This window comes from Pteronotus mesoamericanus, unplaced genomic scaffold (genome assembly GCF_021234165.1).
Source record: "Pteronotus mesoamericanus isolate MK-2021 breed Mesoamerican mustached bat unplaced genomic scaffold, CSHL_Meso_final scaffold_1135, whole genome shotgun sequence".
In the NCBI taxonomy this organism is placed as follows: Eukaryota; Metazoa; Chordata; class Mammalia; order Chiroptera; family Mormoopidae; genus Pteronotus; species Pteronotus mesoamericanus.
The window spans coordinates 987350-1055671 of NW_026555300.1; the positions used below are offsets into that span (position 1 = coordinate 987350).

Genomic DNA, 68322 nt, shown 5'->3' on the forward strand with positions numbered 1-68322 from the left:
CTAATAAAATGCTATAAAATACAAATTGTGAGAAAATCAGGCATGTAAAGAATTTGAAAGCTACAGAATAACGTTGTTAGAATTAATGTGCAGAGTACGAATGGTCCAACTTTCCTAATATCTACTCTATGCTTAGAGGACATTGGCTGTGATCATGGATATTATTCTCTCTAAAATGACATACATTTAATTTCTCTTACAGACTGTTTCCTAAGAAGTGAGCTTGTATCTCTCCGTTATCTGGAATCTGGAGTAAGAGTCTCAGCTGTGGCTCGGTATGCGAGCCCTGCAGTGAGTGTCTGTGTTCAGAAGGATGATGTTCCAACCCAAAGGTTTGGGGTGCAGAAACCAGAGACTACAAAGGAGGATGGGAGTACAGAACATGGTCCTGGCTGCAGGGAAGACGTGGTGAGTTTTATTGTCTCATACGCCCAGTAGGGATATACTACACAGTGTCACCTGGGCAGTGGGTCCCTTGCATGGAAAAGAGGTGAGCACTTGATAGTGACAGTGGGAACATTTCGGTCTCCAGCATTACTTCCAATCATAAGTTCCAGCATTCATATCCAGCTGGCCCCTCCACTTTAGGGTGAATGTCAGTGCAACATAGGAACAACACTTGCAAAGTCAAAATAAGGCACCAAATTCACCAGAGTAAATGGAATCATGGCTTGACACTCAAAATGGTGGTGAAAGTGCAGAGACCCAACCCAAATTACCAAGGTCTCCTGAGGATCTAACTCTGTACTGGGATCAAATGAAAGGCAGACAAACTGTAGCTCCTTCTAAAAGGAGGTTCTATTGTGGGCTGACAGGTGTGCTCAATTGGTTGGGCATCATCATGCACACGAAAATCCCTGGATACGTTCCTTGTTAGGGCAGATACCTGTATTTTGTATTTGTTCCTTAGTCGGTGAGCCTGTAGTAGTGACCAGCCCATGTTTCTGTCCCACTCATTATCCCTCCATTCCCTTCTCTTGAAAAATGAAAAAAAAAATCTTTTAAAAACAATAACAGGAGTTTACCCTAGAGGACTGAGTGGCAGAAGGTAAGTGCTTTGACATTTTAGGGAATTAGGGGGAGAATCGTATTAATCGTGCCAATGGAAACAATAGCTTCAGCTGAGCCTCCATGGTTCTCACACTGTACCTGGCCTGGTGACAGCCCGGTGGTAGAGATTGTTTCTGCTCTGGAACCAGAATACTGGGCTTAAATCTAGCCACTTAAATCTGACACTTCTATGGTGAGTAAACTTGGAGAACCTACTTCATTTCTCTAATCCTGGATGATCCCACCAATTCAATATTAGTTACCACTTCCAAGGTTGTTGTGAAAATTAGAAGTGAAACTTCTCAAAAAGCAAACCCTGGAATTCTGGCATTGACCAGTACTTGGTTTGTTAATTCTATTCACCTCAAATGCCAAGGTAAGCAAGAGCATCACCTACATGTCATATTCAGCCAACTGAGATTCAGGGAGCTCTAGGGAGTCACCTGCAGATTCCCTGGTTGGGACCCCAAATAGAGGGTCAGTGCTTCCCTGAAGGTGGGTCAGCCTGTACTTAAAAGCCTGATTATATCTTCACACACCCCAGAACAAAGGTGGTTCTGGGCATTGGGTGAGGGAGGGGTGCCAGGCCTGGAAATGCCTCTGCAGGCAGAAACAAGGGCTGCCCGAGTCCCAGAGGGCGCACGCATTGAGAATGGGCACTGACTAGGTCCAACAGCTGAGGGATAAAAACATATCTTACACTCATTTTACAAGGAAAACTAAAGCTCAGACCAGAAAAGGGGGTATTTTGTGACAGGATAGTAAGAAGCTAAGAAAATTCCTGGCCAAGTGGAATGGGGAAATTAAGAAAAGAAAATTAATCAAGTCCAAACAATTTGAGCAACTTACAGCCAGCTGTAGAATCCCAAGATGTTATTTCCCCTAACCAAGGACGCTCAAGAGAAAATGGTTTATACCTCTCTCCCTAACCAGAGACTATGTCCTGGCCTGGGAAATGGAGAACAGTGATTCAATTCATATCATATGTGTCAGCTAAAGCCAAGGACAGATGAAGTCAAGAAAACAAATTTAAAAAACCATTAAAAGCCTGATAGACCCAAGAGGAAAGTAAAATAGTGTATTAGACCAAATAATATTCCCAAACCCCTCATCTTCTCAGATTGCCAACCATCTGCATAAAGCACCCACAAAATTCAAAAAATAAGTAAAAATGCACCTGGAAAGCTACTGGATATTTTGCTGAAACACTCTCCTGAAATCCTCACCTGCAGAAGATAAAGAGCCCTCACGACCAAGACTTAAGGCTGGTTTGCTGTATAGCATGTCCATGCCCCTTCCCAGGCATGAACGTTTTCTCTTCCTCTCAAACTCTAAGGGAACCCAGGACTCATGCATCCAGGGGAACAGTGTGCTGCAGCATTACCCAGATCATCCCGATCCCCTCTCCAAGGTCCCCTTTTCTCTGACCTCCCAGTGAGCTGAAAGGAGCCTGGCCTTGTTTCTCTTCTACCTCTGACCTCCACTTCCCAGGGAGCTAACAGCAGCCCCACCTTGGCTCAGTTTTCCCATAACATTTCTAGGGAGTACCACCTAGGCTCTGTCCTGTTACTTTTTCTACCCTAAGTCCTTTGTTTCAGTGTCCTCACCCTTAATAAACATACTCCAGGCTGGTTTCTGTCCTGTGACAATTTAACTGTGAGTCTCAATGATATCTGAGAATTGGAACTCAAATGCAAATTGCCTGACCCAGGGCATGGGAAGTCTGATCACTGCCCTCCTGTTTCCCTCTGCCCTGAGCTCTCAGAGTCCAAACCACCCTTCTCATCCTTGTACCATCTGGTCTCATTCAGAAACCTTTTTCAACTCAAGAACCCCCATGATAGGAGACCAGAAAAATGAAATAAATTAGAAAACAAGAGCTTACTGTAATATGAAATGACTGGACTTTTTAAACCAATGAAGAATGTTAATATCAGAGATTAAAATAAAGTATCCATTGCACTGTGCAAAGTATAAAAGGATTATGAAATATTAAAATATTATCCCTATAAAAACAATTATTTAATAAAGAAATACCAGAATTGAACAAAATTTCAACATGCATCTTTGTTGTTTGTGTCCTTTTCCTATAGAAAACCTCCAAAAACTCATATCAGATTCTGCAGAACGTATGATCAGACATTTAACAAAGATACAGGCACAGCAAATACACACCTGAGAAAAGGCTCACCATAAATCCTAAGAAGAATACAATCAAACAACAGTGAGGTAGTACCACAATGTTTTAAAAAATGTTTAAATAGATAATGGTTTACCAACCAAATATTTGCTAAGATATAAAAGAACTGAATCACTCACTGCTGGAAGAATGCAGAAAGGTGCAATTAGATTAGATAATAAATTGCTAATCTCTGTAACTTAAATATTTACTTACTCTACAACTCAGACTGTGAAGAGTTATTGACAAAGGTAAATGAAACTTATGTCCATATAAAAAATTATATACAAATATTTATACCAGCTTTAGTCAAAAATTAGAAATAATCAGAGATTAAGGTAAGATACATCCTCACTTCATTTTTGACAAATGGTTACTAAGGAGCAACATAATACTCTTGCAGTATTTAAAGAAAACTGCAGGCAAATACTTTGTTTTGTGCAAGCATCCTAATTTTTTTCTCTTAAATATATTATGGTATATGGTATATATATATATCATCCTGCTAAGATTAAGGCTCAACAGAGGTATATTTTGAACTGTTGGGTTGATTCATATTTCTGCAAATTCGTCAGGGAGAAAAAAGAGCAGGAAAACATTAGAATAAACAAATTGCAGAAGTCAGTATTTTTATGTAACAGCCAGGACATTTCCCTCAGACTTCAGACTAGGGGTTAAAAATAATGTAAAAACCTAAAACTTCTTCCTTAAAGACAAAGGCCTACTTGTAAATAATGTTGAGAGAGAAGAGAGAGGAAAAAAAACACACGCGCGCATGTGTGTTACATGCTATTAAGTTGACTCTAGTTCCTGGCAACCCTCTGAATGAGTGATGTCCACAATGTCCTGTCCTCAACAGTTCTGCTCAGCTCCTGTCAACTCATGCCCATTACTTCCATTACGGAGTGAATCCATCTTATATTTGGTCTGCCTCTTTTCCTGTTGCCTTCTAGTTTCCCAGTACTGTGGTTTTTTCCAAAGAAATCTGCCCTCTAATGATGTGCCTGGAGAGTCTCTACCAGCTTCTAAATTAACCAAAACCCTCCTAATTCATCAGTATGTATTCCTTTAAAGAAATATAGGGTGATAACATCCCATTTGCAAGATATAAGTTTTCTCTTTCAAAATGTAGGACCACATGTATCCACTTAGAGCTACTGCTCATCGCTATGAACAAACAAGAGATTTGCTGATATGTCTAATCACTTTATACTAACAATATCTGGAAAATGTGAAAAACTTTCTGAACTACTGTGCCTCCCCTGAAGAAGTGTTGTAGAATGAGAATAAGATATTTACCTGTGACCAAGTCCAAGAATGGTTTGTAACCAGCGAATGGCAAATTCACTCGAATGGTAAGGGAAGATTACATCAAAATGGTAGTAATCACTTCTCAAAATTTACAGTAAAACACATGCTATTATTTCTCTACAAAGGGGTACACAATTTCACCAATGTATATTTTTAAAAGGAATCCCTAGAAATTTGAATGACTAACTTTTTGGCCAGGGCCCCTTTTGATACATTTTAGCCAGCTGATCACAACAAAAGTTCACACTGTAAAATCCTATCTCTCTGAAAGACAGTAATTGTAACTAAAGCAGCAACAGTGAACAACCTAAAGAGGACATGATTTGAGAGAACAGGGGGGCAAATTTACTAAACCATCTGAAGAGTGGTCCACAGCATGATTAGGTTAGTACATCTGGTCCCTTGGCAGTTCCACAGCTACTTTTCTAAAACATTAAATAAGCATACTGCCATTGAAACATCTTTTAATACGTTTTAATAAAAACATAATTTCCCCTCTCTAATTCTGTTTTTCTTCCAAAAGCTACTTTTCAAGAAATTATCACTCAAACATATACCAACATAAAAGGGAAACCTGAAAAACTCAGTAGAACAAAAATACTATGAATGCTAGCTTTCTCAAGATAGTCTTAAATTTATAATTATTGTGAAAATACTTTAACTTGTTTTGCTGCAGAAACTAGTCTTATATCCCTATTTATAGGATATTTATAGCCCATCAAAGTTTTGTGCAAACATTTCAAGTCCATTATTCTAGTCTTCAGATATTAGCAGAAAGTAAATATACATACATATTACATTAAAAACAATATATATGTGACTTTAAAACAGCTATTATGGGTCCATAAGCCTGTAAGCATTCCAAATTGAATTACCAGCAAAACTCTAGCACCAACATGTTATAAATGAATACATCTTTAGGTACAGATTTCAAGACATATCGCAAGCTTTCCAAAATTTACCCAGTAGCAAAAACAAACACAATGGTGTGTGTGTATAAAACAAAATGTTTAAGTAATATATAAATGGTTTATACATTTTAGCCTGGGATATTTGGTAAACAAACATTCAGAGTAGCTTGCTGATGCTAGGGAAAATAAAACTTACATAGACTTCCCATTAAAGGCCTGATCTCCTTTATTCATCACAGAGCTTTTGCATATACCTTTTAAATATACAAATCATTGGCCAGAACTCTGCTTACAGAATACCATCTTCCATTATCACCAAATCTTTATTTAAATAATAACCATATTCACAAGAGGGACAAGTGAAAAAGAGGCTCTGAGAACCACACTTAATACAGACCTTAAAAGGACTAAAAAAGCAAAGCACGTTTCTTGCCTGCTAGGTGAATATTATGGATTTTCTGATGTGCAAAGGGATGCATAACATGATTAAAGCCTTCTGTAGGCCTCTGAGATGGGTAAGCAAACTTTGTGTTTGCTTACTGTTGTTTACCTCACCACTGCCAGAAATTCTTTTGATTATACTCAATGACAATGACTGAATCAATAGAATATAAATATTCCTGCAAATCCTGTAACTTGGGTAGACACTGATCCTCCACTCTTTCAGAAATATTTCTGGATGCACACTCAGAAGAGGCACATTCCATCTAGTTAGCTGCAGTCCCCTTCAGCACCTAAGGCCAGTGTTTCTATTTCATTGTTTCCCCTAACCTCTATGGTGCTACAACTAGTAGTGACCCTCACCCAGGGAACTGCTTACCTTATAGCACATGGCCGTTTGCCAGCCCGGGGCTAGAAACTCCCTTTAAAAGTATTGGCATCCTTTACAAGTAAGAAAAAAATTCATGCCACTCCCACCGTACTTGAGGTTGTCACAGCTACCCCTTCTTTGGAGTGATGTCTGTGTGTCCTAAAAATCACAGCATTGAGGCTTCTCATGAGAACTAGGGAGTCCACAGGGTTGCCTAGGTGGATATGAACAGGAATACAAGTTTGGAAAAAGCTGCTGAGTTAATTTCTGCACCAACAATCCCCACGGAGGCAGAGAAACTGAGACACAAACATAAAAATCGTTCATGCCTTTATGCCTGTAGGGCCCAAAACTATTATAAACTACCCCACACAATAAATAGAGCACCCAAGATTAAAGAAGACTTAGAAAAAAGGCCTTGATTTTTACAGACCAATAGAGATTAACTTGGCAGTTCTTGTACTGGTGACTTGGACACTCAAAAATTATCACTGGTATATTAAAAAAAAGCGTGTCCCTAAAAAAGGAAGTCCTTCTGCAAGCTGACAGCTGAACTCAGATGATTTTTTTCTCTAGGCCAAAACTGAGTCAAGTATGCGCCAACTAGTAAGAGTGGAAGGAATAAAGCTCTAAAATGTTAGGCTACTCCTAAGTTTCTCCCACAAATCAGAGAATGGTTACCTTCTCTGAGCACATTAGGGTGACGACTCATGCATCTCTGAGAACCTTACAGGTGCTGCAGGTGAAGTATCTTCAGCACATAAATTTGCAGTGACATAATTCTGGAAAGAAAACCTGAGTAAATGAAGAAAGGGCAACATGGACACACATACTTCACATATAAAACAAAATTTATGGGAAACCTCCCTACTGATTATACCTGGCTGTATGAAATTTGATTCACTCAAACAAGGCTTCAAAGAGGTCCCTACAGTATTGTTAACACATACACACCCCCTTGTACATTTCCTACACATCTGAGACCTTCCCCTCACGTGAACTCTTATGTGTGGAGGAAGATTAGAATTTTGGCTAAAAGATGCCCCACGTTAACTGTATTTATAAGGCTACTGTCCTGTGTGAACTCTCTGATGATAACGAAGGCCAGTGCTACAGGTGTAAGATTTCCCACATTCGCTGCATTTATAAGGCCTTTCTCCTGTGTGAACTCTCTCATGATAACGGAGGCCAGTGCTACGGCGAAAAGATTTCCCACACTGACTGCACTCATGAGGCCTTTCCCCAGTGTGAACCCTCTGGTGACGATGAAGTTGTTGCTTTTGGATGAAAGATTTCCCACATTCACTGCACTCATAAGGCCTTTCTCCTTTGTGAGCCCGCTGATGAATAAGGAGCCCAGTGCTACTCCGAAAAGATTTCCCACATTCACTACATTCATAAGGCCTTTCCCCTGTGTGAACTCTCTGATGAAAAAAGAGGCCAGAGCTACTAGAAAAAGATTTCCTACATTTACTGCACTCATAAGGCCTTTCTCCAGTGTGAACTCTCTGATGTACTTGAAGGGAATCATTCCTGGTGAAAGATTTCCCACATTCCCTGCATTCATAAGGTCTTTCCCCAGTGTGAAGTCTCTGATGACAATAAAGGTTATAGATTCTTTTAAAAGATTTCCCACATACACTGCATTGATAGGGCCTTTCACCAGTGTGAACTGTCTGATGACAACGAAGTTCATTCTTTCGGATGAAAGATTTCCCACATTCACTGCACTCATAAGGCCTTTCTCCAGTGTGAACTCTCTGATGAGAATGAAGTTCACCCTTTCTGTTGAAAGATTTCCCACATTCACTGCAATGATACAGCCCTTCTCCAGCAGGAACTCTCTGATGTACATAAAGGGAATGGTTCCTAGTAAAAGATTTTCGACATTCATTGCACTGATGTAGCCTCTGTCCAGTCTTAACTCTCTGATAACAAAACTTAGAAATTCTAGTGAAATATTTTCCACAATCCTGGCACACAAAACACTGTTTTCCAGTAGAAATGCCCTTCTTCTGAGCATATGCAGAGTTGCAGCTGATGGCTTTTTTGCATTCATTCAGGGTGTTATACTTTTTTTGTTGAACAATCACTTTAGATGTTGAGACTTCATCCGGCCTTTCCCTAGTTTGAGTAGCCTCTCGTTGGAGATGCTCTGACTTGGTAAGGAGGTCCAATCCAACCTCCCTAGAGGGAAAAAGCTCCTGGAACACATTACAATTGCCACTCTTAGCAAGTGACATGCTGTCCACACCTCTTACGAAAGGCTTCTCTCTCACATGGTACTCCTGGTGCTGCTGACACTTTGTACTGAAATAAAATCGTTTTGCACATGCCCCACACCTCAGCAGTTTCTGGCTGTGTTGTGCTTCCTGATGCTCAATCAAGTGGAAAATATGTCTCAAGACGGGCCCACACCTCTCACAGGGATGGCTCTTCTCTGAAGACAATGCTACCCTGAGATCCTTTGCCTGTGACACTCTTTCAGTAACATTCTGTTCAATTGTTGCTTCCATATCTTCTGCTCCACAGCAGCAACCTGAACAAAAAGAAATGCTGATGAAGTATATGTTGACCTTATAAAGAAGGAATATCCTCATCACACATGGCCCTCTATCACATTTAGGGGTGATGCTATGAAACCATTTTCAATACAAGTGAGTCAGATACTAAAGAAATGGCTGTTGTACTTTACTTGGACCCTAAAGTAAGTCAGCAGTGGTGACCTCACCAACAAAGAGACACAAGCATAGGATGAAACATAAGGAGAGAGACAGGGTCTATTAGTGGTTCTTCCACAAATGGCTTCCTGTAGAACCTTTCCACCCAATGGTGATGTGAGCCTGTGTAGAATATTTTGAATGAACTCAAACTCAACATCAATTGTACTAGAGCATAAATACATAACTTAGAACTGAGTAGTTGACCAAGTGCCAACAATAAACCAGAATAAATAGAATGAGTAGGAACTGGCAGTGGTAACAAAATAGGTCCCTAGTTATGACCTTGTCAAAGCTCATGCCGCAAACCCTCTCCAATAGCCCTTTAGCAAGGCATGACTGCCTCTGGGTCCACCCTGTCATGGATGGAGTCATGTTTCTTTTGGGTTGCACAAATGATTCTTCCCCTTAAATCCCAATTGAGCCATTATATGGAATGTAATTTATACAGATTATATAAATTCTAAGAAAAACTGAAGAGATAGATGGCCAGCATCGTGGTGGAACTTTAAAACATAAAAGATACCTCAGAAAAAAGATCTATGTGAGTGACTTTAAGAATGTGGCCAAATAAGAAATAAGAGAATTCTCCCTTCTTCCAGAACAAGTAGACAGCTATCCACAAACAGAAATCAATCACGGGACAGTGAAATAAAAATCCAATTAAGACTAATAGAAAATTAGCCCTCACAAGGTGGCTCTGTTGGTGGACATATCAGTGTCATCCTGATATGCCAACATTGCAGGTTCGATCCCCAGTCAGGGCACATACAAGAAGCAACCAATGAATGCATAAATAAGTGAAACAACAAAGTGATGATTTTTTTTTTCTCTCTCTCTACCCCTCCTTTCCCTTTTCTCTCCAAAATCAATTAATAACCAAACAAACCAAATGATACGCAGCAAAGCAAAAGTGCAAAAAAAAAAACAAAACAACACAACAACAACAACAGAGGAGCATAGAAAGGATGACTAGGAAGACAGGTTAGCAAACATGTTTGAGGATGGCTACAGTTAAGAACAAGGGTCGGCATTACCTTTCTCAATCAAAGTAATTGCTCTAAAGTTAAATTTAGTGTACTGTTCTATGGAAAACAATAAACACTTGTGTTTTTAAGAACCAAAAAAGCCCCTGCAACTTCTGTGAACTCCCCAGTTTACACATTAGGGGACCCTACAGAGTTTCTCAGCATGAAATACAGAACAAATCCCTTTGTCTACAACTTATTCTAAGAACACAAAAATCATCATATCACCAGTAGTGTTTGTTCCAGAGACTCCAAAATCCTCATCCGTGACTGAAAAGAAATGCTGCCAAAGCAACTGTGGACCAATACATTGTATGTTACTCTGACATCAGCTTATGTAGCATCAAGGAGACTAGGCTGCTGGGATTTGTCTCAAGACTGAAACACAACACCAATCAGCCAACCCATAAATCCACATGCAGATGGATCTATTTCTCTAGCCAGAATGGGTCCATAAAATTGAAAGGAGTTACTACCTCATCAAATGCATAGACATTAATACAGGATTAACAGAAATACTAAAAACAAGGACAATACCAAGAGAATATAATAATTTTCCAATAATCAGTGCAAAAAAATGGGTATCTATGTACATCCTGATAAAGTATCCAAAATATTTACTTTCAAAAACATCCATGAACCACCAGAGAATACAAATGGAACCAACTTAAGGAAGAAAACTGACAAGGGAACAATAGGAGAATATTAGACATACAGAAAAATTATAAACATATAACTGGCTGTGTGGTAGATACAAAAGGTAGAATTTTTGTATGCACAGAAGGTGTTAACAGGATAAAATAAATTGTAAAGAGTACATGTTGTTTTACATAAGTCTTTTGCAAATCACCAGCTAAAACGCATGTAACAATCATACAAATGAAGAGAGACTCAAATCACTATACAAAGTCCTCAGATCACAAAGGAAGACCACAAGACAGAAAGACAAACGAAGCAACTGCAATAGGAAGAAACAATTGAAGAAGAGGCAATAGGTGCTCCTTAAACAAATTCTCCAATCAAAAGACATTTAGTGGCCCTGACTGGTATGACTCAGTGGGTTAGACATCCTCCCACAAACTGCAAACTCACTGGTTGGATTCCCAGGCAGGGTACATGCCTGGCTGAGGGCCAGATCAGGGGCAGGTATGGGCAGAGAGGAGGTGGCAGGGGGGAGCGTGCAATAGACAACCAATGTTTCTCTTCCCATCTTTCTCCCTTCCTTCCTCTTTCTCTAAAAATAATTAAATAAATAAAATCTTTTTAAAAAAGACACAGAGTGATTGAAGAGATTAAAAAAAAGAAAGAAATGCAATATATGCTGCCTACAAGAGACAATATGCCTTTATGGACACAATAAGGCTGAAAATAAAGAGATGCAAAATGCATTCCACGCAAATGAAACCAAAACACAGTAGCTATAGCTAAAATTCTATCAGGACAAAAAGACTGCCTCAAAAACTGCCACAAGAGACTAAGGTCATGACTGAATGAAAAATAAGTCAACTCATCAACAGGAAAACAATTTAAAGTATTATGTAATAAATAACACAACAAACAAATATGTTAAGTAAGTAATACTAGATCTGAAGGCAGGAAAAGAAAACCAACATTAGCAGATAACTTCAATATTAATGCTTCACAAATAAGTAGATCATCCCATCCAGAAGAAGTAAGGAATTATTGAAGACTGACTACAGTTTAGAGCAAATAGTCTGAATTGATATATACAGAACATTCCATTCAAGAGCAGCAGAGGATGCATTCTGGTCAAGCAAACATGAAACATTCTCTACGTAGATCACACGTTAGGTCAAAAATCAAGTCTTAAACTTTGAGGAAAAAATCACGTTGTTTCTTATTTGATCACAATCTATGAATACTGAAATCAGTTTTAGTTCCAAGAAAGCTTGATTATTCACAAATATGTTCAAATTAAACAAAACACTCCTGAACAATCAAGGATAAAAGAAAAAAAATTAAAATAAAAACTCGAGGCAAAGTAACTAGAAACACAATCTACCAAAGCTTATGTATAAAATGCATAAAATGTAATTCTAAGAGGAGATTTTATATTGATGTCTAAATTAAGAAAAAAGATCTTGCTCTGGCTGGTGTAGTTTAGTAGATTGAGCGCTGGCCTGCAAAACAAAAGGTCGCTGGTCCAATTCTCAGTCAGAGCACATGCCTGGGTTGTAGGCTGAGTCCCCAGTTGGGGGAGCATGTGGGAGGCAACCAGTTGATGTTTCACTTATCGATGTTTCTCTCCCTCTCTCCTCTCTAACAATAAATACATAAAATTTAAAAAAGGAAGATGATCTCAAATAAACAACCTATCATTACACCTCAGAAAATGGTAAACACAAGAGAGTAAACCCAAAGCTGGCAAAGGAAAAAACCATTAAATATTAGAAGAAATATAAATGAAATAGACAAGACAAAAAAAAAAAACATTCAAGAGCTATCCTTTGAAAGATACACAAAACTGGCAAACCTTTACCTAGACTAAAACAAAAGAAACAAGGCTCATATACATTAAAGAGCTATTTAGGATAAGACATTACACCTGACATTATGGACCACAACACCTCATAAAGATGTTGGTGGATACCATGAACCTACATATAAAAACCTGTCAAATTCCCACTATAAACTTCTGAAATTTATAAACAACTTCAGAGTTCTGGCCAGGTAGCTGAGTTGGTGAGAGAATAGTCCTGATGTGCCAAGATTGTCAGTTATATTCCCCATCAGGGAATATGCAGGGAGCAGCCGATGAATGCATACACAGGTGGAACCACAGACTAATGTTTCTCTCTCTCTCTTCCTTTCCCTAAAATCAATAAATAACATTTTTTTAAAATACATAGAGAAAATTTACAGCATACAAAACAAACATATAAACTCAGTTCCATTTCCACACACTAATAATAAATTCTTTAATAAAGAAAGGAAGACTCATGGCCATGTGGCTAAATTGGTTAGAACAGAGTCCAAAACATACAAAAGGTTGTAGGTTTGATTCCAGGTCAGGGCACACAAATAGGTTGCTGGTTGGGCCCAAAGCTGGGGCATATGTAGGACACAAGTGAATAACTTTTCTCTCTCACCTCCACATCTCTCTCTCCCCACCTTTTCCCTCTCTCTCTAAAATCAATATACATATCCTTAAGTCAGGATTAGAAAGTAAATAAAGAAATGAAGAAGGCAGTCAACTTTACAATAGAATCAAAAACAATAAAATACACAGGAATACATTTCAACAAAAAAGCTGAAGTGTCTGTATATTAAATATGATAAAAAAAAGTGATAAAAGAAAGAGAAGACAAATGAATTCAAAGACAGCTGATGTTCTGGGATTTTAAAATAAATCATTAAAATGTCTATACTACCCAAATCAGCCTACAGATTAAATGCAATTTTGATGATAATACCAATGGTATTTTACACGTAAAAAAAATCTTGAAATGCACAGAACGTCAAGAGACTTTGAACAGTACAAGTCTCTTGCGCAAGAACAAACCTGGTGGCATCGACTCCCTGACTTCAATCTGTTACAAAGCCAAAGCACGTAAATTGTGTGTTGTTAAAATGAACACAGAAACGTAGATAATAGAACAGAACAGAAAACACAGAAAGACAGGCACAGATGTCAACTAATCTTTGACAAAAAGTGCAAGACATATAAGAAAGAAAAGATAGTTTCCTTAATAAATGGTGCTGGGAAGAACTGACATTCACATGTAGAACAATGAAACTGGAAACCACTGATAAAAATGAGCTTAAACTGTATGAAAAAATTAAATGTCACTCCTAAAGCTTTAAACTACCTCAAGACAACCAAGATAAGAAGTTTTAGAGATTTTTAAAAATCTATAAAGTTTAAAAAATATTTTATTTATTTTTCCTTTTCAAGAAAGCGGAAGAGAGGGAGAAGCATCAATGTGAGGGAGAAGCATCAATTTGTTGCCTCTGGCACGCTTACAACTGGGGCTCTGAACACCCAGGCACGTGTCCTGACTGGGAATTCAAGAGGTGACCTTTCGGTTTGCAGGACAATGCTCAGCCCACCGAGCCACACCATTCAATGCTGCGTATTTGTTTATCAAATGATCTTCTGAATGTGAAAATAACCACCAGGCAAAAAAGCAAATATGAACAGTCCAGACTACGACAAATGAAAAGACTTCTTCACAAAACAACAGCTATTAACATAGTGAAATGAAAAAGCAACACTGAAGACTGTGACTCATTTGGTTGGGTGTTATCCTACAAAACAAAAGGTGGCCTGTTGGATTTCTGGTAAGGTCACAGGATTTGGTTGGGGGTTCAGTCCCTAACTGGGATGGGAGGGAGGCACAGGATCAATGCCTCTCTCTCACTGAGCTGTTTTTCCATCCCTTCACCTCTATTTTAAAATAGAACTACATAACATCTACAAAAACTAATAATAAAAAATGAAAAAAAGGAAAAAACGGGCAATCTCAGGATCAAAAATACTTGCAAACTATATAAAAATAGGGCTTGTAGATACTGTGTTTGGTTCAGTAAAAATAACAAATTTCTTGATTTCCCAGTGACTAATAAAGTTATGTCAACACTATATTGCAGACTATTAAAAAAGCAACACCTTAGTCTAAAAAAAGATTCCATATAACTAAATTAAAAATAATTCATCACTAAAACACTGGTAACCAGCATCTGAGCCTGCTGAAAAACTGGCAACAGTAGCTGGCTAAATGCAGGGTTGTCAAAAATATTGAAATAAAAAAATACAATATTTTAGTAGCAAAAAAGCCATGTACAAGTAGGTGAGAAAGAAATTAATATATAAAATATACAAGAGTTTGAAAAGACTTCTTAGCCAAAAATATAGAGACAATTTTCAAAACACACACACACACACACACACACACAAATGACCAAGAGGAACAGAAAAAATGCTTTTCTATTCCTAATCAATGTGGTATTCATAAGGAACAGTAAACCCTTCACGACTGATTCAGTACAACCAATGTTGGTACTGCAGACAGAGAAAAGAGCAGTGCAAACCAACCAGCCCTACCAAGGAAAGCAACTACTCTGAAAACTGGAAAACCAAGCAGTGCTTACAGTCCACAGATGAGGAGAGAGCACCCTCTATGAAACAGGGGACATAAGGAAATGCAAAGCTTAGTCCTCATCACTGGTGAGAAAGAGGATCTTACCCAGCGACGATATTAGTTCAAAATTGTCCAGCATCACATCCAGGTACAGGCATCTCTGATCTTCATCAAGGAGGCGCCATTCTTCCCTGGAGAAGTACAGGGCAATGTCTGCAAAGGTCACACCAACCTGTCAAATTGAGACAAATGAATCCAGAGCCGTCTGAGAACTTCAGTCCTACTCCTCACATGTTTTCCCTACGTTCAAATTCCTCCAGAACTCCCCAGTTCAGTGTGGACACCAAGCCCTAATGCCAGTGCTGGCTATTCTGTCATCACAATCACATTAATTATTGTTGACACCTTCAGCAACAGCATCTTGCTGGGAGATGCAGGGGATGGCAGATCAATGGTATCCGAGCCGTGGGACATGACTGCAGGGTCCCATCCTATTTGCCAAGCAATTCCACTGAGTTTCCCAGATCATGCCTTCAAGGCATAATCGCCGTTATGCCCTCACACCAGGGTCCAGGGTCATCAGCTCACAGTTCTTCTGTGTACACCACTTTGGAATGTCTCCCACCTTCACATATTCGGAACCCAGGTTCACTCTCTCAGCTCCGCCACCTTTCTGCTTAGCACAGGTATCACTCTGGACTCACCAAAGAACTAGGTATATGGCAACCAGAGTGCTTGACAGCTTCCAGTAGGATTGAACACCACAGTTTTCTAATGGATCCCACTGCTCGACAAAGCCCCGAGTGAGGCTCTGAAGTCCTCCATGCCTGCCTTCTGGTTTTTCCTTCATTAGTCACCACCGAGATCAGCATGAGGAATTTAGATACGAATAACCACTGTTCACTCTGCACTGTTTTCTGTTGTGTCATCAGAAACCACAACACTCTTCTCTCTCCAATGAGCCTTCCTCACGGTCCTCTACGTTTGGACATGGGCTGCAGGACGTCCGCCCATGGAATGTAGGGTTCAGTGTAGTGAGGCGTTGATGGAGTGCAGATGTGAGGGGAACTGCACTTACCTCAGCCGGGCTTCTCAGCACGGCTGCAAACGGAAGCTGTGAGAGAGACGGGGCGATAGTGGAGGTACAGGAGGACGCTCCCGCCTTGACCGCCCCTGTCCCGGCCCTGGCGCGGGTCACAGGGACAGCGTCACCCACCTTCTTACTATTGTGTGTGCTGTGTGGACTGGGACTCTGGCACCTTCCCGGCCCCGGCATCTCCACCAGCACCCAGACTTGTAGAGATTCCGAGCTAAGGCTGAAGCAAAATGCCCACTGCAAAAAGACGCCGGAAGCCCCGCCCCTTCCGGTATGCCCCAACGGAAATGCCTTTGCTGAGCTTTCCGTGGTTGGGCGTGGTGGTATTCCTCTCAGGGTATTATGGGTAATATGGGTCTGAAACTCTAAGGCTGGGATCCGGAGTTTTCTCACATCACTTCAGCAGAAAATACCAAGATTCGCCGCTAGGGGCGTTGGGAAATGACAGATGGTCAGGAAAGATACATCTTAAAATAGCTAATGAAAGTTGTCATCCTTTCCTGGTAAAGGGGCTTGAGTCCAAATTAATAAAAACACATTATCTGTGAGCCCAGTACAACGAGTCATAATAAAGGAGGTGCCTGCATTATAGAGTCCAGAAAATTTTATCACACAAATGACATACTTAGACCATCATATATATGTGATCACATATATATAAAACAAATAGAACACAAGACTGTAGGGACAAGCCTTTGAAAGAAAAAAGTAACTATCTTAGCACTTGACCTTCTCCAATGGCTGAAAAATAAAACATATCTTATACCCATTTTACAGAAAACTAAAGCCCAGATCAACTCAAGGGGACATTTCATAAAGAATAAGAAATGAGGAAAATTTCTGGGCCAGGGGAATGAGGAAACTGAGACAAAAATATTAAACAAGAGCAAACAGTTTAAGTAACTTAAAGCCAGCTGGTTAATCACAAGACCTTATTTCCCCTAACCAAGGACACTGGAGAGCAAGTGGTTTATACCTCTTGTCCCCAACCAGAGATACATAGCAGAATCAACCTAGCCTGGGAAATAAAGAACAGAGACACAATGTCATTTGTGCCAGCTAAACCCAAGGACAGATAGAGTCAGTTGAACAAATAACAAAAACCTCATTAAAAGCCAGGCAGACCCAAATGTAAGTAAAATAGTATAGTAGAGCCAAGAATATTATCCAACAAGTCCATGCGCTCTTTTTGATACATCAGCATATTAAAAATGCACCCGGAAAGGTAATGAATATTCTCAAACACTCTCCTAAGACTTTTACCCATAGAAAGAGATAAACAACCCACAGGACAAAACTCAAGGCCAGCTCATTCTAGGCATGCCCTTAGCCCTTCCAGTCAGGAACTTTTTACTTCCTCCTAAACTCTAAGGGTCCCCAAGAGTCTTGGAGCCCAGGTAGCAGCGAACAGTGCCAGCTCAACTTGGGTTTACCCCCTGATCCTGTCTCCATGGCCCCATTTTCTCTAACTTCCCAGTGAGCTAAAAGCAACCCTGCCTTGGCTTATTCCTTTCCTGTAACACTTCTAGGAAGTCAAAGCAGAACACTGCTTTCGTTATTTGCATTATGTTTTCTATGCTAAGTCCTTCGTTTCACTGTCACCAGCCATAATAAATATACTGTCAAAATCACCTTGACTTGTGATGTGACATCTTTCCTACCCAAAATCAAGAACCTATACACTACATGCCAACCTGAGGCAGACCGCTCTGGGCCGGTTCCCATCCAGGAACATTTTGACATCCAATGTGGGGCATGAAGGGGCCAAACTTTAACACTAGGTCAAGCCTGGGCCGAAACAAGAAACTAGAACAAACAATACCCCAAGATGAAGGGAAGAATTAGAGCCCCCCCTTAGTAACAAGATAGGACAACGGCTGAGCCTTGACTCAGACAAATAGCCCATAAAAGCAGGGTCAGAGCTGAGGATAAGGGAGAAACAAATACCAAGAAAAACATATCAGGGTGCAGCCCCCATGCAGCTGGGCCAGAGTCGACAAGAATGAGGAGGAGGCATAGGGCGAGGGTTGAGCCTTGCCTCAGATAAACATCCTGACCAGAAAAAGAGTAGGGGGCCCAGTAACAGCCTTGAACCTAATCAGCAAAAAAAAAAAAAAAAAAAAAAGAGAGAAAGAAGCTCCCTATTGCTAACTGCCACTTCTCGCCCTTGTATCTTGCTTGCTTGCTCTGCTTATAAAAACCCGTGTACCCTTACAGCGGCGCGCCTTTTTCCTTTCGAGGGAAAGGTGGCCCCTGCGCAGGTAAAACTTGGCCAAATAATAAAGAGTATGTGATCAAACTCTAATTTCTGAGCTCATACTTGTGGGGATCGTAACAGGGCACTGGAGTGTCTCTGTCTCTGTCTCTCCCCCCACTCCCCGCCTCTTCTTCCCAGCCTCCCACTCTTCCTCTCCTTTTAGTTCATCCTCCTGTCTCTTCTCATCTTCATTGTGGAGGAAACCTACCTATCAGCTGCAGAATAAGTCCCTTGTAAAACTTGTGTCTTGCCAATGCTGAGACTGAAGGAAAGGCTGCCCTCTGAACATGAAGTCACTGAACACATGGCCACCCTCAGCTGACACCTGGGTGATGGGGTCCAGTGAGCCAGGAGCTGATCACCCCTGGTGTCTGAAGGGATCCCTCACAGCCCCCCCAACTTTTTGGCCTGGATGGACTTTAGTCATCTGACTGGAATAAATCCATTCCTGGGGCATCCAACCAAAATCCTGGTGGTGGGAAAACTGCTTTCAGGGCACAAGGCAGACACATCCACGAGACTATCCTTCACTCTCTCTTTGTACTTCTTTCTCTGGCAGTGTATGGTTCAGTCCCATGTCTGAGTCAGGTAAATCTGTTCTTGGGGCATTTTTCCCATCAATGGTACCTCAGGGTACAGGGTAACCCCGTCCACAGCACACTTCTCCGCTTGTTCTATAACTCATGGTTCTCTATCTAAAGCATTTATTACAGTAGTTCTGAGAACGTCATTTCACATCTCATCTTCTGTTACCTGTTTTTCCTCTCCCATTTGAACACTTTTTAGTATGTTACACGTGTAATTTCTTAATTTAGGTCTAGATTTTCTTTGTTTAGATAACTTACAGCTTTCATGACTTTCATTGAAAGTCTTAACAAATCTTGCCAATGGAAAATTAGAATAAAAAAATACAATGAAGTCTTTTAAACACCTCAAACCCAAGGCAAACTGTGGAAGCAACAGAAGTGACTGCCCTTTTCCCAGTGTGAGAGAAATACTGGTAATTTTTAAAACTGAAGTAGCTGAAATCCCCCTAAGCCTGATATTTCCTCCATCTGTCTTCTCCAGCCTCCTTAAAGTTGTCAAGGACAAATAAAAAAGAAAAAAATCTTGTCTTCTCTAAATCATTAATAAAACTGTTTATGTGTTTGGGAAAGACTAAAGAACTATCTCAAATGTTTTTTCTCCCATGATCTTGTGGTCTGGGAGAATATTTGACATTAAAGCTGGTTTAAGTTTAGTTATTACCTTTATAGTTATTAACATAAAATACTTAAGTATTAATTACTAAGCAAGCCTTGAGTTTACCCACTTTTAACTATTCATTACAGAGAAGTTATAAGATAAACTTGAGGCTGATAATCAATCTTTTTCTTTATTAAAAGCATTTCTCTTAAAATTGTAAATATGTTTGCCAATGGAGGAGCCTAAGTTTCTAGAAGTTATGAAATATATTTGTCAACGTAAAGAATGCTGTTTACTTTGGGTTGTCAGTAAAAATCAAGAATTTAGAATTTTAAGGAAGTTGGAATGAAATGGTATGGTGTGGGGTAGCTGAAGAGATGGCCCCTCCACCTCAGACAAGAGGTAGCTGCCTGGCCAGCAGCCATAAGGTGTGAGGAAAACAGTCTGTATCTGGAGTCCAAGCCTTCTCAAAGGCCCTATGTTTATCACAGGCTACTACAGCTCCCTTCCCACTGCCACCACTCTCTCCCTAACTCTGTAAGTTGCATCAAGGCTGGAGGCAGGGCGTGGTCCCTCTTGCACCAAACTGCCCCCATCAATGCAGTCCCCTGTACTGAGTAATAAACAGCATGTCCACAGCATGTTCACATGTGCTGGAGCTCTGGGTCATGTTTTTGGAATATCACCAACACAAGTGCAGTGTTGAAACCCAGTTTGGAGCTCCTGTTACATTGTCGTATCCAGCTGGCTGTTTCAGAAAATAGCCCTGAGGAGTTGACTGCAGGAGACAAGATGCTGAGTGAGAAAGCCCAGGGCGGGGTGGGGGATCCTGAGTATGACAGAGAAATCCCAAGAAGAGCAGGGAAAATCCTGAGAATGGTGGGGGTATCTGAGAGAAGTCACAAGGGGGTAGAGAATTACAGGGTGGTGCACCAGTACTGGAGGGACACTCGCAATGCTCCTGCAAGCCTTGTAAAACTTTCAAAGGTGGCAGAGGAGCTGGGTGAGGAGAGGGGATTAGAAGCAGTGGAAACGAAAGAATGGCACTTAGAAGGTAAGCTTAAATTCGAGAGAAAAATGAAGAGGTAAGATTCTAACAGTGGCCCATTCCATCTTGAAATTTTGCCTTTGCTTTCGATTTTGTTTTTTGTTTCTGTTCTGAAAAGGGGTGGCTGAAGTTACATTATAGACTAATCAGATTTTTTTGGCTCAAGATCTAATAAATGGAGTAAGATCTTTCATGTGTAAGCTTTTCTTATGTTACAGCTAAGGATTCTACTCAGAAAGGATTTAAATTGATGGTTTAAAGGGGAAAAGTCTTCACTCTCCTCTCAGACAGTAAAACTCAGGGAGAAATGAAAAAAAAAAAAAAGTCTTTTAAATACTCTGAATCCTCCTTCTAAAGGCCCAGGACATATGGTCCTGAGAAGACGCCCAGAGCTGATCCTATCACTGCCTCTTATTCAGCCTCTGTAAAAGTTATAGTTTCCTGGCTTATTGATAACAATAAAGGTGGTTTTAGAAGAAAATATGTTTCAATAAATCTCTTATATGTAATTATAGAAATTAGATTCTAATCTGATGAATTGTCTGTAAAATTTAATTTCTCACCTATGAACTAGACTGGATACTGAATTTATCTAGTTTTCTTTCCAGAGACATTTAAACTACAGATAAAAAGCATCTATCAGATTGTCACTTAATTTCACTCCAGCAAAAAGACTTGTATTTGCAAGTCTTCTCATTTGATACTCTTTCTGATTCAGAAACCGGTTTATGATTTGCTGTGTTCACTAACCTTTGTGATCTTTCTCTTTTCATACCTGGTTGCTTGTTCATACAGTATAACCTCAATTTAGATGCCCATCTGCATCGTCACCTCCTGAAATGAGACTTAATAGTTTGGCTGAATAAACTTGTCATCAGGACTAGATGGTTGAATTGTATACAAAAAGCCCCTCTAAGATGATGACGTTTCAGTATTCCATCCTATCCCTACTTTGGGAGAATCAGCTCTCAGCCTCACTGTTGTAGTCTCAGGTCCCATTTCTTTGCTTCTCTTTGATCAGGCAGGGAGACACTTCAATACCCTACACAGACAGGGACCTGGTTTCTGTCAAAATCTCGGGCATTGTCTAGTCAGGGAAGACAAACACCATGTCCTCCTTGGTATTCTCAGCCTCTGCCTTCCAATTCTCCTCTGGAGGTATGGCTTGTACTATATTTGTAGTATAGAGATTCAATGCACCCATGCTTTCACCACCAGGGACTTCTTGTCCAAAAAAACTAAGGCAAAGACTGTGAGGTGACGAAGCAATGTTGGGGTGGTGTGTGGGGTAGCTCTAGGTATGGCCCCCTCCAGCTCAGAAAACAGGGGGCTGCCTGGCCAGCAGCCATAAGGAGCAAGGAAAACAGCCTGTATCTCCCAGCCTTCTCAAGAACCCTGTGTTTATCAAAACGCTGCAGCATTCTCATGCACCACTGTGGCTCCATCCCCACTGCCACCGCTTCCTCCCTAAACCTCTAAGTAGCACTAAGGCTGGTGACGGTGCAGTCATGTTGCACTGATCAGTCACCAGCTATTGGTGCGCCCCCCTGTAACGTGAGTAATAAATGGTATGTCCACAGTATGTGCACCTCTGCTGGTCCTCCAGGTGGTATTTTTTTCACAGTATCACAAACACAAGTGCAGTGTAACTGCCCATTTTGCAGCTACTGCGTTACATATGGTATCCCAATAAAAGATATAAAATATGAAAACAGGTGTTGAAGAAAATAATTTGTTCTAAAGTTGGCTCTTTCTAAATGACTTAATAAACAAAGCAAAAGAACTGTGTAAATTGCAGATCTATTATATAAGTTAAAGGTTTATAAAGACACCTTGAAATTATATAGATTAGCTAAATAATTAAATCAGGCAAATGAATCCAAATATCAAAAGTAAACTAATACAGAATTTGGATCTACTTCAGTATGTTAATGGGGAAAAAGTTTTTATCTGCCTAGAAAGGTGAGACTCTTTTAATAAAACATTTGTGTGTCATATTGTGTTAATCAGATACTTGATTAAATTTGAAGAAAATCATTTTGATCATAAGAACGGAAATTTTGCCATTATGCACGAATGTTTCACACTTTTTATTATCACCTCCAGTAAGTGAGTGATATATTATTTCATAACAATATATAATCCTTAGGTCAAATATGTTTGGCAAGCTTCCCAGAGCTTACATTTTAAAAGACTGCCCTGACTGGTGTGGCTCAGTGGATTGAGCACCAGCCTGCGAAGGGTCAGGGGTCAGATTCCTGTTCATGGCACTTACCCAGGTTGTGGGCCAGGTACCCAGCTGGGGGCGTGTGAGAAACAACCGATTGATGTTTCTCTCCCTCTCTTTCTCCCTCCATTTTCCTCCCTCTGAAAATAAATAAATATATATGATCTTTAAAAAAATAAAATAAAAAATAAAAGACTTTCTTGGCTCTCTGTAGAGGCCAAGACTCCCTGTTGAAATATTTTTGAGATATTTAAGTGGGTCCCTGAAATATCTCAAGGATTTCTTCTTTCTCGTTACAAGACAGAAATTTTGAACTAATTAGGCCTACTTCATATGATTAACATGCATGAGGTTTTCTAATTAAAGAATTTGTAACTAGGTTCTACTTGTATACACATATTCTTATTGTTAAAATCTAGAGGTTGTATAAAAATCTCCAAAAGTCTGCAAAGTTCTGATACATTCATTCACACTATTAAGGTTCTTTTCAAATGCTGTGTCTTGTACAAAGGATGTGGATCCATAACAATTACATTATAATCAGATCTGAGTGGGTCATCTTTGTTTTGTCATATAAAGACAGTCATCGTTTTATCCTAATACATTTACAGATACGTCTCATCTTTTAAAAACCCACGGCAGAAGTCTTACATATTCTAAATTACAAATTTCTAAAAATAAATTTTCAGATCACACCATTAAACAGGACAAAAATTTATAGAACTCTTAAGAATATACTGAATGGGTGCTTCATCCAGTGCCCTGTGTCCTGGCACTGGGGACCTCATGATCAGTTGTCAGCTATACTGACCTGGTAAAACAGAGACAAAATGGGTGGCATCAAAGCATTCCCCAAGATTTGTCCTCCAGAGTGTCTCCTTAACAATTAGTCCAACTTAAGGGCGATGATCAAAAGAAAAAGTGCCTTTTTCCTTTGCAATGTCGCTGGCCTCAATATAAACTAAAGGACAGAAAGGTCTGACCTGTAATTGGATCTCTAAACTTTAACACTGTTCCCCAGCTAGATGTGTTTTGCAAAAATGAAGGCAAATGGAATGAAGTACCTTATCTTCAGATGTTCATGGCCCTTCGCCAAGATAAGAATTTAATAGTCTTGTAGAATGTTTCTGCTACCAAGTGAGATGATTTAGAAAACACCTTCGTCACAGCCCCAATAAGAGGGCAGCCTGTCTCTAGATGCTCAAGCAGAACCCATCCTGAGGGTGGAAGAGCCTGCTTCCCAGCTCACTCCCATTCTGCCCCACAAAAAGCAGCTGCAGCTGTTTAATTCGTCCTCTCCTACAGAACTGCTGGCACCTGCCCCTGCTTACAGTTCTACCACTTTCAATGGTGGAACTCATTATCACACAAACCCTAACACGTTACCTCTGAAGAAGTTGCAAATGGAGAGCCTCGTAAATAATTATTTGGGTATATAATCCTTTTTTTATGTAGTTAGAAACTAGGAAAATTCCTGGGCCAGTAAAATAAAAACACTGAGACAAGAGTTTCAGCAATTTCCAGCCAGCTGGTAAATCGCAAGACCTTATCTCCTCTAACCAAAAATACTCGAGTACAAGTCTATACTTCTACCTAACCAGATATAAATACCTCAGATGACATTGGTCTGGAAAAGAGAACGGAGATCCAATTAATATCACTTTTGCCAGCTATACCCAAGGACAGATGGAGTCACGGAAATAAGAAAAATCACATTAAAAAGCAAAGATAAATTAAAACATTACAGCAAACCAAAAAATAATCCCAACCCCCTAAGACTGTCACAGACAAAATAGAAATAAAAAGCTCTCAGGACAAAAACTCAGGGTCCAATGAGCACAGCCATGCCCCGTTCCTGGCACGTAGTTTTTACTTCCTCCTGAACTTTAAGTACCCCCATGACAAGGCAGTCATTGGCAGCTCGACCTTGATATACCCCACTGAACCTGTCTGCTCCCTTTTCTCTGACTTCCCAGTGAGCTAAAAGCAGCCCTGCCATGTCTCATTCCTTAAAACTTTTCTAATGAGCCAAAGCACAGCACGACCTACCCTCTCTCCTGTTCCTTCGCCTACCGCAAGTCCTTCCATTGTTTCACTATCCTCAACCTTAATAAACATACTCCAAAAATCACCTGGACCCATGTTGTGAAATATTTCCTACACAAAGTTAAAACCGTGTACACTATAAGGGGCCTGAAGAGGGCATTCTCCAGGCAAGTTCCTGCCCTGTAACAGTTTCTTTGTAGGTCCCTAAGATATTTAAGAATCTGGAATTGAAATCCAAGTTGCCTGACCCAGAGCATGGGATGTCTGATCACTGTCCTCCTGCTGCCCTCTGTCCTGAGCTTTCCGAGTCCAAAGTAGCCTGTCCCCCATAATGCCATCTGGTCTCCTTTAGAAACCTGTTCCAACCCAAGACCCTCCATGATAGACCAAAAAAATGAAACGAAATACAAAATAAGGGCTTACTGTAACATGAAGTTGTTAAAGAAAATCCCCAATGTGTCTATTAATTTATGGTTTTTGCCTGCCAATAAAAAACTGTGGCTCTCAACGCGAGTTTGGTAAAAAGAACTATTTATTCAGAAGTTATACAGGTTCAGAATAATGGTGGAATGTCACCATTAAATCTCACTCCCTTTAGAAACAAAGAAACACCCACACACACAGTCCTGCCCCCATCTGCCAAACCAGGCCAGTTAGGGGTACTGTACCTCAGGAAAAGAAATAATAGTCCATAGCTCAGCTGGGCTGCTGTTCCTAATCCAAAACTGCATCTTCATGGTGGGCCGGGGAATCCTTCTGCATCTTTACAAATCATGTGGCCAAGACAGCTCCTTCTCCACTCCCAAACTATATGGGAAAGCCCAGCATGGCTGCCATACCTCAGTTTTAAAGCCCAACATGGAACTTCCTCCATAACCCCACTTCCAACTCCTCTCACACTGGGTTTCATCTGCCCGTAGTACGGTTTCTTCTGTCTTTGTCAACTGCCATTGTTAGTCCAGGCAAGCTTGGACCCGTGAAACAGAAGATGCCTCCAAGCCACTCTGGCAGGTGCAGAAAGCCCCTCCAGCTACAACACATCACAGGTTGGAGTGTGCCCATCTCCCTGGCTCTGAGCAGGCACAGCTTTTAACATTATTAAAACTCTGGCCAAGTTTTTCAGATATACAAAGTAGCTCTCAAAGGCCCTGCTCTGATTCCTCATCTGCCAAGTGATAGCTATGGGGGTTTTCTCCATTTTGGGGGACCTCCAGCTCAGCAACTCTACAAAATTATTGGACTTTTTAAACTAATAATGTTAATACCGGAAATGAAAATAAAAATTGCCCATTGCATTGTGCAAAGTATAAAAGCAGTACAAAATACCAAAACATCATTCCAATAACAAAAGAATACTTAATAAAGCAAGAAAAAAACAGAAATGGAATTCCAACATGCATCTTTGTTGTTTGTCCTTTTGTTATAGAAAACCACCAAAAACTCAGATTAGGTAGAACATAGGATCAGACATTTAGCAAAGATAGAGACATAACAAATATACACCTGAGAAAAGGCTCACCATAAACCCTTAGAAAAATACAAACAACAGTGAGGTAGCTATACAATGTTCTTTTTTTAAAGTTGAAATAAATGATTTACCAACCAAGTATTTGCTAGGATGTAAAAGAGCTGAATCTCTTTTAACTAAGGTAAATGAAACATGTATGTCCATATAAGAAAATTATACATAAATGTATCAGCTTTGAAGTAAAAAAATTAGAACTTATCATTTTGAATGGATAAATTCATAGTGCTAATTTTAAAGATTATTTCTCAGCTAATACAGATGAGTTACTAATATATCAATAAGTCTGTAAATACATTTGCAAGGTAAATGAAAGCAGAAAAATACGATTATTGTTATTACAATGGAATGTAAATCAATGTTTACTTACAGAGCTATGAAGGGCTGAGATTAAAATGTCCATGAAGTAAATTCCCAGTGATAGTAACAGAATATTATGACAAATGGTGATTGTTTCAGTATCATGTTTAAGTGAAGACTGATCAATTATCATTGAAATGTAGTATTTACTAATTAAACCTTTTAAAAAATGGTACAAGATCTAAAAAATTTGTATGTCCAAATATTTCTGAAAATAGGCCTAGCAATTTGATATTCAAAACATATTTTCATATGCTCTGGATGAGAGTTTTCCTCAGTGATGGCAAATACTGCCAACTATAAAAATTCACTGAAACCAGCAAGACTGCTGGCTGGGTCAAATAGCAACATTCCTCAACCACAGATACATCTACAGGGGCACCAGTGGCTCTGACATGAACATCTGAGAGGCAACAACCATCCACATTTTTTAAAAGTTTTATCTATCTGAGGGAGAGAGAAAAATCTGGATTTGTTGTTCTTCTCTTGCTTCTGGTATGTGCCCTGACCAGACACTGAAATCAGAATATTGACATATCAAGATGATACTCTAACCAATTGAGCAATATTGTTACAGTCAGAAAACCTTTGATTATATTCAATGACAATGACAATGACAAATCCAGTGATTTGTGTAGACAATGATCCTGCAGCCTTTTTCTCAGAAACGTTTCTGGATTCAAGCTCCGAAGAGACACATTCCATCTAGTTGGCTCCAGTCTCCTCCAGCACCTGTTAACCCAGCATTTCTGTTGCAATCACAGTTTCCCGTAACCCGAGTGGTGCTATAACTAGTGACCATCACCCGTGTAATTGCATATTTTATGGCACATGACCCTTTGCAAGACCTGCGCCAGGGACTCCCTTAACAACTATTGGCACTCTTTACAAAAAAGAAAAATTCATCCTGCTCTGAGATATATTGGAGGTCATCATAGCTACCCCTTCTTTGGAATGATTGCTGTGTCTTCTGAAACTCACAGCATTAAAGCTTCTCATGGGAACTAGGGAGCGCAGAGTTAGCCTAGGAGGATATGAGTAGGAATGCAAGCCTGGAAAAAATGCTAAGTTAATTTCTGTACCAAACTGTCCCCATGGAGGTGGAGAAAGTTTGAGACACACATAAAAGTTGTTCACATCTTTATGATTGTAGGGCACAAAACTGTTTATAAAATACCCCACACAATAAACAGAGCACCCAAGATTAAAGACGACTTAGGAAAAAGGCCTTATTTTACAAACCAAAATGTAATTAGCTTGGCAGTTCTTGTATTGGTGACTGAAGACACTCAAAAATTACCACTGGTATGTAAAAAAAGCATGTCCCAAAAAAAGCAGTCCTACTGCAAGTTGACAGATGAACTCAGATGATTTTCTCTGGACCAAAACTGAGTAAGAGCTGCACCAACTAATAGGAGTGCAAGGAATAAAGCTGCACAAAGTTAGGCTACTCCTCAGTTTCCCCCACAAATCAGAGAACAGTTACCTTCTCTGAGCATATTAGGGTGATGACTCATGCATCTCTGGGAATATTATAGGTGCTGCAGGTGAAATATCTTCAGTACAGAAATTTGCAGTGACATGCATGGATAAACAGACCTGGATGGATAAATAAGTAAAGTGCAACATGGGTACACAGGCTTCCCATATAGAGAAAAATCATGTGGAGCCTCCCTGTTGTTCGTGTTTGGCTATATGAGGTTTGATTCCCAACACAAGGCTTAAAAGGGTATCCTACAGTACTGTTAAGACGGAAAAAAAAAACCCTATACATTTCCTACACATCTAAGACCTTTCTTCCAATGTGAACTATTATGTGTGGAGGAAGGATAGAACTTTGGCTAAAATATTTCCCACATTAACTACACTTCTAAGACTTTTCCCTTGTGTGAAGTTTCTGATGACGATGAAGTTGATGCTTTTGGATGAAAGATTTCCCACATTGACTGCACACGTAAGGCCTTTCTCCGGTGTGAACTCTCTGATGAAAATGGAGGCCAGTGACACCACGAAATGATTTCCCACATTCACTGCACTCATAAGGCCTTTCGCCAGTATGAACTCTCTGATGACAATGAAGGTGATGCACTCTTTTAAAAGATTTCCCACATTGAGTGCATTCATAAGGCCTTTCTCCTGTGTGAAATCTCTGATGATAACGGAGTCCAGTGCTACTGCAAAAAGATTTCCCACATTCACTGCACTCATAAGGCCTTTCTCCTGTGTGAACTCTCTGATGAATACAGAGGCCAATGCTACTGCAAAAAGACTTTCCACATTCACTGCATTCATAAGGCCTTTCTCCTGTGTGAACTCTCTGATGATAATGGAGGTTAGTGCTACTGCTGAAAGATTTCCCACATTTACTGCATTCATACGGCCTTTCTCCTGTGTGAACTCTCTGATGATAATGGAGGCTAGTGCTAGTGGTATAAGATTTTCCACATTCACTGCACTCATAGGGCCTTTCTCCAGTGTGAAGTCTCTGATGACAATAAAGGTTATAGGTACTTTTAAAAGATTTCCCACATACTCTGCACTGATAGGGCCTTTCTCCAGTATGAACTGCCTGATGACGACGAAGCATAGATTTTGTTTTAAAAGATTTGCCACATTCACTGCACTCATGAGGCCTTTCTCCATTATGAACTCTCTGATAAGAATGACGTTCACCCTTTCGGATGGAAGATTTCCCACGTTCACTGCCCTGATACAGCTTTTGTCCAGCGCTAACTCTCTGATGATAACAAAAACTAGGAATTCTAGTAAAATATTTTCCACAACCATGGCTCACAAAACACTGTCTCCAATGAGAAACACCCTTGTTCTGAACATATGTGTGGTTGCAGTCAACAGCTTCTTTACATTCATTCAGGGTGGAATAATTTTTTCGCTGAATAGTCACTCGAGATGCCAAGATTTCATCCGGCCTGTCCCTGGTGTGAGAAGCCCCTTGTTGGAGATGCTCTGAGTCAGTAAAGTTGTCCGATCCAACCTCCCTACAGGAAAAAATCTCCTGGGAAACATTATAATTGCAAACCTTGGCAAATGACATCCTGTCCACACCTCTTATGAAAGGCTTCTCTCTCACGTGGTGCTCCTGGTGCTGCTCACACTTTGTACTGAAATAAAATCGTTTTGCACATGCCCCACACCTCAGCAGTTTCTGGCTGTGTTGTGCTTCCTGATGCTCGATCAAGTGGAAAATATGTCTCAAGACGGGCCCACACCTCTCACAGGGATGGCTCTTCTCTGACGACAATGCTACCTTGAGATTCTTTGCCTGTGACACCCTTTCAGAAACACTGTGTTCACTCGGTGCTTCTACATCCTCTGCTCCACAGCAGCAACCTGAACAAAAGGAAATGCTGGTGAAGTACATGTTAACCTTATAAAGAAGAAATATCCTCATCACACATGGCCATGTGTCACAGCTAAGTATAAGTCTACGAAACCATTTTCAATACAAGTGAGTCAGACACTGAAGAAATGGCTGTTATACTTTACTTTGCCCCAAAAGTCTGTCAGTGGTGGTGACCTCACCAAGGAAGAGATGCAAGCAAAGGATGAACCACAAGGAAGAGAGACAGGGTCTACTAGTTGTTCTTCCACAAATGGTTTGCTGTAACACCTTTTCTTCTGGCAATGTGAGGCTGTGCAGAGTAATCTGAATTATCTCAAACTCATCAACTTCAACTGTACTGGAGCATATCATGTTCAAAGTCAACACAATGATACATGCGCACTCCAAGTGTTTGCAAGCAAAGACCAGAGTGCAGTTCTCACACACACACACACACACACACACACACACACCCCACACACACACACACACCCACCACCACCACCACCACCACCACCACCACCACCACCACCACCACCACCACCACCACCACCACCACCCCCCCCGCCCCGTAAGAGAAATGGTTGAGATGAAAAGTTTAGATAAGTGAAGATTATCTGTAGGCTGGGAATCGGAGTGAAATGAAGACTGAAAACTGAGTGGTTGACAAAGTGTCAATAATAAATAAAAATAAGTAGAATGGGGTGACTAACTGGCTATGGTCACAAAAAACTTTCAAATAAAATAGGTTTCTAATTATGAATTTAACAAAGCCTATGAGTAAAACCCTCTACAACAGCCCTCCAGCAAGGCACGACTGCCTTTGGATCCACCCTGCCATACACGGAGCAGTATTTTTCTTGGAATGCATAAATGATTCTTCCCCTTAAATCCCAACTGAGACATTACATGGAATACAAATGATATAAATTGTAAAAGAAAAACTGAAGAGATACATGGCCAGCACTGCAGTAGAACATCAAAGCACAAAAGGTACCACAGAAATAAGTTCTATGTGAGTGACTTCAAGATGGCTCAATGAGAAATAAGAGAATTCTCTCTTCTTCTAGAACAAGTCGACAGCTACGTATAAACAGAATCAATCACGGGAGAGTGGAATAAAAATCCCATTAAGACTAATAGAAAATTAGCCCTCACAAGGGGCTCAGTTGGTAGTGCATCATCCTGACATGGCAATATTGCAGGTTCGATTCCCAGACAGGGCACATGCAAGAACCAACCAATGAATGCAAAAATGAGTGGAGCCAACAAATGGATGATTTTTCTCTCTCTCTCCTTTTCCCTTATCTCTCTAATCAATTAATAAACAAAGATAAGCAGCAAAGCCAAAGTGGAAAAGATGTATAACAGCATAGAAAGGATCACTGGAAGATGGGTTAGCAAACATGTTTCATGATGGCTAGGTCAAAAACAAGGGTTAAGTTACCTTTTTCAACCACTAATTGCTCTAAGGTTGAACTTAGTGGACTGTTCAGTGAAAAACACTTGATATTTCTGTTTTTAAGAATCAAAGAAGTCCCTGCAACATCCGTGAACTCCCCACTTTACAAATCAGGGGACCCTACAGAGTTTCTCAGCATTATATCCAGAACAAATCCCTTGTCCAACACCTAGTCTAGAAGACCACAAAAATCAGTATGTCCCAGCAGTATTTGCGACCACCAGGGAATCCAAAACCCTCCATTGTCATTTAAAAAAAAAAAAATGCTGCCAAAGCAATTGTAGACTGGTACATTTTTTGTTATTCTGACATCAGCTCATGTAGCATCAAGAAAATTAGACTGCTGGGATTTGTCTCAAGACTGAAACAAAATACCAACCCAGCCAACTCTTAAATTGACATGTAGATGAATCTATTTCTCTAGCCAGAACAGGTCCATAAATTTGAAAGACATTACTGCTTCATCAAATGCACTGACATAAATACAGGATTAAAAAAATACTAAAAACAAGAATTGTACCAAAAGAATATAATAATTTTCCAATAACTGAAACCAAACAAATGGATATCAATGCACAGCCTGAAAAGGAGCAGGGAATAAGCAGCATATATGGTAGGTACTAAATAGACAGGGGAAGGTTTAGAATTGTATAGGAAATGGAGAAGCCAAAGAACTGATATGTATGGTCTATGGACATGAACTAAGGGGGAAATGCTAGGAGGAATGGGGGTACCAGGCAGAGAGGGATAAAGGGGAGGAAAAAATGGCATAACTATAACAACATAATCAATAAAATATACTTAAAAAAATTGCAGACTGGGAGAAAATAAAATATATCCAAAACCCTAAATGAAAACCATTAACATTTTATCCAGAAAACCTGGTCTTCAGAAAGAAATATTTCCCCAGAAACAAAAGTTAAGGAAGTTCACTGCCACTCAACCTAACTTATTAGAAATGCCAAAAGAAAAAAGTTCTTTAAGATAAAATGAAAGAATACTAAAAAGAAATTTGAATACACAGGGAAGTATGATTTGCACTAGTAAGGGTGAGAATGAAATCAAATTCACTATACTATAGCACTGGATTGGTAGAAGGTATGTTATGTAAATATTATAAAGGTTTAAAATTAAATCTAATAAAAACAATGAAAATAACATTCTGTACCTCATTAGATATACAATATAAAATATGTCAATTGTGAAGTCAAAAACATATAAAGGGATATGTGGCAGAGATTCAAACGGTAGAATTTTTATATGAAATGAAGGTATTATCAGGATAAAATAAATTGTAAAGAGCATGAGTTGTTTTATGTAAGTCATCTGCAAATCACCAGCTAAAATATATATAATAATTACACAAAAGAGAAAAGAGTCAAATCACTATACAAAGTCATCAAATCACAAAACAAGACCACAAGGCAGGAAGACAAACGAAGAAAACTGCAACGGGACAAAACCAATGAAGAAGTGGCAATAGGTACTTCCGAAACAAATTCCCCAAACAAAAGACATAGAATGGCCCTGGCTGGTATGACTCAGTGGGTTGGTCATCCTCCCACAAACTGCAAAATCACTGGTTGGATTCCCAGTCAAGGGACATGCCTGGGTTGTGGGCCAAGTCCCAAGTAGGGGATGAGCAAGAGACAACCAATTGATGAATTGATGTTTCTCTCACACATAGATGTTATGTTTCTTTCCCTGTCTTTCTCCCTCCCTTCCTCTCTCTCTCAAAATAAATAAATAAAATCTATTAAAAAAAGACATTGTGTGACTGAAGATATTTTTAAAAACTGAGATGCTATATATGCTACCTACAAAAGACAGTAAACTTTTATGGACACAATCAGGCTTAAAATAAAGAGATACAAAAAGAATTCCATGCAAGTGAAACCAGAACACAGTAGCTATAGATAAATTCTATCAAGCCAAAAAGACCACGTAAAAAACTGTCACAAGGAACTAAGATCATGACCAAATGAAAAATAAATCAATTCATCAACAGTATAACAATTTTAAGTATCATGCACTAAACAACACAAGAAACAAATATGTTAAGCAAATAATATCAGATCTGAAGGCAGAAAAAGAAATCCAACATTAGCAGGTAACTTCAATATTAATTTTTAACAAATAAGTAGATCATCCCATCCAAAAGAAATGAGTTATTGAAGATTGACTACAGCTTAGAGCAAATAGTCTGAATTGATATATACAGAACATTCCATTCAAGAGCAGCAGAGGATGCATTTTGTCAAGCACACATGAAATATTCTGTATGTAGATCATACGATGGGTCAGAAATCAAGTCTCAGACTCTGAGAAAAAAATCACGTCGTTTCTTATTTGATCACAATATATGAATCTTGAAACCAATTTTAGTTTCAAGAAAGCTTGAAAATTCACAAATACGTTGAAATTAAACGAAACACTCCTGAACAATCAAGGATAAAAGGAAAAAAAACCAAGAGAATGAAAAAAACAAAAAACTAGAGGCGAAGTAAATAGAAACACAATCTACCAAAGCTTATGTATAATATGCATGAAATGTAATTCTAGGATGAAATTTTAGTGATGTGTACATTAAGAAAAATGATCTCAAATAAACAACCTATCATTACACCTAGAAAATGATAAATACAACAAGAAAGTATACCCAAAGCTAACAAAGGAAATAAAACATTAAATATTAGAAGAAACATAAATGAAATAGAGATAAGACCCAAAAAAACAAAACACCTAAGAGCTATTTTTTGAAAGATACACAAAATTGGCAAATCTTTACCTAGACTAAAACAAAAGAAAGAAGTCTCACATACACTAAAGAATGATTTAGGATAAGACATTACACTTGACCCTGGGAAACACAATACCTCATAAGAGATGTTGGCAGATGCCATTATCCAGCATAGAAAAAACCTGTATTCCAACTATAAACTTTGAAATTAATAAACAACTTCAGAGTCCTGGCCAGTTAACTGAGTTGGTAAGAGCACGGACCCCATGAGCCAAGACTGTGGATTCAATGCCTGTCAGGGAACACTGTGTTCCACTCAACGAATGTATACATGGGTGGAACCACAGACCAAGGTTTCTCTCTCTCTCTCTCTCTCAGGCTCCCTTTCTGCCTCTAAAATGAATAAACAAAAATTTTCTAATAATACATAAATAGCCCTGGCTGGTGAGGTTCAGTGGATTGAGCCTCAGCCTGAGAGCCGAAGGGTCTCCGGTTTGATTCCCTGTCAAGGCACATGCCTGGGTTGAGGGCCAGGTGCCTGGTGCCTGGTGCCTGACAAGAGGCAACCACACACTGATGTTTCGCTCCCTCTCCTTCTCCTTCCCTCTCTCTAAAAATAGATACATAAAATCTTTTAAAAATATAATACAATAATACATAGAGAAAATTTACAGGATACAAAACCAACGTACAAATATCAGTTTCATTTCTACACATTAATAATAAATTCTTTAATAAAGAAATGAAGAGCTAAGGCCACATGGTTCAATTGGTTGGCGCATTGTCCCAAACATCCAGAGTCGTGGGTTTGATTCCAGGTCAGGGTATACAAGCAGTTGCTGGTTGAGTCCCAGGTTGGGGCATATGTAAGAGACAACCAAGCATTTTTCTCTCACATCCATGATTCATATTCATTCTCTCTCCCTTCCTCTCTCTCACTCTCATCTCCCTTCTCCCATTCTCTCTAAAATTAATATACATATCCTTAGGTCAGTATTAAAAAGTAAATAAATAAATGAAGAAGGTAGTCAAGTTTATAATAGCATCAAAAACAATAAGATACACAGTAATAAATTAAAACAAAGAAGTTGAAATATCTGTACAGTGAACACTGTAAGACTTCGATAAAAGAAAAGAGATGACAAATGAGTGCAAATACAGCCAGTGGTCTAGGAATTTAAGTCAAAATCGTTAAAATGTCTATAATACCCAAATCAGTCTATAGGTTAAATGCAATTTTGATGATAATTCCAATGGTATTTTACACATAAAAAAGAATCTTGAAATACACAGAATATCAAAAAACTTCGAACAGCAAAAGGAATCTTGCACAAGAACAAACTAGATGGCATTATACCTCCTAATTCGACCTATTACAAAGCCAAAGCACTTAAACAGTGTTTTATCAAAATGAACGCAGCACTGGCTGGTGTGGCTCAGTGGACTAAGTGCAGGCCTGTGAGTAGAAAGGTTGCAGTTCCCAGTCAAGGCACTTGCCTGGGTTGCAGACCAGGTCCTCAGTTGGGGGCATGTGAGAAGCAACCATATGTTGATGTTTCTCTCCCTCTTTCTTTCCCCCTTCCCCTCTCTTTAAAAAAATAAATAAGATCTTTAAAAACAATTTACCTCAAACTGCATGAAAAAATTAAATGTCAGCCCATAAACTTAAAACTCCTTCAAGACAACTTAGAGAAGAGGTTTAAGAGGTCTGCTTTTTTATAATCTATACAATTATTTTTAAGATTTTATTTATACTTTCTTCTTGTGAAAGGAGAGGAGGGGGAGAAAGAGATGGTGAAAGACGTCAGCATGCGACCCAAGCATCAACCTGTTGCCTCTCCCACACCCCAATCTGCGGACATGGCCAGCAACTCAGGCATGTTCCCTGACCAGGAATCCAACTAGTGACCTCTCAGTTTGCAGGATGATGTACAACCAACTGACCCACATCAGTCAGGGTGGCATATTTTTTCAAATGTTCTTCTGAATGTAAGAACAACCGCAAGGTAAAAAAAGCAAATAAAAAAAATGCTGACCTCAACAAATGAAAAAGCTTCTTCACAAAACAACAGCAATTAACAAAATGAAGTGAAAAGGCAGCCTGCGGAGTGTGGCTCATTTGGTTGGTGTCACCCTGCAAAACTAAAGGTGGCCTATTGGACTACTGGACAGGTCATATGACTGGGATGGGGGTTCAGTCATTGTTGGGGTGGGAGAGAGAGACAAAGGATCAATGTTTCTCTATCACTTAGCTGTTTTCTCCCTCTCTTTTTCCCTCCCTTCACCGCTATCTAAAAACAGAAAACAGTAATATCTACAGGGAAAAAAAAAAAAAAGAAAGAAATGAAAAGAAAAAAACCACCGGCAATCCAAGGATGGAAGAAAATACTTAGAAACTATATAAAAATATACTGCGGGTTTGGTTCAGAAAAAATAACATCAATTTATTGATTTCCCAGTGAATAATAAAATAATAAAAAAAATACTATACTGAAGGCTATTAACAAAGCAACACCTTAGTCTGAATAAAACTCTGTATCATCAGTTAAAAATAATTCAACACTAATCATTGATAATCTGCATGTGAGCCTGCTGAAAAACTGGAAACTCTAGACTTGCTGAACAAAGGGTTGCCAAAAACATTGAAATTATAAATATATTTTTTAAAAAAGTATCTCTGAAGCAAAAATAAGCCATGTACCAGTAGGTCAAAAAGAAACCAATACATAAAATACAGAAGGGATTCAAAAGACTCATTAGTCAAAAGTGTAGGGACAACTGTCCAAAAATATATATAAAAATGACCAAAAAGAACACAAAAAATGGTTTTTCTCACTAATCAATGTCGTATTCATTAGGCTCCCTGCAACACTATAAACTGTAAATCTTTCACTATTACTTCAGTACAACAGATTTTGGTACTGCAGGGGGAGAAAAGGGCAGTGCAAACCAACCAGCCCTAGCAAGGAAAGCAACTACTCTGAAAACTGGAAAATCAAGCAGTGCTTACAGTCCACAGATGAGGAGAGAACAACCTCTAGAAAGCAGGAGGCATAAGGAAATGCAAAGCCTAGTCCTCATCACTGGTGAGAAAGAGCGTATTACCCAGCGACGATATTAGTTCAAAATTGTCCAGCATCACATCCAGGTACAGGCGTCTCTGATCTTCATCAAGGAGGCGCCATTCTTCCCTGGAGAAGTACAGGGCAATGTCTGCAAAGGTCACACCAACCTGTCAAATTGAGACAAATGAATCCAGAGCTGTCTGAGAACTTCAGTCCTACTCTTCACATGTCTTCCCTACGTTCAAATTCCTCCAGGACTCCCCAGTTCAGTGTGGACACCAAGCCCTAATGCCAGTGCTGGCTATTCTGTCATCACAATCACATTAATTATTGTTGACACCTTCAGCAACAGCATCTTGCTGGGGGGGACGCAGGGGGTGGCAGATCAATGCCATCTAAACTTTGGGCCATGACTGAAGGGTCCCATCCTTCCTACCAAGCATTCCACTCAGTCTCCCAGATCATGCCTCCAAGGCACAATGACCGTTTTGTCCTCACACCGGGGCCCAAGACCATCAGCTCATAGTTCCTCTAGTTGTCCACACCATTGTAGAATGTCTCCCGCCTTCACATATTCGGAACCCAGGTTCACTCTCTCAGCTCCGCCACCTTTCTGCTTAGCACAGGTATCACTCTGGACTCGCCAAAGAACTAGGTATATGGCAACCAGAGAGTGCTTGACAGCTTCCAGTAGGATTGAACACCACAGTTTTCTAATGGATCCCACTGCTCGACAAAGCCCCGAGTGATGCCTGCCTTCTGGTTTTTCCTTCATTAGTCACCACCGAGATCAGCATGACGAATTTAGATACAAATAACCACTGTCCACTCTGCGCTGTTTCTGCTGTGTCATTGGAAACCACAACACTCTTCTCTCTCCAACGCCTTCCTCACGGTCCTCCACGCGGGACCCAGGCGTAAGGACGCTCGTACACCTGGATGTAGGGTTCGCTGTGGCGAGGCTGTGATGGAGGTGGAGATTTGAGGGGAACTGCACTTACCTCAGCCGGGCGTCTCAGCAAGGCCGCCAACGGACGCTGTGGGAGAGACGGGGAGATAGCAGAGGTACAGGAGGACGCTCCCGCCTTGACCGCCCCTGTCCTGGCCCTGGCGCGGGTCACAGGGGCAGTGTCGCGCCGCTTCTCACCATTGTGTGTGCTGTGTGGGCCGCGACTTTGGCGTCTTCCTCGCACCGGCATCTCCACCAGCACCCAGCGATCTCGAGCTTCTGAGCACGAACTTGAGCAGATTAAAGGCCGAAACAAAATGCCCGCTGCAGAAAGACGCCGGAAGTCCCGCCCCAGCCGGTGAGTCCCAACGGAAATGCCTTTCCTGACCCTTCATTGGTTAAGCGTGGAGGTATTCCTGTCAGGATGTTATGGGTAATTTGGGTCTGAGACTCCAACGCTGCGCGATCCGGGGTTTTCACTTGGCTCCAGCAGAAAAGACCAAGATCCGCAACTTGGGCAGCTGGTAAACTACAGGTCGTCAGGAAAGACACATCTTGAAAATGGCTAATGAAAATTGTCATCTTTTCCTGGTGAAGAGGCTTGAGTCCAAATTAATAAAGACACATTATCTGTGAGTCCAATACAACGAGCCATAATAAAAGATGTGTGCCTACATTTCAGAGTCCGGAAAATTTTCGCACACAAATGACCTACTTAACCCATCATTTATGTATGTAACAAATACAACACAAAACTGTAAGACAAACCTTTGAAGGAAACAAGAAGATACCTAATAACATTAAATGGAATTTTATAGTTTGAACGTCAATTAAGACATACATTTTTTTGAAGTGGGAGAATTGAATTCTAACAGTTACTGGTGTTTTTGCTAATATGTAAATCTTATTGTATCTATCGTAGTGAATTTGTACTTGACGTGAAATATTTCAGGCATTCTCAATGCGTTCAGATTACAAACATTTATAAATTATACTTAGCGTAAATGAAGTATGTATGTATGTATATATTTTTAGAGAGGGAAAGAGATAGAGGGGGAGAAACATCATGCATGGTTGCCTCTCGCGTGCCCCCTACTGGGGACCTGGCCTGCAACCCAGGCATGTGCCTTAAACTGGGAATTGAACCAACCACCCTGGCTCTCAGACTGGCAGTCAGTCCACTGAGCCACATCAGCCAGGAGAAGTATGTATTTATAATGAAAATTTACCTATTTATAGCTCAGAAACTTTTCAAATTAAATCACGTAACTATTATAACTGTCAAGTAGTTATGAGTATGTGTATGTGCAATAAACATTAAATTCAATTATAATTAGGTAAAAGGCTTCTCCTATTTTAAATTTCAGAACAAACATGACACTGAAATATAAACCAAAATTTCAAAAACACTAAAACTAAGTGTTGTAATAGAGAAGTTGAAAAAAATGTAAAACTTACCAGAATTTATAGGAATCTCTTCTAAAAGAACATAATCTCTAGCACCCTGAAACTGGCACAATGATCATAGGAGTGATCCAACACTGTCAGCTGAATCCTGGCAGAGTAATGCTGTACAGCGTTTCCTGACCATGAAACATCTTTCCCCGTTAAATCCAACCTCTCTCTCCTCTTTTAAAGGTGTGTTATTAAAATCGTCAGGATCTACATGCTTGTCATTTATGAGTGCTGCTCAGTGTGTGTTTCCACATCACTTATTGCCAAACAATTTAGTATAATACCATATATTGTGTTTTTTTAATTATATTTCAAAAAAATTTTGATTATGCTATTTATTGATTATGCTATTACAGCTGTCCTGATTTTCTCCCCTTTGCCCCCCTCCACCCAGTGCCACCTACCCCCTCAGGCAATCCACCACCATTATTCATGTCCAAGAGTCCTGCGTACAAGTGCTTTGGCTACTGCATTTCCTGTACTGTAGTTTATATCTGCATGGCTATTCTATAACTACCTATTTGTACTTCTGAATTCCCTCACCTCTTCACCCATTCTCCCCCTCTCTCCCCACCTGGCCACCTTCTGGTAACTATCTTCTTTTCTCTTGCTGCGTTTTAGAGTCTCTCTTTATCTTTTGCCTTTTATTTATCATGTGTCTTGGAGTGTGCCTCTTCGCATCCATCGTAATTGGAACTCTGTGCTTCCTGGACTTGCATGTCTATTGCCTTCACTAAATTAGAGAAGTTGCCTTTAACTATTTTTTTCAGATAGACTTTCAATTTCTTGCTTTCTCTTCTTCTGGCACTCCTATAATGCTAATGTTGAACCTCTTGAAGTTGTCCCAGAGGCTCTTTATATTATTCCCAATTTTTCAATTCTTTTTTCTTCTTCTTCTGTGTGGTTGATTTGTGCTTCCTTATGTTCCAAATCATTGATTTTATTCTCAGCTTCATGCAATCTTCTGTTGTTTCTCTGTAAATTGTTCATTATTTCAAATAGTTTATCCTGTAGGGGGCTGTGAAGGCTGACGTCAAAAGCCAGGTTAAGCGCTTGGCAAGGCCATGCTTGACCGCTTGTATCTGCAAGGCAGAGCAAGCTGGCAACTGGCAGCAGCCCGAACCCCAGGGGTGGGGGTGTTGAGAAGGGAGTAGATGACCACAAACTTCAGCTGAAGACGACTGAAAACTTTGCAGAAGAAAGTTTTATCATGTAGATAACCTGGGAACGGAAAGATCCGTGCCCACAGCATTCCCCTAAGTCTGCAAAACTCCCTTGAGCTTTATCTAACCAACACCTATAAAATAAACGCAGAGACCGTGGTCATTGTCTTTGTCTCTCCATCAGAGGACAATGTCCCGCCTGGACCCCACTTTTCTCTAAACTGTCTTATGTTTTTGTGTTGTCTCTTTCTCAATCTCCCGTCGCCCCCACTCAGGGACCACCGCTCCACGTGGGCCGCGGCAGTATCCTTTGTTTCTGACTGGGTCTTTTTTATGATGCTGATGTCCTAAGTTTCTTGAGTATCTTATAAACATCTTTTGAACTCTCCATCTGATAGATTGCTTATGTCCATTTTGTTTAGCTCTTGTTCTGGAGCTTTGATCTGTTCTTTCATTTGGGCATGTTTAGCTGTGACCATTCTTACTATTCTCTTAAAAATGACCTACAATTATTTTTGCTTATATATGTATTGTATCCTAAAATGTGTATTTGTATCTCAGTTGTGGGCAGTGCGTTCTGGCTGCTGGGGTCAGTTTGTGTTATAAACAAAAGTAAAACAAAAACTGCATTTCAACATAAAGATCACTTGTGCAGACACAAGTAGGCTGCAAAGGAAAACATGAGTTCAGAACAGGTGGGTACAGAGACTCAGCCCAAATTACCCAGCGCTCCTGGGTGTCAAACTCCACGCTGAGATCAAAAGAAAGGTGAAAACACTGTAGGTCAGCCTCAAAGAATATGCCTCTGAAGAAACCACAGGAGCTGAGAGATGATGCCATTCCGGTGGAGACAGAAGGGCAGGCAGTGCGTTCTGAAATTTTAGGAAAATAGAGGGAGGACCATGGTAACTGCATCAATGGAAAGAGCAGCTTCAGCAGAGCATCCCTGGTGAGGACCATACACTGTGAGGCAGTGTATGTGCTCCAGGGAGGCCCTCGCATTTGTGGTGGAGAATGTGTCTCTGGAGCCAAAACGCTGAGTTGAAATTCAGGCTCTTCAATCTCACATTTGTTGAGTAAACTCAGAGAACCTAGCTCATTTCTTTAATTGTGGATGATTCCAGCCATTTGATATGTTTCCACTCCCAAGGTTGTTGGGACAATTAAAAGAGCAAATGTGGAAATGCAGATCCTAAAATCCTTACAATGATAAATATTTGTCTCCTTCATTGATCTTTGAGGATCAAAGGTAAGTGCCATCCTCTTTTGCTCATCACATTCAGCTGACTTAGATTCAGGGAGCTCTAGGGAGTTACCAAGACATTCCCTGGTTGGGACAGCACACTGAAGGGTCAGTGCCCACAGAACCCACCTTCCTGCAGAAGGGTCAGTAGGTTCTTAAAAGCCTGATTTCCTAATCAAATCCACACCCAGAAATAAGGTGCTAGTGGGCACCGGGGGAGTGAGAAGTGCCTAGTTTGGGAGTATCTCTGCAGGTAGAAGTGGGAATTGCTCCAGCCCAGGAGCCTGGAGGCACAGCGGCAGCACTGTGAAAGGAGACCTCAGCACTTCACCTCCTCTGAGAGCTTGGGGATGCAGACATGCTACATATCCATTTTAAAGAGGAGAAAACTGAACCCCAGTCGACAAGAGATGTATTTCCTGAGTCCCAAAGATACTCGGGAAGCTGGGATTCAAACCCAGGGTGCCTGACCCATAACGAGTCTGATCAATGCCCTCCTATTTCCCTCTGCACTGGGCTCTCAGACTCCAAAACACCCTGCTCATCCTGGTGCTATCTGGTCTTCTTGAGTCATTTTCCAACACAAAATTACCCATGAAAGGAGACCAGAAAATGGGGTAACAATAGAATGCAAAAGATTATTTATTACCAAATGACTAGACTTTTGAAAATAAGAATGTTAATAGTCAAGGTTAAAATGAAAAGTGTCTGTTTCATCATGCATAGCATTAAAAAAAGTAAAAAGTAATTGAACACATCAGTCCAAAATAAAATAGATTTTAAAAAGAAAGTCATCAAATGAGTGAAATTTTAACATGGATCTTTGTTGTTTCTTCTTTGTTGTTTTGTTATAGAAAACTTCCCCAACCTCGTATCAGATTAGCCAGAACACAGGCTCAGACAATTCAGCAAACATAGAGTCATAGCAAATACAAACCTGAGAAAAAGCTCACCATGAATCCTTAGAAAAATACAATCCAACAACAGTAGGATAGAACTACAATGTTAAAAAAAAAAGTTTCAATGGAAAAAGATTGACCAAACCAAATACTTTCTAGCATGTGGATGAAGTGAGTTCCTCACACACTGCTGGAGGAATGCAAAAAAGTACAATCGATGTTGACTACAAATTGCTAATCTCTGTAAGTTAAACATTCACCTCTCCTACAACTCACACTGTGCAATGAATCGACAGAGGCACATGAAAATTATGTCCATAAAAACAATTATACACAAATATTTATACCATTAAAGTAAAAAAATTAGAAATAACCAAATTGAATGGATAAACTCATATTTCATTCAAAGATATTTCTGAGCAAAAACAGATGAGCTAATATATCAATGTTTTCAAATATATGCAGGGTAAAGCAAATACTATTTTTTTCATCATATAAAATTAAGTAATTGCAAATCTATTAGAATGGAATGTAAATCAATATTATATTACAGAGCTGTGATGGGTGGGAGAGATTAAAATGGCCATGAGGTAATTTCCCAGTAAAAGTAACGCTCAGTATTATGACATTGGTGATGGTTTCAGTGTTAAGACTTACCGAATATTTTCTAAAGATTTTATTTAGAGAGATGGGGAGGGATAAAGAGAGGGAGAGAAACATTGATGTGAGTGAGAGATACATCAACTGGTTGCCTTTCATACACTCCCAACCAGGGACCTGGCCCAGGACACAGGCATGTGCCCTGACTTGGAAATGAACCAGCAACCCTTTGGTGCACAGGCCAGCGCTCAATCCGTTAAGCCACACCAGTCAGGGCTAGGCCTGATCAAATACTATACTTGAATTTTGATGTTTACTAATTAAAACTTTCCAAAAATGCTTTGAGATTTTAAACATTTTTATGTCTAACTCTTTTAGAATAGCTTTAGCAACTCTATATTCAATGCATATTCTCATGTGCTCTGAGAGAGACTTTGCTTCAGTGAGAGCAAATATAGCTAACAAAAATTCACTGAAACCAACATCACTGCTGGCTTGGTCAAAATAGTGATGTCTGCGCTGCCTGAATGTCTGGACCATCCATGGGCAGCAGTAAGGGCCACGATGACCAATTACAGGAAGGAACAGCGCAATGAACTAGAGGCTCTGGAGTCTACCTCAGCTTCTTCACAGTATTATCAGAAAATCTTCCCAGCTTCAGCATTTCTGTGAGAGGAGAAAATGATGAAACTGTCCAGACTACCCTGAAGTTTACATATAGCAAGAAATACCCAGATGAAGCCCCTCTTTATGAGATATTCTCCCAGGAAAATCTAGAAGATAATGATGTCTCAACTATCTTAAAACTGTTAGCATTACAGGCAGAAGAAAACCTTGGTATGGTGATGATCTTTACTTTAGTGACAGCTATGCAAGGAAAATTAAATGAAGTGGACCAAATAAAAACTAGAGAAGAAACAAAAAGCAGCAGCAGGAGCTGAAAAGCAATTATTTCATGGCATTCCTGTTACATTTGATAATTTCTTAAAAGGGAAAGCCAAGTTTGATGCAGAACTCTTGGAAATTAAAAAGAAATGAATGAAACAAGGACAAGCAGGAAAAAATAAATCCAATGGCAAACAGCTATTTGAAACAGATCATAATCTTGACATATGTGATATCCAGTTCTTCGAGGATGCTGGAAACAAAGTGGAGGTAGATGAGTCTTTGTTCCAGGAGATGGACTTGGAGCTGGAGGATGATGAGGATGATCCAGACTGCAATCCTGCTGACCCAGAGTGACTTCACCAGTTGATGGACCATTCCCATCTGCAGAGAGGCTTGACTGTCCACATTGGTGGCTATACTGAAAGGGTGTTGATTTTCCTTTCTTTATAAGAAAACATAATTTTCAGGAGAATATTCTTCTGAAAGCTTTCATCAATGAATTTAATAATACTGACCTTAAAATTTCAAATAAAGTAACAGTGACATCCTTCAATTATACATTTTTTTATTTTTCTTTACCGGAGCAACAGTGACTATGACATTAACATCAGAGAGGCAACAGAACTCCACAAACATTTTTTTTTAATTTTATTGATTTTAGAGAGAATGAGAACGAGGGAAGGGGGGGAGAGAGAGAGAGAGAGAGAGAGATGGATTTGATGTTCTACTTACATCAGTGACTTTCCATTCATTTCTTCTTGTATGTGGCCTGACCAGAGACTGAACCTGAAATATTATATCAAGATGAAACTATAACAAATTGGTCTACATGGCCATGGCCACAAAACCTTTTTATTATATTCAATGACAATGACTGAGTCTACAGTAGATGAATATTCCTGCAGATCCTATGATGTGTGCACACACCGATCCTGCAGCCTTTTTCTCTGAAACTTTTCTGGATGCACATGGAGAAAATTTACATTCCATCTAGTTAGCTGCAGTCTCATACAGGAGCTATTAGAACAGTGTTTTTGTCACAATCACAGTTTCCCCTAACCTCTATGGTGCTACAACTCGTGACCATCACCCATGCACTTGGACATTATGGCGCATGGCCCTTTGCAAAATGTGGTCCAGAATCCTTTCAAAAGTGTTGGTGTCATTTACAAACAAGGAAATAGTTCATATTACTCCCAGATGTACTTGAGGGTGACAGGGCTACACAATCCTTGGAGTGATCTCTGTGTCACTTAGAACTCACAGCACTGTGGCTTCTCAAGAGAACTAGGGAGCCCACAGTCATTCAGGAATGGAAATGTGGGAAAAGTTGCTGAGTTAATTTGTGCAATAAACTGTCCCCACGGAGGCAAAGTTAGAGACACACATAAAATTGTTCACCACTTCATGCTTGTAGGACTCAACTCTGCATATAAACTACCCCACAAAAGAAACACCCAAGATTAAAGAACTTAGACAAAAGGCCCTCATTATCTTACAAGCCAAAGGGAAATGAGGCTGGCAGTTCTTGCACTGCTGATGTGGACACTCAAAAATATATCACTGGTATCTAGCAAAAGCATATCCATAAAAAAAAAACAAAACACAACAAAACAGTCCTGCAGGCTGACAGCTGAACTTAGATGCTGTTTCCTGTGCCAGCATTGAATCAGGTCAATGAACCAACTAGCAAGAGTGAAAGGGAAAAGATCTAAAAAGTTTAGGGTACTCCTAATTTTTTCCAACAGATCAGGGAACAGTTATCTTCTGTTAGCACAATAGAATGGTGACTCATGCATTTGTAGTACCTTATAGGTAGTGCAGGTGAAATCTTTTCATTAATAAATATATGCAGTGACGTGGTTCTGTCATAGACCTGGGTAAATTAGAAAGTGCAATTTGGTACATATGCTTTCCACACTAAAAAAAAATTCCTGGAGAACCTGCCTACTGCAGATGTTTACCTCTATGAGATTGGATTCTCACAAACAAGGCTTCCGAGTTTCCCTATACAACTGTTAACAGGAAAAAAGAAATGGTGTATTTCCTACACATATAAAACTATCCCCCCATGAGAACTTATTATAAAGGTGGTTAGAATTTAGGCTAAAAACTTTCCCTCATTAACATGTATTTATAAGGTCTTTCTCCAGCGTGAACTCTCTGATGATATAGAAGCAATTTTGATAACCACATTTCTAGCATAGCTATAGTTCATGTAAATTCTCTCACCTCTTATAACTCAATGTCCCTTAATTACCACCCATTGAGACTTACCTATTCTTAGGCTTCAGAACCTTTTGTCTTCTGCCTATTTCCAAAATGTTCATTTTGTAACTCCACTAATCATCATTTATACCTTTCTGCAGTTTGCTCACCCCTTAATTTTATGCCAGAAATAACCTGCAGTCCCATACACTGTCACAGTATTTACAGGTGTTAATGATCATCACTTCCCAGCAAGGGGGTTAAATCCTGAAAGAAAACATTTTTCTCTCAGGTTCAAATGTCCACTTTCCCAAGCTAAACAGAGGCCAACATGCAGCCATTCTGGCACTGAATGTAAATTTGGTATGCAGTCATTATTCCCAGGTACATGTAATGCTCTTAGATTTTCAGAGCAGACCATGTCTCAGCAAATTCAGTAAAAAATGTTATATGCAAATACAGGTGAAATGATTATTTCCAAGCAAGCGATGAGACCTTTGAATCCAAAATCTTTTTCTCAGGGTCAGATACCCACTTCCAGTACCTTCATGGATGACAACATTGTAGACATCTTGGTAGCAAATATAAATTTCCTATGTAACCACACTCCCAGATATATGCTTTATTGTTAGAAAAAGTAAGCCATACCCCTAAATACGTTAAGAAATGTTATGGAGGAAAACAAGTATTTCCTGGTGTTATTAAAACAAATATCGAGAAACAGCCAGATGCAATACATTCTGAGGAACCTAACACTATGGTGCAACTACATCCCCTTGTTCTGGAGCTGCTGAATAGCTCCTCTCCACGTTCCCTCTATACCTGCCTGCAGGAATCTTCCTCTGATCACTGTGCAAGCACACTGGATCTTACGACGGTCATGCTAAAAGCTGTGCTACCCATGAGGTGAAAAGAACAAAGATTGTGCATTTTATTCAGTATTTTTGTGGACCTTAATTTTTAAAAAATGATTTTGTTTTTAGACAGAGGGGAAAGAAGGGAGTGAGGGAAAGACACAACAATGTGTGGTTGCCTCTTGCCCATCCCCTACTGGGAACCTGGCTTGCAACCCACGCATGTGCCCTGACTCGGAATTGAATCAGGGACCCTGTGGATGGCAGGCCGGTGCTCAATCCACTGAGCCACATCAGCCAGGGTGTGAACCTTAATGTTTTGAGAGCAGTTGTTGGATAGACCTTTTTCACCATTTCAGAGCATGAATTACAAGTGGAATGTGCAGGAACATTTTACTAACATGTCTTTGATAAATGTGGAGGTTAAATCTTTCTGCTGGTTTTAGAGAAAGCAAGTTTTTAAAAGCATAATAATAAAATACAAATAGCGAGATAATGAGGCATGTAAAGAACCTGAAAGCTACAGAAGAACATTGATATTAGAATTCAACATGTGGAGTTTGAATGGTACAACTTTCCTAGTATCTGATCTGTGCTTAGAGGACCTTGGCTGTGGCCATGGTTATTACTCTCTGTAAAATAACTTGCATTTAATTTTTCTTACAAACTGTGTCCTAAAAAGTGTAATTGTATCTCTCCACTAAGTGGAATCTGGAGTAAGGGTTTCAGCGGTGGCCTGGGATAAATTCATAGTGCTAACTTCAACAAGAATATTTCTCAGTAACAGATCACTTACTAACATCATTTACCATTAATAAATATCCAAATATGTATGAATGTAAATGGAAGAAAAATACTGTTATCCTGTTACACTGGAATATAAATCAAAGTTTACTTACAGAGCTGTGAAGGGTTGAGAGAATAATATGACCATGAAATAAACTCCCAGTGACGGTAATGGCATTATGATGATGATGGTTTTAGTGTTATGTATAAGCAAAGACTAACCAAACATTATACTTGAAATGTTTACTAATTGCAGCTTATTAAAAATGGCACAAGATTTTTACAAATCTGTATATCCAGCTCTTTTTGAAAACTGGTATAGCAACTCTATATTCAAAACACATTCTAATGTGTTCTGGATGAGACTTTGCCTCAGTCACTGTAAATACAGCGAACAAGAGCCCTGCTGCTGTGGCTCAGTGGATTGACAGCCAGCCTACAGACCAAACGGTCACCAGTTAGATTCCCAATGAGGGCACGTGTGGGATTGTGTGCCAGGTCCAGTTGGGGGTGTGTGTGAGGCAACCAATTGATGTATCTCTCACACATCAATGTTTCCTCTTTTTATCCCTCCCTCCCCTTCTCTTGTAAAAATAAATACAATCCATTTTAAAATATAGCCAAAAGGCCTGGCTGGTATGGCTCAGTGGATTGAGTGCTGACCTGCAAACCAAAGGGTCAATGGTTTAATTTCCAGTCAGGTCCCATGCCTAGGTTGCTGGTCAGGTCCCTGGTAGGGGGTGTGTGAGAGGTAACCATACATTGATGTTTCTCTCCCTCCCTTCCCTTCTCTCTAAAAATAAATTAAATTTAAAAAAATAAAATCTTTTCTAAATAAATAAAATCTTAAAAAAAAATAGCCCTGGCTAGTGTGGCTCAGTGGATTGAGTGCCAGCCTGGGAACCAGAGGATTGGCAGCTCGATTCTCAGTGCAGGGCGCATGCCTGGGTTGCAGGCCAGGTCCCTCTTAGGGGGTGTACAAGATGCAACCACACACTGATGCTTCTCTCCCTCTTTTGCACTCCCTTCCCTTCTATAAATAAAACCTTAAAAACAAAACATAGAGAGAGCGAGCGAGCGAGCATGAGCCAACCATAAAAACTCACTGAAACCAACAAGACTACTGCTCCTTTCAAAATTGCAACATACCTCAACTATAGTTATATATTATTTTTCTTTCTACCAGGGCAACAGTGGCTCACACACGAACATCTGACAGGAAACAGAAACCCACAAAAATATTTTATTAATTTTATTTGAGAGACTAGAGAAATCTGGATTTGTTGTTCCACTTACATGTGCCCTGATTGTGGAGTTTAAAATCAGAACCATGGCATATCAAGATGACACTCTGACTGATTGAGCTACCTTATGACAGCCAGAAAACTTTTTGATTATATTCAATCACAATGACTGAATCAACAGAAGACAAATATTCCTGCAGATCCTGTGGTTTGTGTACACACTGATCCTGCAGTCTTTTTCTCGGAAACGTTTTTGGATGCAAACTCAGAAGAGGCACATTTCATCTAGTTGGCTTAAGTCTCCTCCAGCACCTACTAGATCAGTGTTTCTATTGCATTGTTTCCCCTAACCTCCATGGTGCTGTAACTACTGACCATCAACCAAGGAACTGCAGACATTGTGGCACATGGCCCCTTTGCAAGACCTGGGCCAGAGATTTCCCAAAAAATTATCAGCATTCTTTACAAACAAGAAAAAAATTCACACTGCTCACATACGTACTTGAGGTTGTCATTGCTACCCTTTCTTTGGAATGCTCTTCGTGTCTCCTGAAACTCACAGCATTGAGGCTTCTCGTAAGAACTAGAGGGCCCACAGTCTTGCCTTGGTAGATGTGAGCAGGATGCAAGTTTATGAAAAACTGCTGAGTTAATTTCTGCACCAACAGTATCCACGGAGGCAGAGGGAGTTGGAGACACACATAAAAGTTGTTCACATCTTTATGCTTGTAGGGAAGAAAACTGTATCTAAACTACTCCACAAAGTAGAGCAGCAAGATTAAAGGAGACTTAGGAAAAAGGCCTTGATTATTTTATAAACCGAGGGAGATTAGTTTGACAGTTCTTGTACTGGTGATTGCATGCTCAAAAATTATCACTGGTATGTTAAAAAAAAAAAAAAAAAGGGGGGCATGTCCCCCAAAAGTCAGTCCTTCTGCAAACTGAGAGCTGATTTCAGATGATTTTCTCTGGGCCAAAAATGGGTAAGGTCTGCACCAACTAGTAGGAGTACAAGGAATAAAACCTTACAGAGTTAGGCTACTCCTCAGTTTCTCCTACCAATCAGAGAAGAGGTACGTTCTCTGAGCACATTAGAATGATGACTCATGCATCTACAGGAACCCCACAGGTGCTACAGGTGAAAATCATCAGCACAGAAATTTGCAATGATACGAACTGGAAAGAGTCCTGGGTAAATAAAGTGCAACATGGACATACATGGCCCCATATAAAAAAATTTATGGGGAACTTCCCTAGTGTTCATGTTTGACAGTGTAAGATTTGATTCACATGAACAAGGCTTCAAAGAGTTCCTACGGTACTGTTTACTTGAAAAACACCCTTGAACATTGCCAACACATCTCAAACCTTCCCATTTGAACTCTTATGTGTAGTGGAAGGTTAGAATTTTGGCTAAAAGATTTCTGATGTTAACTATACTTATGTGGCCTTTCTCTGGTGTGAAGTCTCTCATGATGAAGAAGTTTACCCTTTTGGATGAAAGATTTCCTACAATGCCTGCACTCATATGGTTTTTCTCCTGAGTGAATACTGTGATGATAATGGAGCCCATTGCTACTGGTAAAAGATTTCCCACATTCACGGCACTCATAAGGCCTTTCTCCTGTGTGAACTGTCTGATGACGAAGAAGGTGAAATTTTCTTTTAAAAGATTTGCCACATTCATGGCACTCATAAGGCCTTTCTCCTGTGTGAACTGTCTGATGACGAAGAAGGTGAAATTTGATTTTAAAAGGTTTCCCACATTCACTACACTCATAAGGCCTTTCTCCTGTGTGAACTCTCCGATGATAATGAAGGCCAGCAGTACTCTGAAAAGATTTCCCACATTCACGGCACTCATTAGGCCTTTTTCCAGTGTTAACTCTCTGACAATAACAAAAACAAGAACTTCTAGGAAAATACTTTCCACAATCACAGCACACAAAACACTGTGTTTCAGCAGAAACACACTTGTTCTGAAAATATGCATGGCTGCAGCCAACAGCTTTTTGGCATTCATTCAGGGTGTTAGACTTTTTTCGTTGAACAGTCACTTGAGATGTCATGATTTCACTTGGCCTGTCCCTGATGTGTGTAGTTTCCTGTTGGAGATGTTTTGCCTCAGTAGAGATGTCCAATCCAACCTCCCTACAGGCAGAAAGCTTCTGGGAAACATTATAATTGCAAACCTTGGGAAGTGACGTGCTGTCCACACTTCTTAAGAAAGGCGTCTCTCTCACTGGGCACTCCTGGTGCTGCTGACACTCTGTACTGAAATAAAATCGTTTTGCACATGCCTCACACCTCAACAGTTTCTGGCTGCGTTGTGCTTCCTGATGCTTAATCAAGTGGAAAATATGTCTCAAAACGGGCCCACACCTCTCACTTGGGTTGCTTAGACAGGAAGACAAAGCTACCTTGAGATCCTTTGCCTGTGATGCCCTTTCAGAAACACTGTGTTCAGTCGGTGCTTCCACATCTTCTGCTCCATAGCAACAACCTGCACAAAAGGACATGCTGGTGAAGTATATGCTGACCTTATAAGGAAGGAATATCCTCATCACACACGGCCCTCTGTCACAGCTAGGAATGAGTCTATGAAACTATTTTTAAGACATGTGAGCCAGACACTGGAGAAATGGCTGTTATACTTTACATGGCCCCAAAGGTCGGTCAGTGGTGGTTACCTTACCAAGGAGGCTACACAAGCATAGGATGAAACACAAGTAAGAGAGACAGGTTCTACTCGTTGTTCTTCCACATATGGTTTCCCATAGGACGTTTTCTGCTGGTGTTGTGAGGCTGTGTAGAATAGTTTGAATGAGCTCAAACTCATCAACATCAATTGTACTAAAGCATGTCATGTTCAAGGTCAATATAATGATGTGTGTGCACTCCAAGGGTTTGCAAGCATGAACCAAAGTTAGGGTGCAGTAAAAAAAGCCCATAAAAGATATGATTGAGGTAAAAATTTAAATAGATGAAGATTATCTGTGGGCTGGGAATCTGAGTAAAATGAAGACTGAGAACTGAGTGGTTGACAAAGTGTCAAAAGTAAATGAAAATAAGTAGAATGGGGTGACGAACTGGCAATGGTAACAAAATATTTTTTAAAAAATAGGTTAATTGTGACTTTAACAAAGCCCATGTGTCAAACCCTCTCCAGCAGCCCTTTACTAAGACACAACTGCCTCTAGGTACACCCTGGCCTGGATGGAGTCATATTTTTCCTGGAATGTACAAATGATTCTTCCACTTAAATCCCAGTTGAGCCATTTCATGGAATACAGATGACAAAAATCTGAGAGAAAAACTGAAGAGGTGGATGGCCAGCACTTTGGTAGAACATCAAAGCACAAAAGATACCATAGAAAAAAGTTCTATATGACTGACTTCAAGAAGATGGCCAAAAAGAAATAAGAGCATTCTACCTTTTTCCAGAACAAGGAGATAGCTATCCACAAACAGAACCAAATCAGGAGAGTGGAATAAAACTCCAATTAAGACTAACAGAAAAGCAGCCTTCACCTGGTGGCTCAGTTGGTAGTGAGTTGTCCCAACATATCAATATTGCAGGTTCTAACCCAGTCAGGGCACATACATACTTCATGAGAAATACATGAAGTATCCAATGAAAGCATAAATAATTAGAGCAACAAACTTATGATTTTCTCTCTCTCCCGTTCCCTTGCCTCTCTAAAATCTATTAATAAACAAACAAACAAAAAAGACAAAGAGCAGAGCAAGAGTGCAAAAAACATAGAATATCAAAGAAAGGATGACTGGGAAGATGGATTATCAACCACGCGTGAAGATGGCTAGGGTCCAAAGCTAGAGTTAGATCCTTTAAAATAGAATTTGGCCCTTAAAAAAACCTTGAAAACAGAATTTCAAAAAAGCAACCCAGGATTCCAGCATGGGAAAAGAACGCCTCAAAACCTCTGGCTGTAAAAACCTGTTGGGTTGTGCTGGTGGGAGAAACTCCCAGCCTCAAAGGACTGTCCCTTGGAGAGACTCACAGGGTCCTAGAACATAAACAAACCCATCCACCCTAAAATCAGCACCAAAAGAGCCCAATTTGCTTGTAGGTAGCAAGGGAACTGACTGAAAGCCACTGAGAGCCGAGTAAGCAGCACTGTTCCATCCCTGAACCCTTCCACATACAGCGCCACAACACAGAGACGTCAGTTGCCCCACTCTGGCAAATACCTAAGGCTCTGCCCCTTATAATCTAACAAGTACGCTGAGACAAAAGAAATATGGTCCCAATGAAAGAACAGATCAAAGCTCCAAAAATAGAAATAAGTGACGAAGATATAGCTAACCTATTAGATGCAAAGTTCAAAACAATGGTAATCAGGATGCTCACAGAAATGGTTGGGTATGGTGGCAAAATAGAGGAAAAAATGAAGGCTATGGAAAGTGAAATAAAGAAAAAGGTACAGGGAACCAACAGTGAAGGGAAGGAAACCGACCCCTTCGACCCCTTGTGAAAGTTGTGGGCCTGTCTTGAATAATATTTTCCACTTGACTGAGGTGTGAGGCATGTGCAAAACGATTTTATTTCAGTACAGAGTGTCAGCAGCACCAGGAGCGCCCAGTGAGAGAGACGCCTTTCTTAAGAGGTGTGGACAGCACGTCACTTCCCAAGGTTTGCAATTATAATGTTTCCCAGAAGCTTTCTGCCTGTAGGGAGGTTGGATTGGAAGGGAGGGGGACTCAAATCAATGACTGGGAGTAGGAGGAGGAAATAAACATTCAACAGGAACAGAATGAAGAAACAAGAATTTTAAAAAAACTAGGAGACGCTCAGGAACCCCTGGGACAACTTTAAATGTCCCAACATCTGAATCACAGGGGTGCCGGAAGGAGAAAAGGAAGAGCAAGAAATTGAAAACTTATTTGAAAAAATAATGAAGGAGAATTTCCCCAGTCTGGCAAAGGAAAGAGACTTCCAGGAATTCCAGGAGGCTGAGAGAAATCCAAAGAAATTGGACCCAAGGAAGCTCACACCAAGGCACATCATAATTACATCACCCAGGATTAAAGATAAGGAGAGAATCTTCAAAGTAGCAAGAAAAAAGGCGACAGTTACCTACAAAGGAGTTCCCATAAGACTATCAGCTGATTTCTCAATAGAAACCTTACACACAAGAAGGGGCTGGCAAGAAGTATTCAAAGTCATGAAAAACAAGGACCTATATAGCAAAGCTATCATTTAGAATGGAAGGGCAGATAAAGAGGTTCCGAGATAAGGTAAAGCTAAAAGAGTTCATCATCACCAAGCCTTTATTATATGAAATGTTAAAGGGATTTAAGGAAAAGATCAAAACTATGAACAGTAAAATGACAACAAACTCACAACTATCAACAGCTGAACCTAAAACAAAAATGAAAACAAAAACAAAAAATTAAGCAAACAACTAGAACAGGAACAGAATCACAGAAATGGAGATCACATGGAGGATTATCAGCGGGTCCAGGAGAGGGAGAATTGGGGAAAAGGTACAGGAAGTAAGAAGTGTAAATGGTAGGTAAAAAATAGTCAGGAGGAGGTTAAGAATAGTATAGGAAATGGAGAAGCCAAAGAATTTGTATGTACGACCCATAGACATGAACTAAGGGGGAGAAATGCTGGTGGAAGGGTGGTGCAGTGTGGAGGGGAATAAAGGGGAGAAAAAAAAAGGGGGAGAACTAATATCATAATAAAATATACTTTAAAAAATAAAAATAAGCAGTATCTGTGAAGTAAAATAAGCAAATGAAGAAAGGCATGTAGCACTAAGTGAAAGAGAAATATATAAAATATACAAGTTATTCAAAAGACTCAGTCAAAAAATGTAGACAAATTTCCAAAATAAAATATATACAAATGGCTCTAACTGGTATGGTTCCTTGGGCTGGGTACCATCCCATAAACCAAAAGGACCCTGGTCTGATTCCCAGTCAGGTCACATGCCTGGGTTGGGAGACTATATAAGAGGGAACCAACTGATGTTTTTCTCACACATCAACGTTTCTCTCTTTCTCCCTCCCTTCACCTCTCTCTAAAAATAAACAAATAAATAAAATATATACAAATGACGAACAGGGATAGAACAAAATGTTTTTTCGCATTAATCCAGGGGGTATTCATTAGGCTACCTGAGACATTACAAACCACAAATCCTTTCCTATGAATTCAGTACAACAGGTGTTGGTATTGCAGGGGGAGAAAAGGGCAGTGCAAACCAACCAGCCCTACCAAGGAAAGCAACTACTCAGAAAACTGGAAAACCAAGCAGTGCTTACAGTCCACATATGAGGAGAGAGCAACCCCAAGAGAACAGGGGGCATAAGGAAATGTAAAGCCTAGCCCATATCACTGGCGGAGTGAAGGCATTACCCAGGGAGGATATTAGTTCAAAGTTCTCCAGCATCACATCCAGGTACAGGTATCTCTGATCTTCATCAAGGAGGCGCCACTCTTCCGTGGAGAAGTACAGGGCAATGTCTGCAAAGGTCACGCCCACCTGTCAGAAGCAATACAAATGAATCCAGGTCGGTCTGAGAAACTCAATCCTACTCCTTACATGTCTTTCCCACGCTCAAATTCCTCGAGGGCTCCCCAGTTCACTGTGGACATCAGGCTAATCCCATTGATTACTACTGACACCGTCATCAACAGCAGCTTGCTTTTAGGACACAGGGGATGGCAGATAAATGCCATCTCAGCCTTGGCCCATGACTACAGGGTCCCATCCTTTCTGCCAAGCAATTCCAGAATCTCCCAGATCATGCCTTCAAGGCGCAATCAAACATGAGGTTATAACTCAACGTTCTGTTCTCACACCAGGGCCCAAGACCATCAGCTCACACTTCCTCTAGTTGTGCAGACCAGTGTGGAATGTCTGCCTCCTTCACTTCAGGTTCCCTCCATCAGCTCTGCCTCCTTTCTGCTCCACAGCACAGGTATCACTCTGGACTCACCCATTAACTAGGTAGGCTGCAGCATCCAGAGAGTACTTTACAGGTTCCAGCGGGATCCAGCACAATCCGTTTTCTAATGGATCCCACAGCCAGGCAAAGCCGCGAGTGAGGCTCTTAAGTCCTCCCTGCCTACTTCTTTTTTTACTTCAACTGTCACCACCCAGAATCGCAAATGAGTTTGAGGTATGAATAAGCCCAGTCCACTCCGCACTGTACTCGTATCCACAGAACCCACAACACTCCTCTCTCTCCAATGATCCTTCCTCACGGTCCTCTACGCTGGGTCTGGGCTGCAGGACGGCCGTACACGGGGTGTAGGGTTCGCCGTGGTGAGGCGGTTGAGGGGGGTGGACGGGTGAGGGGACCTGCACTTACCACAGCCGGGCGTCTCAGCGAGGCCGCCAACGGACGCTGTCCTCTGGGCATGGCGGCCCCGCTCCGACCCTGGCGCGAGTCAGGCCGGAATGCTGTCCAACTTCTTACCCTCCTGAGTACTGTGTGTATCACGACTCCGGAGCCTCCCTGGGCTCGGCACCTCCACCAACAGCTACCTAACTGAAGATACTGAGTACTAAAGTGAGCCGACCCCGGCTAAAGCAAAATGCCCGCTACGAGGAAGTCGCCGGAAACGGAAATGCTTTTTATTTGTGACCGCTCATTGGTTAGGCGTGGCGGTATTCTACGCAGGGTATTCTGGGTAATGAGGGTGGGCGACTCCAAGGCGGTAAGCAGGGATTCTTCCACCTCAGTAATGTAGAAAAGACCAAGATCCTAGGCTAAGAGCGCTGGGGAATGTCAGGTCCCCACGAAAGACATTTTTGAAAATGGTACAGAAAGTCCTCATCTTTTCCTGGTGAAGGAGCTTGAGTTCATGTTACTAAAAACAAACTATCTGTGATCCCAATACACCAAGTTGTCATAAAAGAGGTATGCCTAAATTACAGAGTCCCGATAATATTTACACAAATGACCTACTTACACCATCATATGTGTATGTGACAAATATAACACAAAACTGTAGGATAAACCTTTGAAAGAAAAAGGAACTAAGATGCATAACAAACATTAAATGGAATTCTATTGTTCAGTTATAATTTGAATGTCAATTAAGATAAATCAATCTTTTAAGTGGGAAAATTGAATTCTGACAGTATTTTGTGTTTTTGTTAATGTGTAAATACATTTGCATTTATCATAGTTAAAGAGAATTTGTCCTTTAGAGACATATTTAAGACATCAGGAGAAATATTGTAGGCATTCTCAATGTGTTCAGATTACAAACATATTTATAAATTATAGTTAGAGGAAAAGAAGTATATGTTTACAATGAAAGTTGATCTAGGTATAGCTCAGTAACTTTTAAAAATCACACGATTATTATAAATAACAAATAGTTGTGAGCATGCATATGTGCAATAAACATTAAATTCAATTATTCGGTAAAAACTTTTCCTATTTAAAATTTCAGAGCAAATATGACACTGAAATATAAGCCAAAAATTGGAAAACATTAAGCTAAGCAATGTAACAGGGGAGTTGAAAAAACCCTGAAAACTTACCAGAAATTATAGAAATATTTGTAAATCAACAAAATCTCCAGAACCCCGAAACTGTCACAATGATCTTAGGACTGGTCTGACATTGTTGGCAGACTACCAGCATGGGAAAACCTTACAGTGATTTCTTGTCCATGAGACATCTTCCCTATTAAATCAAATCTCTTTTCCCCTTCTTTAAATGTGTGCTCTTAAAATCCACAGGACCCACATGCTTTTCATTCCTGAATACTGGTCAATTTATGTTTCCACATAATATATCAGCCAACAATTGATTATATCATGAAATATTTTCAGTTTGAACTTTTGGCTACTGCTTCAATAAAGTCTTTGAACATCCCTGGTTGTGGTCACATTTCTGTAATCACTGCTCTATAACACACACATAGTTCAGCCTCTGAAGCAGTGAGATGATTAGTAAATGATCATTAAAGCAATGAATCAAATGCCATGGCTATTTGTCCACAATTCTACATTTGTTCCCTAACACATTACTATCTCTTGAACACCTCACTTTCCCCCCCTCTAATTCTAATGAAGGACTCACGCTTTGTAGAAACAAAAATTGTATGATAGCCACATTTCCAGCATAGCTATAATTCATGCAAATTCTCTCATCTCTTAGAACTCAATGTCCCTTAATTACCACCCATTGAGATTTACCTAATCTTAGGCTTCAGAGCCTTTTATCTTCTACCGATTCAAAAAAATGCTCATTTTGTAACTCCACTAATCATCATTCATACCTTTCTGCAGTTTGCTCACCCCTTAATTTTATGCCAGAAATAATCTACAATCCCAGGAAGACACTGTCACTGTATTCACAGGTATAATGATCATCATTTCCCAGCAATGGGGTTCAATCCTGAAAGGAAAAACTTTTCTGTCAGGTTCAGATGCCCACATTCCCATTTTACACAAATGCCAACATTGCAGCCGTCCTGGCACTGAATGTAAATTTGGAACATAGTCATTATTCCAAAGTACATGTAATGCTCTTAGATTTCCAGAACAGACCGTGTTTCTGAAAATTCAGTAAGAGCTGTCACATGCAAATACAGATTAAATAATTATTTTCTTGCAAAGAGACAAGACCTTTGAATCCAAATTTGTTTTCTCAGGGTCAGATGCCATTTTCAACACCTGCATGGATGACAACATTGTAGACATCTTAGTAGCAAATGTATATTTGCTATGTAACCACACTCCCAGATATATGTTCTGTTGTTAGAAAAAAATAAGCCATATCCCCAAAATACATTAAGAAACATCATTGAGGAAAACAAATATTTTCTGGAGTTGCAAAATATATACAAGAAAGAGCCATATGGAATATATTCTGAAGAACTAAACAGTATGGTGCAAACACATCCCCTTGTTCTGGGGTTGCTGAATATCTCCCTTCCATGTTCCCTCCACACCTGTCTGGAGTATTCTTCCTCTGATCGCTGTGCGAGCACACTGGACCTTATGATGTTCATGCTAAAAACTTGCTGCCTGTGAAGAAAAGACTGTGTGTTTTACTCAGTATTTTAGTTGGATATTTGGGAGCATGATTTACAAATGGAATCTGCAGGAACATTTTACTGACATGTCTTTGATAAAGATGGGGATTAAATCTACCTGCTGCCTTTAGTAAAAGCAACAGTCTTTAAAGCATGCTAATAAAATACTAGAAAGTAGAAACAGCGAGATGATCAGGCATGTAAAGAATCTGAAAGCTACAGAATAACGTTGATGTTAGAACTCAATGTGTGGAGCTCGAATGGCACAACTTTCCTAATATCTGCTCTATGCTTAGAGGACATTGGCTGTGACCATGGTTATTATTTTCTGTAAGATGACATACATTTCATTTCTCTTACAGACTGTTTTGTAAGAAGTGAGCTTGTATCTCTCTGCTAACTAGAATCTGGAGCAAGGGTCTCAGCTGTGGCCCAGGATGCTGAGCCCTGCAGTGAGAGTTTGTGTTCAGAAGGACGGTGCACCCAAAGGTTCGGGGTGCAGAAATAGAGACTATACAGGAGGACGTGAGTACAGAACATGGTTCTGGCTGCAGGGAAGACATGGTGAGTTTTATTGTCTCATACACCCAGTAGGGATATAGAAGACAGAATCACCGAGCAGTGGGGCCCTGGGGGGGACGGTGACGGCTGGCGTCAAAGCCCGGGTTAAGTCCTTGACAAGGCCACACTTGACCGCTTGCATCTGCATGGCAGAGCAAGCCGGCAGCTAATGGGAGCCAGCGGCAGCTGGAACCTTGGGGGTTGAGAAGGAAATAGTTAACCGCAAGCTTCAGCCGAACGCGACTGCAGCCTTGGCAGAAGAAAGCCTTATCATTTAGGTAGCCTGGGAAACGAGTAATCTTTGCCTGCAGCTGCAAAACGTCCTTGAGCTTCATCCAAACAACCCCCATAAAATAAGCTCAGAGACCGTGTTCCGGGTCATAGTCTCTCCATCAGAGGACAATGCCCCACCTGGCCCCTGCTTTTCCTTAAACTGCCTTGTGTCTTCGTGATGTGTCTTTCTCAATCTCCCGTCGCCTCCACTCAGGGACCTCCACTCCGCGAGGGTCGTGGCAAGTGGTGCCCGAACAGGACCCTGAGTGCTGGGGAACTCTCAAACCAAGACGAGGAGACGCTCCTGACCTTGGCCGCGAGTCTGGAGGTGAGGTAAGGAGCGCATTGAGGTTCAGCCGGCGGCGTAAAGCTTGGGGAAGGGCGGATCCGCCGAGAGGCAGCTTTAGGTGCAAATGCTTAAATCTATGCTTTCAGCAAGGGGAACCAAAGTGCAGGGTTCTGAATGAGAGCAGTTCTTGGATTATGTTCAGCAGACTTGCCCTTAGTTTCAGATGAGGGAACCGTTAACGAAATATGTGGGCAAAAGTAGGAGAAAAGCTGCGGGATGGGCACACGGCTGAGAGGCCGGAACTCAGGCCCGTTTTTACTTTCACTGCGTGGGCTCACATTCGTGATGCGCTCGATCCGCAGAAGGAGGAACTGAAAGTAAGGAAATCTATAGCAGATACTTTGGCCTCGACAGTGGAGGGATACAGCTGCCCTCTGTCAAAACTGCCCACAGCTCCGCCGGCACCCCTGGCCGAGCGGGATGATGAGCCTCTCCAGCCAGATTCTGCTCGGAAGCTCAAGGAGGAGGCTCGGAGGGCGGAGAAGGGGAGAGAGGAGGAGGATTCTAAGAGGGAGGGAGATGATGATTTTCCAGACCCTGGAGACTCCCATATGCCGGGACTGGTGCGCCAACTTTCGGTGCTGTCCTTGAAGGACAAAGGCCTTCTTGAGGCTGCCAACAGTACAACCCCTGCGGGGCTCGGCGCCCTACCTAAGGGGCCGAGAAAAAAAGACTAGGTCTGAGCTTCCTATGTCCAGGGAAACATCTGCTTTGCAAAGGGCATTGCGGAAGGCTCATGAGGAAGGTGAAGATGTAACAGGTTTTGTCTTTTACCCTGTGATTGAGAGGCCGAAACACACCGTATGGTATTTGGGAGGGTTTCGGCTCTTGATCTTAATGATATCTTGTGTTTTTTCATTAGTCTGCTGACAGGTCCCAAAGGGAACTTCAGCTAACTCGCCTAGGACTGCATCGCCTGCATTTAGAAAAGAAAAACGGGGGATATGTGGGAGACGGGGACGGCTTGATAAGGCCGCACTTGACCGCTTGCATCCCCAAGGCAGAGCAAGCTGGCAGCTGATGGCAGCGGATGGCCTCCACAGGTGTTGAGAAGGAAATAGTTAACTATAAGCTTCAACTGAATGCCACTGCAGCCTTGGGAGAAGAAAGTCTTATCATTTAGGTAGCCTGGGAAACGAACAATCTTTGCCTGTAGCTGCAAAATGTCTTTGAGCTTCATCCAACCAACCCCCATAAAATAAATGTGGAGACCGTGTTCAAGGTCATTGTCTCTCCATCAGAGAACAATGCCCCACCTGGCTCCTGCTTTTCCTTAAAACTGTCTTGTGTTGTGTTCTTGTGTTGTGTTGTGTCTTTCTCAATCTCCCATTGCCCGCACTCAGGGACCTCCACACTGTGCTGGTCGCAGCAGGTCCCTTGCATGGAAAAGAGGTGAGCACTTGATAGTGACAGTGGGAACATTTAGGGTTCCAGCATTCACATCCAGCGGGCCCCTCCACTGGATGAATGTCAGTGCCACATAGGAACACTTGCAAAATCAAAATAAGGCATCCAATTCACCAGAGTAAATGGCACCACAGCCTGGCACCCAAAATGGGAATACGGATGTGAGCCCCAACTCAAATTACCACGGATTCCTGAGGGACAAACTGTGGTGGGATGGATGGAAACACAGACAAACTGTAGCTCCTTCTAAAGGAGGTTCCACTGTGCTGACAGGTATGGTCAGTTGTTTGGGCATCATCAAGCCAAGTGAAAACATTCCTGGATCAATTCCTGGTTAGGGCAGATGCCTGGGTTGTGGATTTGGTCCCTTGTCAGACCTATCAATGTTTCTCTCTTACATCAGTGTTTCTGTCCCACTCTTTCTCCCTCCCATCTCTTCTCTAAAAAATGAATTAAATCATTTAAAAATAATCAAAGATTACCCTGGAGGACTGAGTGGCAGATAAGTGCTTTGACATTTTAGGGAATTAGGGGGGAAATCATATTAATTGTATCAAAAGAAACAGCATCTTCAGCTGAGCCTCTCTGGTTTTCATGCTGTACCTGACCCAGTGGAGGCTTCACAGAGGTGGTGGAGGTTGTTTCTGGCTCTGAAGCCAGAATACAGGGTTAAAATGAAGCCATTTAAATCTGACACTTGTGTGATGAGTAAACTAAGAGAACCTACTTCATTTCTCTAATCCTGGATGTTCCCACCAATTCAATATGTTTCCATATCCAAGGTTGTTATGAAAATTAGAAGTGAAACTTCTCAAAAGCAAAGGTTGGAATCCTAGGATTGACATGTACTCATCATGTTTGTTAATTCCATGGATCTCAAATGGCAAGGTAAGTGACAACATCACCCACATGTCACATTCAGCCAACTGAGATTCAGGGAACTCTAGGGAGTCACCTGCAGATTCCCTGATTGGGACCCCAAATAGAGGTCAGTGCTTCCCTGCAGGTGAGTCAGCCTGTACTTAAAGGCCTGATTATATCTTCACACACCCCAGAACACAGTGGTTCTGGGTATTGGGTGAGGGAGGGGTGCTGGGCCTGGAAATGCTCTGCAGGCAGAAACAAGGGCTGCCCGAGTCCCAGAGGGCGCATGCACAGCTGCCACATTGAGAATGAGCACCTTAGCACTGACCATGTCCAATAGCTGAGGGTGAAAAACATAGCTTATACTCATTTTACAAAGAACACTAAAGCACAAACCAGTAAAGGGTTTTTTTGTTGTTGCTGTTTTGTTTTTGATAGGATAGTGAGAATCTAGGAAAACTCCTGGGCAAGTAGTATGAGGAAACAGAAGAAAATTGAAGAAGGCTAAACAATTGCAGCAACTTACGGCCAGCTGAAGGATCCCAAAACCTTCTCTCCCCTAACTGAGACACTCAAGAGCAAATGGTATATACCTCTCTCCTCCCTGACCAGAGACTACATCCTGGTCGGGGAAATGGAGAACTGAGACTTAATTCATGTCATTTGTGCCAGCTAAAGCCAAGGACAGATGAAGTCAAGGGAAGAAATTTAAAAAATGACATTAAGAGCCAGAAATGAAAGATGAAAGTAAAACTGTATTAGGCCAAAGAATATTCCCCAATCCCCCACGTGCTCATTTTGATTCATCAGGATATTAAAAATGCACCTGGGAAGGTAACGAATATTCTGTTGAAGCACTAGCATGAAATCATCACCTGCAGAAGATAAAGAGCCCTCAGGACAAAGACTAAGGGCTGTCTCACTCTAAAGCACATTCATGCCCCTTCCCAGGCATGAATGCTTTTATTTGTCTTAAATTCTTAAGGGACCCCAGCACAGTTGCATCCAGGGGACAGAGGGCAGCATCATTTGACCTGGATTACCCCTTGATCCTGTCTCCAAGGCCATTTTCTCTGACCTCCCAGTGAGCTAAAAGGAGCCTGGCCTTGTTTCTCTTCTACCTCTGACCTCCACTTCCCAGGGAGCTAACAGCAGTCCTGCCGTGCCTCTCTTTTCCTGTAACATTTCTAGGGAGCCATAGGAGAGCACCGCCTAGGCTCTCCTGTTACTTTCCCTACCCTAAGTCCTTCCTTTGTTTCACTGTCCTCTCCCTTAATAAACACACCCCAGGCTGGTTTCTGTCCTGTAACAATTTGATTGAGTCCCAATGATATTTTATAATCCGGTATTCAGACCCATGGTGCCTGACCCAGGGCATGGGAAGTCTGATCACTGCCCTCCTATTTCCCTCTACACTGAGCTCTCAGAGTGGAAACCACCCTCCGCATCCTGATGCCACCTGGTCTCCTTTAGAAATGTTCCAATCCAAGTGCCCCCATGAGAGGCAGCCAGAAAAATGAAAAATACAAAACAAGTGCTTATTGTATTATGAAATGACAGGACATTTCAGCCCTGGCTGGTGTGGCTCCGTGGATTGAGTGCCAGCCTATGAACCAAAGGGTCATTGGTTCGTTTCCCAGTCAGAACACATGCCTGGGTTGCTGGCCAGGTGCCCAGGAGCGGGTGAGAGGCAACCACACACTGTCTAAAAATAAATAAAATAAATAAATGATGAGACATTTTAAACCAATGAATACTAGAGTTTAAAATAGTGTCCATTGCATTGTGGAAAGCATGAAAGTACAAAATATTAAAATATCACACCAATAACAAAAAACCTATTTATTTAATAAAGCAGAGGTCAGAAATGAAATTCCAAAATGCATTGTTTCTCTGTCCTTTTGTAATAGAAAACTGCCAAAACTTTCAGACTATGCAGAACACAGGATCATTTAGCAAAGGTACAGACATAGCACATACATACCCGAGAAGACTCACCATAAATCCTTATAAAAATATTTAAAAAGTGAGGTAGCACTAAAATGTTTTTACAAAAAGTTTTAATAAAAAATGATTTACCAACCATTCCCTCCTAAGATGTGAAGGAAACGAATCTCTTACATACTGCTGGAAGAATGCAAAAAGGTACAATTAGTTTAGAGCACAAATTGCTTCTCTCTACAACTTAAACATTCACCTACTCTGCAACTCGGACTACGCAGTTATTGACAGGGAATTGAAACTAATGTCCATATAAAAATTATACACATTTATACGTTTAAAGCCAAAAATTAGAAATAATCATTTTGAATGGATAAATTCATTGTGCTAAATTCAAAGATAAGAATATAGCCCTGGCTAGTGTGACTCAGTGGACTGAGCGCCAGACTGAGAACTGAAGGGTCACCGGTTTGATTCCCAGACAGAGCATATGCCTGAGTTGTGGCCCATGTCCCCAGTTGGGGGCATGTGAGAGACAACTATAGGTTGATGTTTCTCTCCCTCATTCTCCATCCCTTCCTCTCTAGAAATAAGTAAAATCTTTAAAAAAATATTTCGTAGCAAAAACAGATGATTTACTAATGTATCATTATTAATCTCCAAATATAAATGCAATGCAAAAGGAAGCAGAAAATATTGTTACTCTCATTTATTACAATGAAATATACATCAATGTTTACAGAGCTGTATGACTAAAATGGCCATGAAATAAACTCCCAGTGACAGTAATGAACAGTATTTATGAAAATGGTAATGGTTTTAGTATCATGTGTAAGTGAAGACTGATCAAATATTACTCAAAACAGGATGTTTACTAATTAAAGCTTATTAAAAATGATACGATTAAAAATTTTACATGCCCAACTCTCTATTCAAAACACGTTCTCATGTACTTGGGATGAGGTTTTGCCTCAGTGAAAGCAAATACAACCAACAATAAAAACTCACTGAAACCAACAGGACTGCTGCTGGGTCAAAGTTGCAACATCACTTTATTTTTCTTTCTACCAGGGCACCAATGGTTCAGAAAAGAATATCTGACAAGGAGACAGAAATCCACATTTTAAAAAATTTTTTATTTAGGGAGCAGTGGGAATTTAGATTTGTTGTTCCACTTACATGTGCACGCATTTGTTGGTTCTTGTATGTGCCCTGACCGGAGTTTAAAATCAGAACCATGGCATATCAAGATTACACTCTAACCAACTGACCTACCTTACCAGAGCCAGAGAACCTATTATAATATTCAATGACAATGACAGAATCAACAGAAGATAAACATTCCCGCTGATCCTGATATTTGTGTACATACCCATCCTGCAGTCCTCAGAAAATGTTCTGAATGCATGCTGAGAAAATGCACATTCCATCTAGGTGGCTGCAGTCCCCTCCAAGCACCTATTAGACCAGTGTTTCTGTGGCAGTTTCCCCTAATCTCCATGGTGCTGCAACTAGTGACCATCACCAATGGAAGTGCAGACAATATGGCACATGATATTTGAAAGACCTGGGTCAGAGGCTCCCTTCAGAAGTATTAGTGTCCTTTACAAACAAGAAAAAAATTCATGCTGCTCTGAGATGTATGAGGTCACCATAGCTACTCATTCTTTGGAGTGATCTCTGTGTCTCCTAAAACTTACAGCATTGAGGCTTCTCATGAGAACTAGAGTCCAGTCTGGCCTAGGTGGATATGAGCAGGAATACAAATCTGGAAAAAACTGCCACATTAATTTCTGTGTCCTCACGGAGGCAGAGAAAGTTTGAGACACATGTAAAAGCTGTTCAAGTCTTCATGCTTTGTAGAGCACAAAACTGTTAAAAACGACCCCACACATTAAATAGAGCACCCAAGATTAAAGACGACAGGAAAAAAGGCCTTATTCTACAAAACAAAGGGAGATTAGCTTGGCAGTTCTTATATTGGAGACTTGAACACTTAAAAATTATCACTGGTATATGAAAAAGCATGTCCCCAAAAAGGCAGTCCTGCAAGCCAACAGCTTGCACTCCCATGCAGATGATTTTCTCTGGGCCAAAACCCAAGTATGAGCCAAGCATGCACCAAATAGTTGTAGTGCAAGGAATAAAGCCCTACAAAGTTAGGCTACTCCTGTTTCTCCCACCAGAGTTATGTTCTCTGAGCACATTATCATAGATGAGCTACTATCACAGATGTATGATAACTCATGCATCTCTGAGAATCTTATAGCTGCTGCAGATAATATATCTTCAGTGCGGAAATTTGCAGTGACATGATTCTGGAAAGAGACCTGGGTAAATAAAGTGCAACATGGACACACATGCAACACATATTAAAAAAAAACCCAACCAACCTTAGCTCTGGCTGGTATAGTTCAGGGGGATTGAGCGCAGGCCTGTGAACCAAAGGGTTGCTGGTTCAATTCCCAGTCAGGGCACATATCTGGGTTGCAGGCCAGGTCCCCAGTAGGGGGACAAGCAAGAGGCAGCCACACATTGATGCTTCTCTCCCTCTTTCCCCTTTCCTTCCCTTTAAAAATAAAATCTTTAAAAAAAATAAATTTATGGGACATCTCCCTACTGTTTGTTTGGATGTATGATATTTTAGTCAGAAACAAGGCTTCATAGTTTCCTACAGTATGGTTAACACACACACAAAATACCCTGTACCTTTCTTACACATCCAAGACCTTCCCCCCATATAAAGTCTTATGTGCAGAGGAAGATTAGGAATTTGGCTAAATATTTCTCACATTAACTGCACTTATAAGGCCTTTCTCCTGTAAGAACTGATGATGAAGTTGCTTTTGAATGCAAGCTTTCCCACATTCACGGCATTCATAAGGCCTTTCTCCAGTGATATCATCAAAGATATTTCTCAGCTGAACAGATGAGCTACTATCATTAAAACCCTCCAAATATATAGGGAAATCAGTGTTTACCTACAGATGGGTGAAGAGGTGGCAGAAATAAAAAAAGCCATGAAGTAAATCCCCAAGGACAGATATGATCAGTATTTTAACTATGGTGATAGTTTCAAGCAGTGTTTTAACTATGGTGATGGTTTCAGTTTTAAGTATAAGTGACTGACCAAATAGTA

General features: G+C 40.6%; 2 protein-coding genes and 1 pseudogene across 2 annotated transcripts; 1 reads left to right on the forward strand and 2 right to left on the reverse strand.

Moving 5' to 3' along the window:
* Positions 1-7171: 7171 nt before the first annotated feature.
* LOC129081613 (zinc finger protein 664-like) lies at positions 7172-8778 on the reverse strand. Its single transcript, XM_054587278.1, has one exon. It carries the CDS (start codon positions 8776-8778, stop codon positions 7330-7332), a length of 1449 nt encoding a protein of 482 aa, XP_054443253.1. The 3' UTR covers positions 7172-7329.
* An 18032-nt stretch (positions 8779-26810) lies between these two features.
* LOC129081551 (zinc finger protein 211-like) lies at positions 26811-38731 on the reverse strand. The gene is made up of 3 exons (XM_054587221.1): positions 38468-38731; positions 37507-37633; positions 26811-30207 (listed from the first exon to the last, which is right to left on the reverse strand). The coding sequence occupies exons 1-3, from the start codon at positions 38663-38665 to the stop codon at positions 28727-28729; spliced, it is 1806 nt and encodes a 601-aa protein (XP_054443196.1). The 5' UTR covers positions 38666-38731; the 3' UTR covers positions 26811-28726.
* A 5608-nt stretch (positions 38732-44339) lies between these two features.
* Positions 44340-45082, forward strand: LOC129081565 (RWD domain-containing protein 1-like; annotated as a pseudogene).
* Positions 45083-68322: the final 23240 nt, after the last annotated feature.

Bases quoted from the DNA above. Each gene is read 5' to 3' on its own strand.
- LOC129081613 (XM_054587278.1), bottom strand. From the start codon at position 8,778: ATGGAAGCAACAATTGAACAGAATGTTACTGAAAGAGTGTCACAGGCA.
- LOC129081551 (XM_054587221.1), bottom strand. From the start codon at position 38,665: ATGCCGGTGCGAGGAAGACGCCAAAGTCGCGGCCCACACAGCACACAC. The intron at 37,634-38,467 runs GTAAGTGCAGTT...TCAATTTGACAG, and splicing joins TGCTGAGACGCCCGGCTGAG to GTTGGTGTGACCTTTGCAGA. The intron at 30,208-37,506 runs GTAATACGCTCT...CCTTTTGTTCAG, and splicing joins TGAACTAATATCGTCGCTGG to GTTGCTGCTGTGGAGCAGAG.